This window comes from Phyllobates terribilis, unplaced genomic scaffold (genome assembly GCF_046119375.1).
Source record: "Phyllobates terribilis strain yellow unplaced genomic scaffold, ASM4611937v1 Scaffold_11__3_contigs__length_659146591, whole genome shotgun sequence".
Taxonomy (NCBI): domain Eukaryota; kingdom Metazoa; phylum Chordata; class Amphibia; order Anura; family Dendrobatidae; genus Phyllobates; species Phyllobates terribilis.
This window is the reverse complement of record NW_027362771.1, coordinates 127,269,301-127,341,389: the sequence shown is the minus strand read 5'-3', so window position 1 is coordinate 127,341,389 and position 72,089 is coordinate 127,269,301.

Genomic DNA, 72,089 nt, shown 5'->3' with positions numbered 1-72,089 from the left:
AGCTGCGGTGTGAGGAGGAAGAACAAGAGGACCCGGACGGGTCTGAAGCCAAAGGTAACCATAAAGCAAGAGCAGGAGGACGCCGTCGTTAAGTACAGCAGAGTACAAGCTGTATATAGTTGCCCATCGGGGCACAGTGAACTGTTGCTAATATAGTCCCCGTTGGGACCAGCAAGTGTGAACTGTTACCCGTATTTCCTTAAATCCCACTGACCGAGGACTGAGAGCGGTCATCCCTTTCCTAAATACCTGGCCGAGGACTGAGAGCGGCCACATCCCTTGTAAATAGTTGCGCGTCCTAGAGCGCCCCCTACCGGTTTTATAGGAAAGCCACGAGTTCCAAAGACTGTCGCACTTTACCCGGTCACACGTTGCACAGTGACCGGAGGAGGAGCCAGAGGCGACGAGAATGTTTTATAAGAATGTTTTGCTGCTAATGTATGTTATTTTATCTGTTTATACGATGTTGTTGATATGAAAAAAATTTGTATGTTTTGGTGTTGTTTATGTCTTACAGCCCGAGGACGTGCTGTGATTTACCAGAGGGGAATGTAGCACCCTGAGGATTCGGCTGCTACAGGGGTATTGCACCTCAACCCAGAGGTGTGATATTCCACTCCCGGGTAAGGATGGAGTGTGGACCTGAGCTCGGTAAGCTGCATGCACTACACACATCCCATTTCCGAGGAACAGACCAACGGTACTCCCACTTAGAAATGTGCAGGTACGACCGAGTCTGTTCCTGGCTGGAGTGGGAGGGGGGTGGAACATCCCAAGTAGTGTAGGGGCAGATAGGGGGAGCAGCCTGGGTAAAGATAGGAGCTCATTGGGTGCTGGTCACCTGAGCTCACACATAGAGGGTGTATATAAGGTGGGCACCATCAGAGAACAGGGTCAGTCTGTGAGAAGTCAGAGGAAGAGGAGCAGAGCAGCCCCAGAGAGAGAGAGAGGAGAAAGCCAGAAAGACCCAGAGGGGGAAACAGAAAAGGAACTCTGAGAACCCAAAGTCCATCAGCGGGTGAAGAGTTGGCAAAAGGGTACCGGATCCCAAGCTGGTGGGGGCAAAAGCACACCCTAGCCAGAGACCGGAGGCCGTGGGCAGTGTCTGCCACGGCCACCCACCACATCCACCCCGAAGGCATACCACGTGGAGGGTCAGGGAACCCAAGGCCAAGGGTCTCCCAACAGAAGGCCCGAGGGAGCTGGACCTAGGTGGATCACTAGTGGGGACGGCCAGAGGAAAGGACAGAAGGAGAGCTCAGGGTCACGCTCCGGACTTGTTTGGGGGTTGGCTGGATCCAGGACCTGGTGGACGCAGCACGGCTCGGGTGGTCACTTGAAGCTGGAGTGACCGGAACATCAGCAGTGAGTAAATACCCTAAACTGCACAACCCGACTCTGTCTTCATTTTACATCTACGCTGCACCACCACAACCCCCATCCTCTGCACCTGACCCCCTGAGGCTATACCCCACCCGTTGGGGGTTATACCATCACAAGCTGCACCTACACCATCAGCCTCAGCGGACCCTGCTGCAGCGGCGGCCATAGTGACCGCAATACAACGGGTGGCGTAGTCGACATAAAGAACTTTAGTAACATCAGTAAGGACTGCCACATACAACTGAGTTTGACACCCTGGGCACGGACCGGGTCACAGCCACTCGGAAGACTACAACCCCCATCTGATCCGGCTCCGGATATTCCCACTAAAGAATATGGCCCAGGGGGCGCGTCAGTAGCAGTGTGCAGCACTGATCCTATTAGGCCATCTATAATAAGCTTCACCAGATTTAAAATTAAAAATAATTTTTAGCTGCATCTAGCCCGGAAAATAATTTTGGGGCTCCGAGATGCGCAAGACACATAAGTGCTTTCTTGCTGCACTACCTGCAGCATGACCCTCATATTGTCAGAATTCAAAGTAATCATGACTACTGGGTTGCCACACTCTTAGATCCCCCAAACTTTTCGATCAACCTTTTCATTTTAATAAAGACCAAAAAAATGGTCATTTTTGAAATTATAAGCATTAGCAGGTTGTTAGAAACTGAAATCAAACAGTTTTCAACTCAAAACTTTATTCTAGGTGATGTTACATTTTCACATAGGACCCCTTGTTCGAAAGGAGCTTCTGAACTCTCTCGTCCATTGAATTTGTCAGGTTTTGGATGGTTTCTGCTTCAATTGTTTTGCATGAGGACAGAATACCCTCCCAGAGCTGTTGCTTAGATGTGAACTGCCTCCCGCCATCATAGACACTCCTTTTAATGATGCTCCAAAGGTTCTGAATGGGGTAGAGGTCAGGGGAGCATGGGGGTCACACCATAAGTTTGTCCCCTTTTATGCCCATATCAGCCAGAGATGCAGATGTTTTATGTGCAGCATGAGATGGTGCATTATCATGCAGAAAAATGATCTTGCTGTGAAATACACGGTTCTTCTTCTTGAACCATGGCAGGAAGTGCTGTTTGAGAAAATCCACATACATTATGGAGTTCATCTTTAGCGCCTTCAGGGATCCTAAAGGGGCCGACAATCTCTCTCCCCATGATTCCAGCCCAAAACATTACTCCACCTCCTCCTTGTTGGCGCTGTAGCCGTGTTTGCGTGGGGTGTCCATCCACCAGCCATCCTCCACTCCATTCATCTGGACCATCGAGCGCTGCACGGCACTCATCCGTGAACAAAACAGTTTTGAAATCAGTCTTCATGTAATGTTTGGCCCACTGGAGCCGTTTCTGCTTGTGTGAAGTGGATAGAGGAGGTCGACAGGATGGCGTATGCACAGCTGCAAACCTCTGAAGGACCCTGCATCTTGTTGTTCGGGGGACGTTGGAGGCACAAGCAGCTTCAAAAACTTGTCTGCTGCTATGACAAGGCTTTTTTGCCGCTGCTCTTTCAACCTGACGTAATTGCCTGTAGGAAAGAGTCCTCAATTTGCCCTTATCAGCACGCACACGTGTGTACTGTGAATCAGCTACATACTTCTTGATTGCCAAGACACTTCATCCTGATCATCGCACAATGTTGATTGTAGTCATGCCTTGACCTAAACACTCCACAATTTGTTGCTTCTCAGCAGCCGACACATCCTTTTTCTTTCCCATTTTGGCAGAAAATGTAGGCTGCTTAATAATGTGAGAGAGCCTTCTTAAGTAGTCTTGCCTTTCATTGGACACACCTGCCAAACTAATTAGCACAGGTGTCTGCAATTGCTTACAGTGATATAAAGAGCCCTGACACACATCACCATCAATGAGTTTAACTGACAAACAAACAAATTCTTCCCTTATCACTCCTAAACACTTTTTGCATAATAATTTGGAACGCGGTGTACATGTGCTTTTCCACAAAACACCAGTGGTTCACGTAGTGAATCTTACAGTTCTAACTTGCCAACCGTGGTCTGTATGGAATTGTTCAATAAAGGGCCCAAAATTAAGATAACATAGATGGGAGAGGTCTCTATGAATAGGAATTCCTAAGTATTTGATACCCTGTGAGGGCCAGGCAAAGGGAAAGTTGGACTGGATGGAATCCTATATGGATTTAGGGAGGGAGACATCGAGGGCCTCAGACTTCGCTGCATTGATTTTAAAATTTTACCATGTAACAAAGTGATCTATTGCAGCCATAACAGCAGGGATGGATATATGTGATTGAGTGATATATACTAGGACATCATCAGCAAATAGAGAGCACTTGTACTCGGTGCCTCCCACCTCAATCCACCTAATATTGGGGTTATGGCGAATTGATGAGAGCAGGTGCTCCGTCACTAGGATGTATAAGAGAGGGGACAGAGGACATCCCTGCCTTGTCCCATTGGTGATTGTGAAAGGTGATGAAAATGTTCTGACGCACCCCCTGGGCCTTGGGACACCCGGAGCCGGACCCTTTTTGGTGGATGCTGGTGGTTGTAGTCTTCGTGGCGGCGATCCGGTTCCGTGGCTCAGGGCGGTCAAACCAGTGGCGGAACTATTTATGTGGTTTTGATGTTTAAATGTCCGACTACGCCACCCGTGGATTGCCGTCAGAGTGAACCGCCGCTACAGGGCAGACCGCTAAGGCTGGTGTTGTGGGTGCAGCAGAGCGTAGCATAACTCCCCACGGGAGGAGTATAGCCTCAGGGCAGTGTATGCGGAGGATGGGGGTGATGGTGCAGGGCAGCAGCAGTAACGACACGGAGTCAGTGATGCAGTTCAGGGCCTTTACTCACAGTTCTTATTATCCAGACCACGTCTGCAGGTAACGGCTGCCCACGTCGTACTGTGCTCACCAGGTGAGGGGCTCAGACAACTCCCAGATAACTTTGGAGCGCTTCACAGGACCCCCTTTGTGTGTCCCTTGTCTGGCCTTTCTTACCAACACTTCTGTCCGGCTGCCTCGGGCCTCCTCTTGGTAAACTTGGCGCCAGTTTCCCTGACCCTATGTGGTGCCTTCCTAGCGGGTGGAGCAAGGGGCTGCGCCACATAAAATGTCAGAGCCTCCGGTTTCTAGCTGAGGGTCGTTTCCTGCCTCCACTAGTTCGGTGACCGGTCTCCCCCTTTGGCCTGACCCCTCCACGCAGGTGGATTCGGGCGTGCGGTGGCGACTCGCCCGTCCGCACCCCTGGGATCCCTTCATTCCTCGTTCCTGGAGCCTTCTCCGCTCCTCTTCCTTCCTTCTCCCTCTTGCAGGCCTGGGCCTCTGTTACTAGGCCCGCCTCCGGAGCAGAGCTCATGCAGAGCCCCTGCTCCCTGCCACTTCTGCTCAGACTTCTCTGCACTGAACTAAGATGGTGCCCACCTTTTATACTCCCTTCTCAATGCACCCAGGAACTGCTTCCTCCCTGCTCCTGCACTGCAGGGTTCCCCTTCCTCAGTGTTCCCTCCCCCCACTCCAGCCAGGGACAGGGACTGTCGTGCCCATCTCAGGGGCATATTGGTCGCCCTGCCCCACGGCAATGTGGTGTAATGCATGCAGGTGTCGGGTCCTGATCCACACTCCATCCTTATCTGAGAGTGAGATATCACACCTCTGGGTGAGGTGCAATACGTCTGTAGCAACCGAGCCCTCGGTGCTACAGTTCCATTTATCTTCAGCCTAGGTGACGTATTGTGATACAGGGCCGTGATTTTGGCTATAAAAGGGTCCCCTAGACCCCTACCCCAAGCTTTTTAAGAGAATCATATATGGCGTGCCAGGAGACTCTATGGAATGCTTTCTCAGCATCCAACGAGAGTATCTACTTACAAATTTTTAACTGCATCTAGCCCAGGAAATACTTTGTGCCTAGTAGCAGTGTCTGCTAGTCAGCGGATTATCCCGGCTGTTAAGCAAGCTACACCACCTGTAGTTTGGACACTTAATTTTTTCAAAGGAAATGCTTCGGGACCACGGGATACTTAGTGAAGAGCATCAGGAGGCACCCCAAGGCATAGGGGCTGGGACTGGCACTAGGATGCCTTGCGGTGGACAGCCGAGCTCGATCCTTATAAAAGCTTTTTAACTGCAGCAGCTTTAGTGGACGCTACTGGAGCTGGAATTACGCGGCTGCTGGCATGAGACTTGCCCTCCAATAGATCCTTGTAAATGGATTTAAAGTGTATTCATTCAAATTAGAGGGACAATTTAAATTAAAAAGCTTAGAGCTGCCTCCACCACAGGGGGGCTCTCTCGACCCACCAGCGGACAGGCACCAGTATTGGGAGAGGGGGGCTGGCCGTCAGGGTTCACCGCGGCTCTGGCACAAACCCGGCGACACGGAGGTGGCACGGGCAGGAGCGGACTGGCCGTCTCGGCTTCTCACTTTTTGGATTTTAGAAGGGCATGACATGCCTATATCTGTGTCTCCCCCTCCTTTTACTCCTCCACCTCTTTTCTTTTCGCATGACTATATGTACTTGTCACTTTTCCATGTGTTAGTTGTGTCTTCTGAGCAGTTTGTCAGCTTTTGGACACCTTTGAAGGTGTTTTCTATGTGTTTCTATGTGTTTTTGTTTGCCTGCCATTGGTTTTAACGGTTTTCGAAGGTGTTCGACGAACAGTTCGACGAACAGTTCGGCGAACACACGGGTGTTCGACGAACCGAACCGAACTCGAACACTACGGGGGTGGCTCAACACTAATTAAGATCGGTAAAGTCGAACTGGTGGCACAAGGACTGATAATAGTGGACATAGACCATCATGAGAGTCACCCTAGAATAACCTTGGGAACTAATGTGATTGAAAATTGTCATGCAGAGGTGATTCTCATTTTACAGCAGGTTGCCAAGAACGCCAGTTCCGGCCAGCAGCGTGTGCTCCAAAAAGAGATCCGGGCACTGATGAAGCGGCAACAGGTGGAACTATCTGGTGGTGAGATAGGTAGCGTGAGAATGTGTGACCCGTTCCCTATTGCCATGCCCCCAAAAAGTGAGATGATGATTTGGTGCCGGGCAGCTATTGGTCTAAGAGGTAGAGACTACCAAGCAATGGTAGAACCCGTCTACTCAGACAGTAGGCCCACCATTTTGACAGCACGGGGGGTGGTCGATGTACGCCATGGGAGGGTGCCCGTTCGCATCATAAATATCGGGGAGAGAGAAGTATACCTGCCCCGGTATGCCACGCTAGCCAAATTGTTCACCATAAACCAGAATTCTGTACAGGCCGTGGAACCCTTGCCTCCATCTCAACCAGAGGAAGGTAACGGCTCTAAGAAACCAATGGAGGACTGGTGTCAGCAACTGCATTTGGGTACTGACTCCACTCCCTCACACCAAAAACAGGAAGTCTACCGGGTGGTTCAAGAGTACGAGAGAGTGTTTAGTAAACACCCGCTAGACTTCGGGCGAGTAAAGGGGGTAGAACACCACATCCCCACGGGAGACCATCCTCCCATAAAGGAGAGATACCGACCCGTACCCCCTGCACACTATCAACACGCCAAGGGGATGCTTAGAGACATGAAGGAGGCTGGGGTAATCAGGGACAGCTGTAGCCCCTGGGCAGCTCCACAAGTCTTAGTGAAAAAGAAAGACAACACTATGAGAATGTGTGTAGACTACAGGAAGGTCAACCGTATCACACACAAAGATGCGTACCCGTTACCAAGGATAGAAGAGTCCTTAGCTGCATTAAAATCTGCTAACTTCTCTACTTTGGATCTCACTAGCGGGTACTGGCAGGTTCCTGTAGCAGAGGCGGACCGGGAGAAGACCTTATTCACCACCCCGATGGGTCTCAGCGAATTTAACTGTATGCCGTTCGGGCTCTGCAGCGCACCAGGAACCTTCCAACGGTTGATGGAATGCTGTCTGGGACACCGGAACTTCGAGACGGTCCTGTTATACCTGGACGATGTCATCGTCTATTCCAAGACCTACGAGGACCACCTGAAACACCTGGCAGAAGTGTTCGAAGCTCTGGCAAACTACGGCCTAAAGGTGAAACCCTCCAAGTGTTACCTCCTGAAACCAAAGGTGCAATACCTGGGACACGTGGTGAGTGCTGACGGAGTGGCTCCCGACCCTGATAAGATCACCGTGATTAAGGACTGGCCAAGACCCTCCAGCATAAAGGAAGTGCGGCAGTTCCTCGGGTTGGTAGGCTACTACCGAAGATTCATTCCCGGTTTCACCAAAATGGCAGCCCCTATGCAGGACCTCCTGATAGGTCAATCTCGGAAAGCTAAAAACCAGAAGCCGCCCTTTAGGTGGGAAAAGCTGGAAGAGGAGTCCTTCTGCCAGCTGAAGATGGCCCTCACGGGGGATGAAATCCTGGCATATCCAGACTACAGCCAGCCCTTTATCCTCCACACGGACGCAAGCAACATCGGGCTAGGAGCCGTACTGTCCCAGATCCAGCAGGGGAAAGAACGGGTAATCGCTTACGCCAGCCGAAAGCTACGGCCCACGGAGAGGAACCCTGAGAATTATAGCTCATTCAAGCTGGAGTTCCTGGCAGTAGTGTGGGCAGTGACCGAACGTTTCAAGCATTACCTTGCCTCCTCCAAATTCACCGTGTACACGGATAGCAACCCGTTGACACACCTGGACACTGCAAGGCTCGGTGCCCTGGAACAGAGATGGATGGCCCGCCTGTCCAACTTTGAATTCACCATCAAATACCGGGCAGGACGCTCAAATGCCAACGCGGATGCCCTGTCTAGAATGCCGAACTTACCGGACGTAGGGGAAGATCCAGAAGATCTGGAAGAAGTTGAGCTCCCTGCGTTCCACCGTCATGGGATTACCCTGTATTCCCACCGTGTGAAGGACAGGCGCTCCGTGACGTTCAATCCCTTGCCCCACTACAACTGGGCGGAGACGCAAGACAGTGATCCCGCAGTCCGTTTGGTGAAGGAAATGCTGACCCAGGCCGATGCCAGTCTTGACTCAGACGCTCCGGAGGAGACCAAGCAACTGTGGAAGGAGAAAAGTAAGCTGTTCCTCTACAGGGAGAAGCTGTGCCGGAGAATGGTTAACTCTCGAACACATGAGTTGACCTGGCAGGTAGTGGTCCCAAGACGAGACGCGGCTATGGTTCTGGAGGCATACCACGACGGAGCAGGACACTTCGGATGGAAGAAGCTGGAGTTCTTGTTGCGTGAACGGTTCTACTGGATAGGCATGAGAGGAGCCATCGAGAGGTGGTGCAGAGACTGTGGCCCGTGCCACCTGAGAAGAAAAGACCGTGCCAGCCAGAAGACTCCCCTGCAGCCCATCATCACCAGACAGCCACTGGAACTGGTAGCCCTGGACCATGTGAAACTGGCTCCAAGCACATCTGGGTATGTCTACGCCCTCACAATCGTGGATCATTACTCCCGGTTCCTGGTGGTGGTCCCGGTCAAGGACTTAACGGCTCAAACAGCAGCTAGAGCCTTCCAGCAGCACTTCTGCCGTCCACACGGGTACCCGGACCAAGTGCTGACAGACCAAGGACCAGCCTTTGAAGCGGAGGTCTTCCAGGAGTTCTGCAACCTGTATGGCTGCAAGAAGATAAGAACAACGCCCTATCACCCTCAAACCAATGGACTCTGCGAGAAGATGAACCAGGTGGTGATAGATCTGCTAAAAACATTGCCCCTGGAAGAACGCAGTCTGTGGCCTGAGAAACTGCCCGATCTGGTGGACCTGTATAACCACATCCCTGTAGGTTCCACCAACTGTACCCCGGCTTACCTAGTGAGAGCAAGACCTGGTAAGTTGCCTATTGACCTGGATATGGGAGTCCTGACGCCTGAGGACACCTCGCCAGAGGCAGACTGGGATACAGAACGGCAGCAGCAGTATCGGAAAGTACAGGAGAGCGTCGAGCGAAGTCTGTCTCAAGCTAGAGAAAGGCAAGAGAAGGCTTATAACCAGTATGCTCCCGCTGTTCCCCTGGTACCTGGAGAGCAGGTCTTGAAGAGGAAGAGGCGGCTCCACAAGTTGGACGACCAGTGGGAGAAGGACCCGTACACCGTACTGCCATCAAGCCATGAGAACCCAAAAATCTGCGTAATCAGTAAGGATGGAGGAGAAACCACAGCCATTGTCTCCAGAGACCACCTGAAGAAGTGTCCCGAGCAGCTGCAAAGCCCTGAAGAAGATCAAGAAAACCCTCAACCGGCAGAGGAAAGGGAAGCAATGATCAGTACCGTACTCGGAGACTTCCCCCGGTCTTGGACACAAGTAAACGGCGCTGTCGTGGTACCCGTCCTCACCTTTCTCCAGCCAGCCCCGCAAGTGCCTACAGAGGAACCGGTAGAGCTGGAAGAGCAGCCGGCCAAAGGGGCAGAAGAGTCCACACCAGCAGTACAGGAGGATCAACCCTCTGCTAGTAGTGAGCCTGCTGTGCCCCTAGTGAGCCAAAGAGTGCGCAGAAAGCTGCCCAGCTTGCCCATAACACCTCCTACACCCTGTAGTGCAGAACCAGTTAGTGAGCTCCGTAGGTCCACTAGAGTCACTAGAGGTCAGATGCCCGCTCGCTGGAGAATCTAAACCAATGCACTGTAAAGTTGACTGTTTATTGAAAAATGTTTATGGTTTATGTTTGTTGCCTGTTACTAATTATGTTTCTCAGTTACCCTGCAGATTTATTTGGACTAACAGGTTATGGACACTGGATAACCGGAACAGTTTTGTAGATAGTTGCACCTTGGTGCCTCTTGTGAAGACGGCCACGGAAGAGAAAACCTGTCTGGCGTGGCCTCCTTGCGGCCCAAAGTAGTTAGTCTACCCTTGCAGCCACGCCCAAGGACAACGCAAGGGGTTTGCTTTGGACAGGTCCCCTATTCTGTGCCAAGACTTCGCCTTGTTGGGTGATATGGACACCCGGTCACGGAAACGCCGTGACCTCTACAGACTAAAGCTTCTTGTAAATATGTTGTATTGTTATTGTTATACCTTGTATTTATGTTTCTTTAAAAATGTGTTTAGTCCCGGAGTACTAAAATTTACTAGGGGGGAATGTGACACCCCAGGGGTCTGGTTGCCACAGTAATAGAGATATTATGCCTGAGAGCAAGTGGGAGGTTTCTCTGGTCAGGATCCTTAAACATGCAACACGGTCCGCCCAGACCTGGGAGGGGAGGAATCTGCCCTTATAAACTGGGTCTGGGGCGGGATTAGAGCAGTCAGAGCCTGGAGAGGGAAAGGAAGAACTAGGAGCTCTGTAGGAGCAGTAGCAGAAGTCCAGGGGCTGGAGCTGAGCAGAGCTCGCCCTGGACAAGGACACTAAAACCGGACACAGGAGTCCGAGGCTGTGGGGACTGATATACCAAGCAGCAGAAACCAGCCGGCAGGGGATTCCAGGTCCTCTGGCCATAGAAGCCCGGAGGCTCAGTCACAGAGAAGGGACCAGCGCCGCCATCCAGGAGTGGAGGCTAACAGAAGGCCCCAAGTCACCAGCCATACGGGTGAGCACCACACGGTATACTCAGGGACGTGGGCTACTTGTAACCGCTGACAGCAAGGTAGCCAGGAAGAGTGCAGATAAACGGGGAGGCCTACAACTCCACCTGGCCAGGGGAACTCCTGCTTGCTCGCAGACTGACCAGGCCCCTTATACTAGCCAGTACTCCCGGGAGGGTCTGCCTTGTACCATCAGTAAAGACCCTGAACTGCACCTCACGTCTCTGTGGTTCCTTGCCGCTCCTGCATCATTAGCACTGGGACCCTCACACCATCACTCCCATCATCTTCCACATTAGCTGCCCTGAGGCAATACTTCTCCCGTGGGGAGTCATCCCATACTCAGCTGCGCAAACAACATCAGCCTCAGCGGTCTGCAGCGCAGCGGCGGTCCCCACTGACCGCAATCCACGGGTGGCGTAGTCGGACACTTATTACCATACAAATAGACTGCCACTGGTTTGACCACCCTGGGCACGGACCGGGTCACCGCCACACGGAGACTACAACCCCCAGCATTCTACAACAGGCCCGGTTCCGGGTTCCCCAGCAGCAGCACAGGCCCAGGGGGCGCGTCACATCTTGATGCTATCAGCACCTCTAGTGCATCCACATACTATTAACAAGTATCTTGCAGTTCACCATTTACCTACATTGCACCCACAGAGCACTAGCACAGCTGCTTATGTACTTTCCAGTGCACTTACATATCGCTAAAAAGCATCCTACAGCTAGTCTTGTAACTTCACAGCAATCCCATTCCATTAGCAAATATCATGCAACTCCTTTTCTACCTCCAGTGTACCATCACACTACTAACAAACTTCTCACAATTCCCCATCATTCTCAATTCTCATCTTACAGTTTTAGTATCACACAGCTCCCCACATACCCATGTCATGTCCCACGACGTAGGAATTGCAGAGCATTGTATTGTCATTGTGTTGTTGTTATACTGCTATGCAATCAGGTTTTTCCCTTTAAGATGTTTGTCCTGTCTGTCTCCCTGTAGCCCACCTCTGATGTAAGAAAACCTTCCCTACTTCCTCCTGTGTTAGTGTTGGTCATCCATATTTGTCTGAGGTTCATCTCTATACATCTTTCATTCTGAATTATCTTTTTTCTTACCTTAATTGTTCATAATACAATAATTCAGCTTGAGAATAAATCTTATTCTGCAATCTTCATACTCGCCTCTGCAGTCAAGTTAATCTATCAAATGATGTCCTTCGTGTGAGTACTGGCTCTTACAGACGTCCACAGAAATGGTCTCAAGAGCCCCGCAATTGCAGCCTAGATATGGAGTCAGAATACTCCAAGTAAACCCAACAGCAATAACAAGCATCCTATAGTTCCCTATGGCACATAGGGCATCTCCCATCACTAATAAACCCCCCACCACTTCAGATGTGGACCTAGGCCACCCCTATACCACTAACAAGCAGTTCCTAACCCCCTAAGTCCATCTAGTACATCTCCACATCACTAAGATCCCACATTTCCCCGTATGTCACCAATGAACCTCTACATCACTAACTAATATCCCATCGATCTAGGTGCACCGCAAGTGCACAGCTTCTTCCCCTACACAGAATAAGAAAGAACCTTGACAGTTCAATATTAGAAAACCTATCTGGATTAGTGATGAGTGAGCACTAAAATGCTTGGGTACTTGCTCAAATTGGAAAGCTCGAGTGCTCGGTCCGAGTAATGAGCCCAATGTAAGTCTATGGGAAATGCGTGGATTTTTCCGGCGGCTCCCCCCGGCCGTTTGCAGAGGGCCTAAAAATTGCTCAGATCGACGGGAACAGTGCTCAAATGACATGGGTCAAAAACGAAACCAAAATGGTTTTTCCTAGGAAAATATGTTAAAGAACATCCTTTCCAGGGTAATGACTTGTATATAAGGCAAAATAAATAACCAAAACCAAAAATGCTCGTCCACACCTTGGGCTATGTTCACACGTAGCGTTTTTTATGTGTTTTTGCATTTTTGCATTGCTTTCAACCAAGACAAATGCATTCACCTGGAAATGTCATTTTAACATTTTACAACCTTATCTGGCCATGTGGTGTGTGACACATCATAAGGCATATCCTGTTTCATTTATGATGGAGGGACTCTGAAAGTCACAAACCTATTTTTATAGGACCATCATGCGGCCCTTACTATTCTTAAAGGGCCAGCAGTCGGCCCTCGCTATTGTTAGAAAGCCATCAGCCGGCTATGCTTTGTTGTTCCCATTATTAACGAGTGGGTCTCCTATACTGTTATTGCGTATGCAGTGACTGCAAGGGCTGTAAAAAAGTTGGAGGCTCTCCAATGCCCCTTGCAATAGACGTAGAGGTCAGAGAGCCTCCTAAAAACAATGTTCCCATTATTAGGTAGTGGGTCTCCCTTACTGTTTGCCTATGCAGTGAAGCAACGGCTGCCAAAAATTTGGAGAAACTCCAATGCCCCTTGCAAGAGACGTAGAGGTCAGAGAGACTCCTAAAAACAATGTTCCCATTATTAAGAAGTGGGTCTTCCATAGTTTTTGCCTATGCAGTGTAGCAACAGCTGTCAAAAATTTGGAGGAACTCCAATGCCCCTTGCAAGAGACGTAGAGGTCAGAGAGCATCCTAAAACAATGTTCCCATTATTAGGAAATGGGTCTCCCATAGTGTTTGCCTATGCAGTGAAGCAAGGGATGCCTAAAATTTGGAGGAACTCCAATGCCCCTTGCAAGAGACGCAGGTGATTGTTGATATGGTACATAGGGTGGTGATATGGTGTTGGAGGATGAGGATGTGGAGAAGGAGGAGGACAAGAGCAAATAGACAAAATCAGGAAGCGTATATCCATGTCCGGGTGTGAAGACAGAGGTGCATGGGAATAGAGTTAGACCTCTCCAAAAAAAGACACTGTATTTGAGTTTATGTTGCACTGCTATCATTAGGTGGTGTTGAGAAGTCTGGCCCAATCCAGCCGTTGTTCATTTTTATGAGTCAGCCTGTCAGCATTTTCAGTTGACAGGCGAATGTCAGTTATAATTCCACCGGCGGCACTAAAAACCCGCTATGACAAAACGCTAGCGGCAGGGCAGGCCAGGACCTCCAAGGCGTAGAGAGCCAGTTCATGACACGTGTCCAGATTGGATACCCAATAATTATAAGGCACAGAGGAATCATGGAGGACGTTGGTATGGTCAGCAAGGTACTCTCTCACCATCTTCCGAAACTTTGCACTTCTTGTGAGAGTATCACCCGCCTCAGGGCCTGTGCGATGGGAGGGTCTAAGAAACTGTCCCAGAACTTTGACAGTGTTCCCCTGCCTCTCCTGGATTGCATTTGTGGCTCTCTCGCCTGTACTCCTTGGTTGTCCAGCGAACTGTGACCTCTTCCACCAGCGTTTTCAGATGGGATTTTTTTCACTAATTCAGCAACAAGGGCCTTCTCGTACTGCCCCATTTTATTAGGCCTGTCCTGCAAAGGAATAAGAGACATAAAGTTCTCCCTGTAGCGTGGGTCTAGAAGCGTCACCAACCAGTAATCACTGTCACCCAATATTTGGACAACGTGAGGGTCACTGGAAAGGCAGCGTAACATAAACTCAGCCATGTGCGCCAAACTGCAAAGAGGCAAGACTTCCATGTCCTCAGCAAGAGAACGACTGACCATGCTCTCCTCCTCCTCTTCCTCCTCCTCCCTGTCCTCAGGCCATCCACGCTGAACAGACGGTATGGCAGTTGTACAGGTAGTATCGTCTATAGTGCAGGAAACTAGCTCCTGTTCTACTTCCTTCTCCTCCTCTTCCTCATTGTCACTCAATCCACGTTGGGATGAGATGAGGCTGGGCTGTATAATCACCCTGTATGGTTCCTTGCTCCATCTCATTGTGCTCCGCCTGCAATGCATCCTCTTTAATTGAGAGCAGAGAGTGTTTCAGAAGACAGAGAAGCGGGATGGTGATGCTAATTATGGCGTCATCGCCGCTCAACATTTTTGGTGGAGTCCTCAAAGTTTTTGAGGATGTTACAGATGTCTGACATCCATGTCCACTCCTGAGATTTTATGTGTGGAGTCTGACTTGAATACCAATGGCCTTGTTGATGCAGGTAGTCAACAACTGCCCTCTTCTACTCACAAATCCTTCCCAACATCTGCAATGTAGAGTTCCAACGTGTGGGGACATCACACACCAGTTTGTGAGCTGCAAACTCTGCTGAAGCACTGCAAGAGCAGAGGAAGCTGTAGCTGACTTTGTAGCTGACTTTCTAAAATGAAGACACAGGCGGAGTACTTTGACAAGCATATCCGACAGATCTGGGTAGGTTTTTAGAAACCGCTGAACTACGAGGTTAAGCACATGGGCCAGGAATGGTACGTGTGTGAGCTCGCCTCGCCTCAGAGCCGCCACCAGGTTCTGGCCATTGTCACACATGACCATGCCTGGCTGTAGGTTCATCGGTGTCAGCCACAGATTTGCCTGCTCTTTCAGAGCTGTCCACAAATCATCAGCATTATGTGGCTTGTCACCTAAGCATATTAGCTTAAGCACAGCCTGTTGCCGCTTGGCCGAGGCAGTGCTGCAGTGCTTCTAGTTTGCGACTGATGTGGTCATTTTGGAGATGGATGCTGAAGAGGAGGAGGAGGTGCAGAAGCTGTAGAATGTGGGGGCAACCCTGATTGACCCAGGGTGTCGGGAGGACGTGTTCCGTCCCAAGGTCCGACTGGGTCCCGTCTTCCACTATGTTAACCCAGTGTGCCGTCAGCGAGATGTACCGTCTCTGCCCACAAGCACTTGTTCACATGTCCGTGGTTAGGTGGACTCTCCCAGTAACTGCATTGTTGAGGGCACGGCTAATGTTGTGGGACACGTGCTCGTGTAATGTGGGTACGGCACACTGGGAGAAATAGTGGCGGCTGAGGACCGAGTACCGAGGGACGGCCGCTGCCATGAGGTTGCAAAAGCTTCCATCTCCACGAACCTTAAAGGCAACTTTTCGAGCACAAGTATTCGTGAAATGTGTGAATTTAGTAGTGTGGCCTGTCAGGCGTTAGCTGCGTATTTGCGCTTGCATTCCAAGGACTGGGGTAGGGACAACTGAACTGCGCTGGGACAAGAATGTGGACGTGCTTGCTGATGGTGCTAGTTGAGAGTGTTCAATGACAGGTGCAGGGCGGGAGGTATCTTGGCAAGCGCCATGGACAGGGGATTTGTAAAAAAGAGAGAGAACAGGGTGCAATGGGTGACTCAGTAATAAAATTTGTAGGGGGGAGTGGGAATGGCTACTAACCTTATGGAGTTGTGCACCTCTGCACAACCCCAGTGTAAAGCTCCACAAGCTCCGCTCCGTTCGTGGCTGTCATCTGCTTTCAGCGGCGTTCACAGATCCTGATCTCACGATGGTGGGTCACGTGGTCAGGTTAGTTGCGCTTACCGCCGAAAAGGACGCCCAGCTTCACCACCACTCCCGGCAGCTTTCCGGAGGGGTTAGGGCAGTGCAGCTTGAAAACCAAGGTAGTGACTACTTAATTATCTTCATCCCACAGGTGGATGGACAAGTAAAAGGAGGCAGCTCTACCGCACCCCAAACAGGGGAAAAAACAATCAGTGAATGTGAATAGCGGTATCACAGCGCCAATAACAGGGCAAAAATTAAATTAAAATAACTGGTTTATTAACACACAACGCGTTTCGGTGGACATTGCCACCTTCATCAGGTGTGACAAGCAACAAACAAATGATCCTAATATACATTTGACCAGGTACACAATTGCTGCAGAGGGGCGGAGCTAAATACAGAGTGATACCTCTATATTAACCCCTCTAGTTCATTTATTATTATTATTTATTATTATAGCGCCATTTATTCCATGCCGCTTTACATGTGATAGGGATATACATAGCAAAAACATTTACATAATCTTAACAAAACGAGTCAGCTACTGGAACAGGAGGAGCGAGGACCCTGCCCGCGAGGGCTCACATTCTACAAGGGATGGGTAGGGATACAGTAGGTGGGGGTAGAGGAGGTCATGCAGTAATGTGGTGGAGTGGTGGTTACTGCAGGTTGTAGGCTTGTCGGAAGAGGTAGGTCTTCAGGTTTATTTTGAAGGCTTCCATGGTAGGCGCGAGTCTGATGTGTTGGGGTACAGAGTTCCAGAGTAGGGGGGATGCACAGGAGAAATCTTGTATGCGATTGTGGGAAGAGGAGATAAGAGGGGAGTAGAGAAGGAGATCTTGTGAGGATCGGAGGTTGCGTGCAGGTAAGTACTGGGAGACTAGGTCAGAGATATAAGGAGGAGACAGTTTGTGGATGGCTTTGTATGCCATGGTTAGGGTTTTGAACTGGAGTCTCTGGGCAATGGGGAGCCAGTGAAGGGATTGACAGTGGGGGGAGGCCGGGGAATAGCGGGGGGACAGGTGGATTAGTCGAGCAGCAGAGTTTGGGATAGATTGGAGGGGCACAAGAGTGCTGGAAGGGAGGCCACAGAGCAGGAGGTTGCAGTAGTCGAGGCGGGAGATGATGAGGGCATGTACTAGTGTTTTTGCAGAGTCTTTGCTGAGGAATGCACGAATCTGGGAGATATTTTTGAGTTGGAGTCGGCAGGAAGTGGAAAGGGCTTGGATATGTGGTTTGAAGGAGAGATCAGAGTCCAGGGTTACCCCAAGGCAGCGAGCTTGTGGGACTGGGGAGAGTGAACAGCCATTGACGTTGATAGATAGGTCAGATGGGAGATATGAATGAAAGGGTGGAAAGATGATGAACTCTGTTTTATCCATGTTGAGTTTTAGAAATCTGGCAGAGAAGAAGATAGAGATGGCGGACAGACATTGTGGGATTTTGGTTAGTAGCGAGGAGATATCGGGTCCAGAGAGGTAGATCTGTGTGTCATCAGCATAGAGGTGATACTGAAAGCCATGAGACTCTATGAGCTGTCCCAGGCCAAAGGTGTAGATGGAGAAGAGCAGAGGTCCTAGAACAGATAGGGGGCGAGATGAGGAGGTGGTGCGTGAGTGGGAGACGCTGAATGTCCTATATTTTAAGTATGAGGAGATCCAGGATAGGGCCAAGTCCATGATGCCAAGAGATGAGAGAATCTGTAGTAAGAGGGAATGGTCCACTGTGTCGAAGGCAGATGACAGGTCCAGAAGGATGAGGATGTAGTAGTGTCGCTTGGATTTGGCGTTTAGTAGGTCGTTGGTGACTTTGGTCAGGGCAGTTTCAGTCGAGTGATGCGGTCGGAAGCCAGATTGCAGGCAGTCGAAGAGGGAACAGGAGGAGAGGTGGGAGGACAGTTCAAGGTGGACATGTTGTTCTAGTAGTTTTCAGGCAAAGGGGAGAAGTGATATGGGGCGGTAGCTAGTCAGAGAGGATGGGTCAAGGGAGGGCTTTTTGAGGATGGGTGTGATTGCAGCGTGTTTGAAACATGAGGGGAAGACACCGGTTGTTAGTGACAGGTTGAAGAGGTGGGTTAGGGTTGGGATGAAGACTGTGGTAAGATTAGGGATGAGGTGGGATGGGATTGGGTCAAGTTTGCAGGTGGTGAGGTGTGATTTGGAGAGTAAAGAGGAGACTTGACCTTCAGTAATGGTGGAAAAGTGGGGTTTGGAGGAGGAGGAGGGTTGAGTAGATATGAGGAGGGGTTGTGCGGACTTTAGGCAAAAGCTTTGTCTGATGGTGTCAGTCTTCTGCTTGAAGAATGAGGCAAAGTCTTCGACTGAGATGAGAGAAGAGGGAGGAGGTGCTGGGGGACGAAGGAGAGAATTGAAAGTGTTAAATAGCTGTTTAGGGTTGTGAGACAGGCAGGATATGAGAGATGAGAAGTAGGTTTGATTTGCTGTAGTGAGTGTGGACTTGAAAATAGTGAGGGCTTGTTTCAATGCGATGAAGTGCTCGATGGAGTGAGACCTTTTCCATCTCCGCTCTGCAACCCTGAAGGCCTGTCGCAGTTCTTTAGTAAGTTTGGGGTGCCAGGGTTGCCTGTTGATTGTGCGAGATTTGGTATGTGTGAGAGGGGCGATCGAGTCGAGAGTTGCAGCTATTGTGCTGTTATATGAAGCAGCAGCAACATCTGCATTGTGCAAGGAATTTATATCTGTAAGAGGGAGGAGGGATTCAGAGAGTGAGTGTAGGTCAAGGTGTTTGAGGTTTCTGCGAGTGTGTGTAAGTTTGTGGAGTGGGGATTGTGCACCTGGAGAGGAGAGGGTAGAGAATGTGAGGAGGTTATGGTCAGAGAGAGGGAGGGGTGAGTTAGAGAGGTTAGATAGGGAACAGAGGCGGGTGAAGATGAGGTCCAGTGTGTGCCCATCTTTATGAGTAGCTGCCGAAGACCATTGAGCAAGGCCGAAGGAGGAAGCGAGGGATAGGAGCTTAGAGACAGATGAGTGAGAAGTGTCAATGGGGATGTTGAAGTCACCCATTATGATAGTGGGGATGTCAGTGGAAAGGAAGTGAAGCAGCCAGGTGGTGAAGTGGTCTAAGAAAGTGGTGGCTAGCCCTGGGGGTCGGTAAATGACGGCCAGTTGGAGATCAGAGGAGAATAGATGCGCACACAGTGCACCTCAAAAGAGGGGAGTGTAACAGAGGGTGGCAGTGATATTTGGGTGAAAGCGCAGGTATCTGACAGGAGAAAACCTACGCCTCCACCATGTTTGCCGTTGGGGCGGGGGGTGTGGGAAAGGTGGAATCCACCATATGAGAGTGCAGCTGGGGAGGCTGTGTCAGAGGGGGTGAGCCATGTTTCGGTGATGGCAAGGAAGGAAAGTTTGTTAGTAATGAAAAGGTCGTGGATGTAGGAAATTATGCCCAATAGAGTAAACAGGATTTTTATAAATTAGTACCTAATAAAACTAATAGGATTCTCATAGATGGGATTCGCAGTAATAAAAAATTGCGAATCCTATCATCATAATACTTAATAGGATATATTGTTATCTAACCCCCTATATTTTATATTATAAAAAATTACATACAACATGGAACAATATGTGAATAAAAATTATAGTCACGAGAGAAAGGAAGGGGAAAAAGGGGTAGGAGAGGAACCAAAAGCGCCCCTGCTGTTTATATAATTGAAAATAGGAAAATATAATAAAAAGAAAAAAAATAAATACATAAATAATAATTAAAAAAATATATATATTTTTTAATTAAAAAATAAAAATTTTTTGATAAAAAATATAGCAAAATTGCTAAAACATAAAAACAATTATTTAAAAAGTTGTCTTTTCTATATTGGGATTCAAACCCTCAGGAGACAGAGTTCCTATTTTGAAAATCCAATAATTTTCATGTGTAATAAGGTGATTTAATCTATCATGATGTGTATCAACTATATGATCAATGATAGTTAGTTTCAGATTATTAGGATTTTTCTGATGTTCTTTTAAGAAATGATTAGAAACACTATGCAAAGGAAAGCCGTTTCTAATATTTTGGCGATGTTTATTTAGTCTGGAGTGCATTTCCTGGATAGTGCGGCCAATGTATTGCAGGCCGCAGGTACACTGGAGCAGATATATCACATATGAGGACTGACATGTAAGTCTAAAGCAGATGGGATATATCTCTCCAGTGACCACAGAGACGAATGTTTTAGCTCCGCTATCAATGACAGCATAAGCATTTAGGAACATTACATTTATAACATCCATTGCTACTACTAGGAGCTACATTTGAATGGTTAAGTCTTCTACCAATGGTTGTGTTGCTGGGGGGCTATATAATTTCCTAGATTTTTACTCCTACGATATATGACATGGGGAAATTCCGGTAAATGACCAGTCAATATCGGATCGTTCCTTAAAATGAACCAATATTTTTTTAATAAACGAGATAATGCTTGCGTAGGTTTACCATAGGTTGTAATCAGATTTAAACTAAAGTCATCGCTTGGTTCTTGACTGGTATTCTTAGATTTATTAATACATAAGTTCTGTGACAAGGATCTAGTTTTGGAGAAAGCATCTTTTAATAATTTCTGGGGGTATCCCTTAGCTCTAAAGCGTTTTTGTAAAACTTTAGATTCCAGAAAAAAATCCGAATCATGGGTACAATTTTTTCTGACACGCCAATATTGACCTTATGGAATATTTCTAATCCAACTGGGCAAATGGCCACTGTCAAATTCAAGATAACTATTTACATCCACTTCCTTGAAGTGGGTCGATGTAGATATTTTGCCCGAATTGTCTATATTTATCTGAAGGTCAAGATATTGAATATTACTCTCGGATATGGTATAGGTAAAGGAAAGACCCCAGTCATTAGCATTTAATTTCTCAATAAATTTGACAGCCTCCACAGAATTCCCCCTCCATATAATAAATAAATCATCTATAAAGCGGCGGTACATGATGATGGGCTTATCGGCGCCGAGGGACTGCGCGATGTGGACAGACTCGAATACTCCCATATATAGATTTGCATAACTGGGGGCAAACCTCGTCCCCATCGCGCAGCCCCTCAGCTGCCGATACATCACCCCCTCAAAAGAGAATACATTGTTCTCAAGAATGAAAGTTATACCCCTCAATAGAAATTTTTTTTGGGATTCCTGTAAATTTGGGTCCTCATCTAGGAATTGTGGGAGGAAGGAGGATCAGGGTGAGGAATATGCAGTCCAGACTCACGGCTACTGAGACTTGACCGTGTGGAAGACAGGGTGAAGATGGTGGTGGCTAAGCCACTGGAAACATTATTTATCTGCTATCCAACAAATAACCTTTTCACACTGCTCTATGTTCAATAGTGGTATTCTGCAGTCCCCTATTAATTGGAACAGGAAGGTCGAGCAAGAAGATGTGGGTATTTGTTGTGGCACAATTTAAATGGAGGACAATATTTTCTACGTTCACTACAAATGGCTGCATTTGAACCACAGTGATATGTGATACGAGTGACGGACAAATCACAGTTTTAAATAGCTGGCCTGTAGGTAACTATTTTTAACAGCGAACTGGTGTCAATAACTTTGCTAACACACAGCCATAAAATTTAAATGTAGGCCAGAAATCGCAGAATTTTGAGTGCACTTATATGTGATCCGTGTGATAGACAAACCACAGTTTTAAATAGCTGGCCTGCAGGTAATTATTTTTAACAGTGAACTGGTGTCAATAACTTCGCTAACACATTGCAACAAAATTTAAATGGAGGCCAGAAATGGCAGAATTTTGAGCGAACTTATATGTGATCTGTGTGACAAACCACAGTTTTAAATCGATGGATTTTTAGCGCTGTAATATGGAAAGGATCTGGCTGTATTCTGCAGTGCCAACAAGCAAATGGAGCAGAAAAACGGTGTTCTCTGGATTGGTTTTTAAGCAAATAATCAGGATTAAGATCCCAAAAAAAATTATTCCTGGCCCCTGATACCTGGGGCTATTTCTAGAAATATCTGTAAAAGCACCAGCAGCAGACAGAACTAGAATGGACCCTCTTGCTATATGCACTGCAGTCTGCCACATACACTGCCTGCCTGCCCAGCACTGATATCTATGCAGCTGGATTAGTCCTCAGAAGGACTGTTAGTTGAGATGGATATGTGTATAATATATGGTGGTATACCTACACTAACTAAGAAACAAACAAATCTCTCCCTAGCTCAGCAGCACCTCTCCCTACACTGCCTGATTCTGGAGTAGATTGTGACTAGCATGGCGGCGCTAGGTCTGATTTAGACCGGATGACGCTGTGCGGCCACCCAATCGCTGTAATGCCACAACCAACATGGCTGCAGCATTACAGTGTGTGACAATCCCTGCATGTTCATTGGCTCTCTAAAGAGCGTGAAACGTGCAGGAAGGGGACCTGAGCTCCCGCCGAGCAACCCTGGAAATACTCGGCGAGCTCTGAGCATCTCAAGCAGTGAGATGCTCGGGCGAGTACCGAGCAGTAGCGAGCATGCTCGCTCATCATTAATCTGGATAAGACATCTAAATGGGCAAACACTTGGCAAATGAAATTTAATGTTGATAAATGAAGAGTAATGCACCTAGGATGGAGTAATCCTATTGCTGCATATACATTAACTGGAAGTATACTTGGGACTGCAGAACAGTAGAAGGACTTTGGTATTCTGGTTACAAATAAGCTGAGCAGCAGAACTCAATGTCAAGCAGCAGCGGCAAAGACCGAGATAACGTATCGGTACCCCCTCTATGTATCACTCCTAAGGCCACATCTAGAACATGGGATCCAGTTTTGGGTTCCACATCTTAAAAAAGATATTCAAAAGTTAGAGTCAGTTCAAAGGTGGGCAACTAGATTATTACAAGGGATGGAAGGCCTCTCATATGATGAGAGGTTGGTTAATTTGGGCTTGTTTCGCTTAGAAAAAAGACGTCTCAGATGAGATCTCATTTATATGTATAAATACATGTGTGATCAATAAAAAGGACTGGCACATGACTTATTCCTTCCAGGACCATACTAAGGAATTACTAGGAAATTTAGTGACAAAATGTATACTTGGTGGAGAAAGGTTGAACTTGATGGACCTAGGTCTTTTTTCAACCTTCTGTATGTAACTATGTAACATCTTTTCCCGCAGATGATGACTGATTTAATCAGTCATCATATGCCTTTAACAGCTGCATGTGGAGCAGTGCTCGAAATGGTGCTCTGAAGGGAAGGAACACCATTCAACTTTTGGAGTGCAAAATTGGTTAGAATAGATAATGGACTCCATGTCACGTTTGTAGAGCCCCTGATGTTCCTAAACAACGGAAATCCCCCACAAGTGACCCCATTTTGAAAAATACACCCCTCAAGGAATTTATCTAGAAGTGTGATGAGCATCTTGAACCCACAGGTGCTGCACGGAATTTTAAATCATTGGACCATGAAAATTAAAAATGACATTTTTTTTCCAAGAGACGTTGTTTTAGTCCTAAATTTTTAATTTTCACAAAGGTAACAGGAGAAAATGGACGATATAATTTGTTCTCAAAAATTTCCTGAGTACAGACATATGTGTTCAGAAACTTTTATTTGGGAAACGGCAGGACTTGTAAGGGAAGGAATGCTATTTGATTTTTTCAGTTCAAAATTGTCTGGAATAGATTGTGAATGCCATGTCGCATTTGGAGAGCTGCCAAGTTTCCAATAAAGCGAAAACCCCCAAACGTGACCCCATTTTGGAAACTACACCTCTCGAAGAATTTGTCTACGGGTATAATGAGCATTTTAAACCCACAGATACTTCACAGAATTATATAACACTGAGCTATGAAAATGAAAAGTTACATTTTTAATTTTTAAAGGGGATAGTATGAAAAAATGGACCACAAAATTTGTTACACTATGTCTCCTGAGTACGGCAATATGGTCAAAAACTACTTTTTAGGCACAGTGCAATGCTCAGAAGGGAAGGAGCACCATATTGGAGTGAATATTTGCCTGGAATGGTTTGTGGGTGCCATGTCATATAGGCAGAGCCGCTGAGGTGCCAGGATAGCAGGACCCACCATAAATTACCCCATTTTACAAACTATACCTCTTAATAAAATCATATAGGGCTGCAGTGATCATATTGATACCATATGCGTTTCACAAAATTTTATACTATTGAATGGTGAAGAAAAAGAATAACATTTTTACCACTAAAATATTGTTTTTGCCCCAGATTTTACATTTTCATAAGAGAAAATTGGTAAAAATGACCACATTATTTGTTACACAATTTCTCGTGAACGTGGCAATCTCTGGAGTGACAATGTCATGTGGTTGTCTGCGTCCACTCACCCCAACGCGTGTTTCACCACCGCTTCTTCCGTGGGGCGTGTCAGGGTGAGGGGCTTCATGGTATTTAAATGCTGTTGTAGCCAATTGGCAGAGGCCAGAAAAGACCAGCTGGCCTACTGACGTCACGGCACATGCCGCCACTGTCTGCCCTCCTGTTAATAGTAGCTTCCTGCTAACTCTCTCATGACACGCAAGCAGGCAGCTCTGCGTATCAAATATAGAGCGTCTAAGGAGGCATCGAGGGCAGAAAAAGCAGCGCATGTGCACTGTCAGTAAGGTCCAAACATAGGTCAACAAGGAGGAAAATAGAAGTGATAACAGCAATATATCCTAAGTACATTGGGGATTTTTAGGGGGAAAATGGATATTAAGCAAAAAGTAGGTATATCTAGGAGGGGCAAACAAAACACTAATAAAGCAACCATAATGTCTCTATTACGTGAGGCATGAATAGTTTTTAAAAAAAAATAGATTTTATTATAGAAATTCATATAAAACCATCTGATTAAAATTAAGCATAAGGTATCATATGTAGCAAACAGATAGTGCAGCAGGTAGGTTATGTCACTCTTCCTTAGTTATATATAAATAAGATGTCTAAAGTGCTAAGTGCTAATATATATTTCGAGGAAAAAAGGAGAGGATGCTAGGAGAGATTGAAACTGCAAGTGCCTATATTCAAAGTAGCATACACATTCCTAATAGTTAGTAGTAACAGACTGAAGACACTCAAACTAGTGAGAGTATAGAAGAGGGTTTCACCAAATCATTAGTAGTCACATACAGTTTCCACTTACTGCTATTTATGCTTGCAACTACCCGGCTGATTTTTTTGGCGCGAACAAGCCGGAACCCCGAACACGAACCCGAATTTGAAATGCCGAGCAAATTCGCTCAACACTACCCATTTATACTATTATGACAGCCCTTAAAGTGACAGTGCGCCATAAATTACTATGTGAAATAATGTGTCAAAAAAATTACAAAATTATCATCACCCTCATAGTGCATTAAATGAAGTTAAGGAGACATGAGCAACCAAAGTGTATTATAACAATTTTTATAATTTATAATAAAAACATATATTACCTCAAAGTGAATTAAAGTGACAGTACTTAATATTAAAAAATATTTTAAAGAGACAGTGCTAAGTTGATTAGAGGATCAATAGCCCAACTTTCCTGCTATTTCAATTACATGTTAATGTTAAAGTGACAATGCATAAATGGAATAATAAAAGTGACAGTGCATAATTAATAAATATAGTTCCAAGACTGCCAAATTCATTCCCTAAATAATTTACACGGGGGCAAGCCTCATAATCCATATATATATTATTGAGCTGTTTGGGGACATGGATAATTTTGTACCTGTATAGCAAGGGATTCAAAAATCAAAATAAACCTCCCCAATTCATACTAGTGTATTACATAACATATCCAGTCTCTACCAAAACCCAACCTAAACCCTATAGGCAACTGAAACATCCAATGTAACCCTCGCATCCCGAACCCATCTTACAATAAAAACTGATAGTCCATATATAAAGACCGTTCAAAAAATAATCGATCCATCCGGAATGAGTATAGATCAATGTACAAAGTCTTTATGAGCTGACAGAAGAAATCCCATTAACATATGAATCAATCATTAAGGATCAGTGGCCCGGTACATAAGGCGATCTTCCACTGTTTCATGCTCAGCTACTGGTGAAGGCAATCTTCCGCTGCTCCATATGCAGCTGGACCATACCCTCATCGGAAAACCTCCATACGCCGGTCATCCCCATCTCCACGTATGAACCAGAATATATACCACTGAAACAAGATAAAACCAATTAATACAGATAAAAACACAGATATAAAAACAACAAGGAGTGAAACAAAATACCTACAACACCCATGATAAGATACCTATTTAGAGAAAAGCTGAAAAACCCATATTCTCATTTAGCCCTTGTGGGTTCAATGTACCCAACCGATAAATCCATCGGCTTTCTATTTGTGCTAGCATACGTCCTACATCACCCCCTCTGAAACCTAGCTCAATCTGAGCAATAGCCTTAAACTGTAAATCCCGAGTAGAGCAATTGACCTTACCTGAGGAAGGCTATTTTGTATAGCCGAAACGCGTTGTTCTATGTATCGTTTTTTGATGATTTTTATTTTAAGTAAATTTCTGAAGATCTATAATACCTCTACCTGGTGCCTGTCATTTGGGAGCGCTGAATAGACTGGATGAATCCTTTTATTTTTTCCTGATCTTCATTCCACGGTCTCCTGGCTGAGAGATCCGTTGTATCCAGACTATAGCTGCACATCAAGGAGACAAGGCATCTCAGTCAGACCTAAATAGGTCGACACGCTATGCCACAAGCTACATCAAAGGTGAGCAAATCAGCTTCTTAAAAAAAAAAAAAGAGTTGATCTAAATTATCTGCACTTAGATCTGCGCCCGTGTTTTTTGTCTTTCCCCCTCTCTTAGACCCTATAGCCTTGGGGTCATATACCTCTGAGTACAGCAATTGTGATACCTTTTAAAATGAAGGGGCAGAGTCTTTAGTAGGGATTCATTCTCCACCGTATGGGCCTTTTCAATGTCACAAATATTTTCTCCGCCTTTTGTATTATTTTGTGAGAGTTTATTACATTATTTATATTTAATATTAATAATGATAATTTGCGCTGCACTAAAAGAAAAGGAACAGAGATATGGATATAAATTTAAAATTTTTAATTAATTGTCTTTGTCTTTTAGTGCAGCGCAAATTATCATTATTAATAGATTCCATGGTACCATTACCGGCACCTTTGGACAAGTAGTGATTCTTGTCCTAATTTACTGCAGACCTATTAGATCACCTACCAGCGCCACTGCATTCTTCTTTTAATTCTATTTATATTTAATGTTGGATATCAGCGTCCCCTTTACAATGGTGTTCTGCTTTTTTAATGGTTTTTATTTTTGTTGTTTAATAAAATTGATTGATTTTATTTGGATGGATCACTTCATTTCTCAGGTTACAGATTAGTGATGCTAATTATTGGGAGTGCCTCCGTTTTTTGATGAAGGACACTTATCTATGATTAATGTATGCAAATAGCATACTTATGGTCATGTGAACGCCCACTCCCTGCATCGAAGAATCCTCACAGTGCGCGATGCACATAGAGTGACTACAGACTTTAATGCGCACCTGTCAGCAGGATTGTGCTCAGTAAACTACATACACTGTAGGGTGGGCAACATTACACTGATTAAATTGATACCTTCGTTGATGAAATCCGTCCTGTGGTTGTTGTGTAATCTTTACTTTCAGTTTGGAGATAATGATATGCCCATGAGCCTTCACTGACCAGTCTCCTATTTTACATAATTCATCTAGTAGTGCGGGGCTAGGTAAAACAGGAGGCAGGTCAGTGAACTATCAGTGACCTGTCATAAGAGCATACAGATGAATAAATAAGCAGAGCACCAGATAGAGCCCACCGCACAGGCCGCCCCGAAGCACGAGCATATTATTATCTCCAAACTGAAAGTAAAGATTACACAAGAACCACAGGACAGATTTCATCAACAAACGTATCATTTTATTCAGTGTAATGTCGCCCACCTGACATTGAATGTAGTTTACTGAGTACAATCCTGCAGACAGGTGCGCTTTAACTTCAAATGAAAAAAAGAGACTGCTTGAAAAAAGTATATAGACAATAAAATATTTTTGATCAATAGCATGATATTAATTGAGACATCAAAATTGGACAAGACTGGTTAAAAAACAAGAAAATCCAAGACATAATAAAAAACACATGTAATAAAAAGAGGAAGCAGAGCAGCATAAACAGCACTACTAGTTTATAATAGTCAAAATAAGTATATTTATAAAGTGTGAATGCACAATAGATCTTAACTAACACATCCATAACAATAATATCTATAAATAAATATGAAGTGCAGTGCAAAATAGAATTAATTAACTGGATATAATGTAAAGTACAGTACACTACAAAGTTAAACATCTATAGATATCAAAAGAGATCAGAGTGGATCAAGATAATTTCACATGAATAGAGGTAGTAAGTAGATAAAGACATGCATTGCTAGGGTGTGAAATTCTAAGGCATTAGATGAATGAAATTACCAACCTGGATTCATGCTGTGAATGCCCCCACTGCCACCCATCACTCCAATGCACGTTTCATACGTAGCTTCCTCAGGGAGTGATCACTTGACTAATGCCTATTAATATTAATAGTGAATATATAGTCAATATTATTGTCTATTTACTTTTTTTCAAGTAGTTTCTTTTTTGCATCTCATGTTTTGTCTGCTTGAATAGTGCTTTACATTGCACATATCTATATATGGTTGTTCTTTGGGGATATTTTCCTTCTTATCAAGGTTAAAAAAAGACTTTAACTTCAAGCCTGGGCAACCCCTTTAACCAAAACCACTATAATAGGACTGCTTTCACCACCATACAGTGACCATGAAGTAGCAATATCAGTTTTACACCAGTTTTACACCAGTGCTCTGCAAACCATATATGTGTGTACTGTGCAGGTTCTCACCAGTGACGTTCTCACTGATTGTTGTTGTCTTTTTTCCTTTGCGTTCGGTCTAGACCGCCATGGCCTTTTCTTCTGTCCATAATTCGCCTCTGTAAAATGTAACACACAGATATCTTTACTAGTGTTGAGCGAGCACTAAAATGCTCGGGTGCTCGAAGCTCGGGCCAAGCTCGCCGTAATACTCGGGTGCTTGACCCGAGCAACGAGCCCAATGTTAGTCTATGGGAGACCTGAGCATTTTTGCGGCGGCACCCCCGGCAGTCTGTAGAAAGCCTAGAAAGTGCCCAAAACGATAGTAACAGTGCTCAAATGACATGGGGACAGAATGGGGATCGCCTCAGGAAGCATTTCTGACCCCCAGATCACTGCTGTCAACAACGTGGTCAGAGGTATTAAGCCACTTTTACGGGCTCACAATAAAACGTTCAAAAACGAAACTGAAACTGTTTTCCTGTGAAATATGTTAACCCCTTAACGACCTTGGGTCTTTCTGTTTTTGTGTTTTCATTTTTTGCTCCCCTTGTTCCCAGAGCCATAGCGTTCTTATTTTTTGGTCAATATGGCCATGTCAGGGCTTATTTTTTGCGGGTCGAGTTGTACTTTTAAACGCCATCACTGGTTTTACCATATCGTGTGCTGGAAAATGGAAAAAAAATTCCAAGTGCGGTGAAATTGCAAAAAAAGTGCAATACCACAGATGTTTTTTTTTTATTTTTTTCCACGTTCACTGAATGCTAAAACTGACCTGCCATTATTATTCTCCAGGTCATTATGAGTTTGTATCAAAAAGAGAGGCTATGTGGCACTCCTATTTTTTCTGGTGCTCAGATACCAATCAAATCCAATGTCAATAATAGCAAAAAATCTGGCACTCCAAAATATGATGAGAAAATGGTTTTTATCATGAATTTTTATTATCAGATTCTTCAAAAATGACGTTTCGGCCTCATATGGCCTTCATCAGAACGGTAAATCAAATTAACAAATTTGTATGTGAGTATAGCCCCCATATATCATAGAATCTTTAACATAACAGTTATTCTATATAGCGCGTCACAACAATATCACTCGTATCCCACCAACATGACGCCTAGCGGCGACATATTTCTTTGACGCGTCACTTCCGGTGACGCGCTTCACAAACAATCACGTGACTTCCGGGCACTAGTTTAGCGCTACAACCAGGAAGTATTTAAACACGCTGGATTCCCATGGCAGATATCACATCGTCCCCAGCAGGGCAGTGCTTTTTCTCTTATCTGCATAACCTAGACTTCTCTTCTGACCCTGGTGAGCCGCAATTTGTATCTTGTGATTATAGTGAATTCTATTGTGACTTGTTTGTGTACTTCGCTCTCACTGATCCATGGCATATCTTTTTGTTTTACAGCCATTGGTTGGTTGCTCCCTCACACCCATTGGGCAGAACCCTGGTAATAATGGTCTATGATTATGATCTGTATTGTAATATATATCCCTGGATTCTCTCTATTATACCTGTTATTTGGTTCTTATGTTTGAGAATCACACCTGTTGAAAGCAGCCACTGCTCCTTCCCCTTTTCTTATTTAATATATTTTCTTGTAAATTTTGTATACTGGATTTATCTTTATACTTGATACATGAAATATGTGATTCATATATAGAATAACTGTTATGTTAAAGATTCTATGATATATGGGGGCTATACTCATATACAATTTTGTTAATTTGATTTACAGTTCTGATGAAGGCCATATGAGGCCGAAACGTCATTTTTGAAGAATCTGATAATAAAAATTCATGATAAAAAACATTTTCTCATCATATTTTGGAGTGCCAGATTTTTTGCTATTATTGACATTGGATTTGATTCCTTTCTGAGCACCAGAAAAAATAGGAGTGCCACATAGCCTCTCTTTTTGATACGGATCTACTTTTATGTGTTGCACCCTAATAATTTTTTACATACAATATCAAGTGAAACATTTTCCTATAGCACAACTGAAGTGGCTGACATTATCTCAAATGTAAATATTTCAAGTGAATTTTTACAAATTCCTCCACATGAATTCCGTATACGGGATTATGAACGTGATTCCAGACATATGATAAACCTAGAACTGCATACTGCAACTATAGCAGAGTATCTTAAAGCTCAAAGAATCCCCCGAGGTCTAAGAGTCTCATTACGCCCCACCATATTTAAAGAAAATGAAGAATTCTGTAAGAAGTTCGAACAAATTTTGAATAAATGTTCGATTGATCTCATGACTTTAACATTAGACTATTTACAGAAATCCATAATCACCAGTAAGGAGCGCATTGAATCTATTGAATCCCAACTATCCTCTTCTATGTCCAATGAAGACTTCAAAACTACTAAAGAAAAAGTTCAGATAGGTTTAACACAGCATCGCTAAGATTCCGAGAAAAAGAAGAGATCCAAATTCTTGAGAGACGCAGAGGATTATAATAATAAACGAGTCTATAGATGGCAGGATCCTTCTCTGTCACAAGGGTTCTATCGGCATCGACGAGCTGCATCAGACACTACCTATTCCAGTTCAGATACGGATCGCTACCCACAACAGCAACGTCCTTCTTTTTTAGGAGACAAGAAGCGTCGACACCAAAAAGGAAGACGAGAAGAGGGGGGCAATGTTTCCGGCATACCGGCCACGCTGTTTCAAACAAGATCTCAGGTATGGAGACCCCATTAGTGATGAACATTTCATCTAGGAATCTGAGTCCCATACAACTATCGCTTCTACAGAAGGGTCTGTCTTTTTGCCCGACTCATAAATTAGATACATTTGAATTAGACATGGACCTGCAACGCTTTTACAGAACTCTACGATAGAGATGAGCGTTGTTCGACTCGAACTGTTCGCCGATCTCAAATTCGAGCTGTTTTGGGCGGTGTTCGAGCCGTTCGGCGAACACGAACGATTTGAGAAAAATTCGGCTGTTCGAGGTTATGTTCGATAACTGTTCGTGCACCAAAATCATAACTGGATTTTTTCTCAGTAATGATGAAAATTAATGTTAATACGCAGTTTGAGTGTACAGCAGGGTGGGGGGCGGGGCAGGGGATGGATCTCTGCAGGAATAATGAAGATCTCCCTTTTTTTTTCTCTTTCCCGCATTTACAGTGGGGAGGTGCAATCTGTCAGCCTATCAGCAGCGCACACACGGAGCGAAGTGCTTTTTTTCACACAAGGAAGGGCATGTGTCATTGGCAGTGTATGTCACATGTCCTTGCCCTATAAGACCAAGCCATTTTCCCCGTCGCCAACATTTTCTCACTGCTGCAGCTGCGTGTTAGACGGCACCGCTGTTGCTGTGTGCGCTATACCTTGTTAATTTCAAGCCAATTTTCGCACAAACCTACAGATAGCTTGGGAGTAGGGAATAGTTGTGATTGCAGTCCTTTTAAGGACTAGGTTACAGCATTTCCTACGACTTTTATCAGGCAGGTCTGTGCTCTTAAATAGATAGATTGTGGGAGTAAAGACTAATTGTAATTGCAGTCCTTTTCAGGACTAGGTTACATCAGTTCCTATCAGTTTTTGCCAGGCAGGTCTGTGCCAGTGCTGTGCAAGTTTTTTTCACAGCATTTGGCTGAATCTAGCAAAGCTAATCCTTTTTGGCCTATTGCAGAGTGTGTTAGTCAGTGGAGTAGCCTATCAGTGTTGCAAGATATACCACCTGTGTATAGAATACCAATTTTTTTACTGCACCTAGTGAAGTAAAATCTTTTGGGCATAGCATCATTCTATTAGTCCATCTATACTGACCTCCATCAGGTTGCAAATTGAATATAATTTTTTTCTGCATCTAGCTCTCAAAAAATATTTGGGCTTCTAGCAGTGTGTGGGACTTGTTCTATTAGTCCATCTATACTGACCTCCATCAGGTTGCAAACTGAATATAATTTTTTTCTGCATCTAGCTCTGAAAAAATATTTGGCCTTCTAGCAGTGTGTGGGACTTGTTCTATTAGTCCATCTATACTGACCTCCATCACGCTGCAAATTCAAAATAATTTTTTGTCTGCATCTAGCTCTGAAAAAATATTTGGCCTTCTAGCAGTGTGTGGGACTTTCTCTATTAGTCCATCTATACTGACCTCCATCAGGTTGCAAATTAAAAATAATTTTTATCTGCATCTATCTCTGAAAAAATATTTGGGCTTCTAGCTGTGTGTGGGACTTGTTCTATTAGTCCATCTATACTGACCTCCATCAGGTTGCAAACTGAATATAATTTTTTTCTGCATCTAGCTCTGAAAAAATATTTGGCCTTCTAGCAGTGTGTGGGACTTTCTCTATTAGTCCATCTATACTGACCTCCATCAGGTTGCAAATTAAAAATAATTTTTATCTGCATCTAGCTCTGAAAAAATATTTGGCCTTCTAGCAGTGTGTGGGACTTTCTCTATTAGTCCATCTATACTGACCTCCATCAGGTTGCAAATTAAAAATAATTTTTTGTCTGCATCTAGCTCTGAAAAAATATTTGGCCTTCTAGCAGTGTGTGGGACTTTCTCTATTAGTCCATCTATACTGACCTCCATCAGGTTGCAAATTCAAAATAATTTTTTGTCTGCATCTAGCTCTGAAAAAATATTTGGCCTTCTAGCAGTGTGTGGGACTTTCTCTATTAGTCCATCTATACTGACCTCCATCAGGCTGCAAATTAAAAATAATTTTTATCTGCATCTACCTCTGAAAAAATATTTGGCCTTCTTGCTGTGTGTGAGACTTGTTCTATTAGTCCATCTATACTGACCTCCATCAGGTTGCAAACTGAATATAATTTTTTTCTGCATCTAGCTCTGAAAAAATATTTGGCCTTCTAGCAGTGTGTGGGACTTTCTCTATTAGTCCATCTATACTGACCTCCATCAGGTTGCAAATTAAAAATAATTTATATCTGCACCTGGCTCTGAAAAAATATTTGGCCTTCTAGCAGTGTGTGGGACTTTCTCTATTAGTCCATCTATACTGACCTCCATCAGGTTGCAAATTAAAAATTATTTTTTGTCTGCATCTAGCTCTGAAAAAATATTTGGCCTTCTAGCAGTGTGTGGGACTTTCTCTATTAGTCCATCTATACTGACCTCCATCAGGTTGCAAACTGAATATATTTTTTTTCTGCATCTACCTCTGAAAAAATATTGGGCTTCTAGCAGTGTGTGGGACTTTCTCTATTAGTCCATCTATACTGACCTCCATCATGTTGTAAACTGAATATAATTTTTTTCTGCATCTAGCTCTGAAAAAATATTTGGCCTTCTAGCAGTGTGTGGGACTTTCTCTATTAGTCCATCTATACTGACCTCCATCAGGTTGCAAATTAAAAATAATTTTTATCTGCATCTAGCTCTGAAAAAATATTTGGGCTTCTAGCAGTGTGTGGGACTTTCTCTATTAGTCCATCTATACTGACCTCCATCAGGTTGCAAACTGAATATATTTTTTTTCTGCATCTGCCTCTGAAAAAATATTGGGCTTCTAGCAGTGTGTGGGACTTTCTCTATTAGTCCATCTATACTGACCTCCATCAGGTTGCAAATTAAAAATAATTTTTTGTCTGCATCTAGCTCTGAAAAAACATTTGGCCTTCTAGCAGTGTGTGGGACTTTCTCTATTAGTCCATCTATAATGACCTCCATCAGGTTGCAAATTAAAAATAATTTTTATCTGCATCTACCTCTGAAAAAATATTTGGGCTTCTAGCTGTGTGTGGGACTTGTTCTATTAGTCCATCTATACTGACCTCCATCAGGTTGCAAACTGAATATAATTTTTTTCTGCATCTAGCTCTGAAAAAATATTTGGACTTCTAGCAGTGTGTGGGACTTTCTCTATTAGTCCATCTATACTGACCTCCATCAGGTTGCAAATTAAAAATAATTTTTATCTGCATCTAGCTCTGAAAAAATATTTGGCCTTCTAGCAGTGTGTGGGACTTTCTCTATTAGTCCATCTATACTGACCTCCATCAGGTTGCAAATTAAAAATAATTTTTTGTCTGCATCTAGCTCTGAAAAAATATTTGGCCTTCTAGCAGTGTGTTGGACTTTCTCTATTAGTCCATCTATACTGACCTCCATCAGGTTGCAAATTAAAAATAATTTTTATCTGCATCTACCTCTGAAAAAATATTTGGGCTTCTAGCTGTGTGTGGGACTTGTTCTATTAGTCCATCTATACTGACCTCCATCAGGTTGCAAACTGAATATAATTTTTTTCTGCATCTAGCTCTGAAAAAATATTTGGCCTTCTAGCAGTGTGTGGGACTTTCTCTATTAATCCATCTATACTGACCTCCATCAGGTTGCAAATTAAAAATAATTTATATCTGCACCTGGCTCTGAAAAAATATTTGGCCTTCTAGCAGTGTGTGGGACTTTCTCTATTAGTCCATCTATACTGACCTCCATCAGGTTGCAAATTAAAAATAATTTTTTGTCTGCATCTAGCTCTGAAAAAATATTTGGCCTTCTAGCAGTGTGTGGGACTTTCTCTATTAGTCCATCTATACTGACCTCCATCAGGTTGCAAACTGAATATATTTTTTTTCTGCATCTACCTCTGAAAAAATATTGGGCTTCTAGCTGTGTGTGGGACTTGTTCTATTAATCCATCTATACAGACCTCCATCAGGTTGCAAACTGAATATAATTTTTATCTGCATCTACCTCTGAAAAAATATTTGGGCTTCTAGCAGTGTGTGGGACTTTCTCTATTAGTCCATCTATACTGACCTCCATCAGGTTGCAAACTGAATATATTTTTTTTCTGCATCTACCTCTGAAAAAATATTGGGCTTCTAGCTGTGTGTGGGACTTGTTCTATTAATCCATCTATACAGACCTCCATCAGGTTGCAAACTGAATATAATTTTTATCTGCATCTACCTCTGAAAAAATATTTGGGCTTCTAGCTGTGTGTGGGACTTGTTCTATTAATCCATCAATACAGACCTCCATCAGGTTGCAAACTGAATATAATTTTTTTCTGCATCTACCTCTGAAAAAATATTTGGCCTTCTAGCTGTGTGTGGGACTTGTTCTATTAGTCCATCTATACTGACCTCCATCAGGTTGCAAACTGAATATAATTTTTTTCTGCATCTAGCTCTGAAAAAATATTTGGCCTTCTAGCAGTGTGTGGGACTTTCTCTATTAGTCCATCTATACTGACCTCCATCAGGTTGCAAATTAAAAATAATTTTTTGTCTGCATCTAGCTCTGAAAAATTATTTGGCCTTCTAGCAGTGTGTGGGACTTTCTCTATTAGTACATCTATACTGACCTCCATCAGGTTGCAAATTAAAAATAATTTTTATCTGCATCTACCTCTGAAAAAATATTTGGGCTTCTAGCTGTGTGTGGGACTTGTTCTATTAGTCCATCTATACTGACCTCCATCAGGTTGCAAACTGAATATAATTTTTTTCTGCATCTAGCTCTGAAAAAATATTTGGCCTTCTAGCAGTGTGTGGGACTTTCTCTATTAGTCCATCTATACTGACCTCCATCAGGTTGCAAATTAAAAATAATTTATATCTGCACCTGGCTCTGAAAAAATATTTGGCCTTCTAGCAGTGTGTGGGACTTTCTCTATTAGTCCATCTATACTGACCTCCATCAGGTTGCAAATTAAAAATAATTTTTTGTCTGCATCTAGCTCTGAAAAAATATTTGGCCTTCTAGCAGTGTGTGGGACTTTCTCTATTAGTCCATCTATACTGACCTCCATCAGGTTGCAAATTAAAAATAATTTATATCTGCACCTGGCTCTGAAAAAATATTTGGCCTTCTAGCAGTGTGTGGGACTTTCTCTATTAGTCCATCTATACTGACCTCCATCAGGTTGCAAACTGAATATATTTTTTTTCTGCATCTACCTCTGAAAAAATATTGGGCTTCTAGCTGTGTGTGGGACTTGTTCTATTAATCCATCTATACAGACCTCCATCAGGTTGCAAACTGAATATAATTTTTTTCTGCATCTACCTCTGAAAAAATATTTGGCCCTCTAGCTGTGTGTGGGACTTGTTCTATTAGTCCATCTATACTGACCTCCATCAGGTTGCAAACTGAATATAATTTTTTTCTGCATCTAGCTCTGAAAAAATATTTGGCCTTCTAGCAGTGTGTGGGACTTTCTCTATTAGTCCATCTATACTGACCTCCATCAGGTTGCAAATTAAAAATAATTTTTATCTGCATCTAGTTCTGAAAAAATATTTGGCCTTCTAGCAGTGTGTGGGACTTTCTCTATTAGTCCATCTATACTGACCTCCATCAGGTTGCAAACTGAATATATTTTTTTTCTGCATCTACCTCTGAAAAAATATTGGGCTTCTAGCTGTGTGTGGGACTTTCTCTATTAGTCCATCTATACTGACCTCCATCAGGTTGCAAATTAAAAATAATTTTTTGTCTGCATCTAGCTCTGATAAAATATTTGGCCTTCTAGCAGTGTGTGGGACTTTCTCTATTAGTCCATCTATACTGACCTCCATCGGGTTGCAAATTAAAAACAATTTTTATCTGCATCTACCTCTGAAAAAATATTTGGGCTTCTAGCTGTGTGTGGGACTTGTTCTATTAGTCCATCTATACTGACCTCCATCAGGTTGCAAACTGAATATAATTTTTTCTGCATCTAGCTCTGAAAAAATATTTGGACTTCTAGCAGTGTGTGGGACTTTCTCTATTAATCCATCTATACTGACCTCCATCAGGTTGCAAATTAAAAATAATTTTTATCTGCATCTAGCTCTGAAAAAAATATTTGGCCTTCTAGCAGTGTGTGGGACTTTCTCTATTAGTCCATCTATACTGACCTCCATCAGGTTGCAAATTAAAAATAATTTTTTGTCTGCATCTAGCTCTGAAAAAATATTTGGCCTTCTAGCAGTGTGTGGGACTTTCTCTATTAGTCCATCTATACTGACCTCCATCAGGTTGCAAATTAAAAATAATTTTTATCTGCATCTACCTCTGAAAAAATATTTGGGCTTCTAGCTGTGTGTGGGACTTGTTCTATTAGTCCATCTATACTGACCTCCATCAGGTTGCAAACTGAATATAATTGTTTTCTGCATATAGCTCTGAAAAAATATTTGGCCTTCTAGCAGTGTGTGGGACTTTCTCTATTAGTCCATCTATACTGACCTCCATCAGGTTGCAAATTAAAAATAATTTATATCTGCATCTAGCTCTGAAAAAATATTTGGCCTTCTAGCAGTGTGTGGGACTTTCTCTATTAGTCCATCTATACTGACCTCCATCAGGTTGCAAATTAAAAATAATTTTTTGTCTGCATCTAGCTCTGAAAAAATATTTGGCCTTCTAGCAGTGTGTGGGACTTTCTCTATTAGTCCATCTATACTGACCTCCATCAGGTTGCAAATTAAAAATAATTTTTATCTGCATCTACCTCTGAAAAAATATTTGGGCTTCTAGCTGTGTGTGGGACTTGTTCAATTAGTCCATCTATACTGACCTCCATCAGGTTGCAAACTGAATATAATTTTTTTCTGCATATAGCTCTGAAAAAATATTTGGCCTTCTAGCAGTGTGTGGGACTTTCTCTATTAGTCCATCTATACTGACCTCCATCAGGTTGCAAATTAAAAATAATTTATATCTGCATCTAGCTCTGAAAAAATATTTGGCCTTCTAGCAGTGTGTGGGACTTTCTCTATTAGTCCATCTATACTGACCTCCATCAGGTTGCAAATTAAAAATAATTTATATCTGCATCCAGCTCTGAAAAAATATTTGGCCTTCTAGCAGTGTGTTGGACTTTCTCTATTAGTCCATCTATACTGACCTCCATCAGGTTGCAAATTAAAAATAATTTTTTGTCTGCATTTAGCTCTGAAAAAATATTTGGCCTTCTAGCAGTGTGTGGGACTTTCTCTATTAGTCCATCTATACTGACCTCCATCAGGTTGCAAACTGAATATATTTTTTTTCTGCATCTACCTCTGAAAAAATATTGGGCTTCTAGCTGTGTGTGGGACTTGTTCTATTAATCCATCTATACAGACCTCCATCAGGTTGCAAACTGAATATAATTTTTTTCTGCATCTAGCTCTGAAAAAATATTTGGGCTTCTAGCTGTGTGTGGGACTTGTTCTATTAATCCAACTATACAGACCTCCATCAGGTTGCAAACTGAATATAATTTTTTTCTGCATCTACCTCTGAAAAAATATTTGGCCTTCTAGCTGTGTGGGACTTGTTCTATTAGTCCATCTATACTGACCTCCATCAGGTTGCAAACTGAATATAATTTTTTTCTGCATCTAGCTCTGAAAAAATATTTGGACTTCTAGCAGTGTGTGGGACTTTCTCTATTAGTCCATCTATACTGACCTCCATCAGGTTGCAAATTAACAATTATTTTTATCTGCATCTAGCTCTGAAAAAATATTTGGCCTTCTAGCAGTGTGTGGGACTTTCTCTATTAGTCCATCTATACTGACCTCCATCAGGTTGCAAACTGAATATATTTTTTTTCTGCATCTACCTCTGAAAAAATATTGGGCTTCTAGCAGTGTGTGGGACTTTCTCTATTAGTCCATCTATACTGACCTCCATCACGCTGCAAATTCAAAATAATTTTTTGTCTGCATCTAGCTCTGAAAAAACATTGGGCTTCTAGCTGTGTGTGGGACTTGTTCTATAATCCATCTATACAGACCTCCATCAGGTTGCAAACTGAATATAATTTTTATCTGCATCTACCTCTGAAAAAATATTTGGGCTTCTAGCAGTGTGTGGGACTTTCTCTATTAGTCCATCTATACTGACCTCCATCAGGTTGGAAACTGAATATATTTTTTTTCTGCATCTACCTCTGAAAAAATATTGGGCTTCTAGCTGTGTGTGGGACTTGTTCTATTAATCCATCTATACAGACCTCCATCAGGTTGCAAACTGAATATAATTTTTATCTGCATCTACCTCTGAAAAAATATTTGGGCTTCTAGCTGTGTGTGGGACTTGTTCTATTAATCCATCAATACAGACCTCCATCAGGTTGCAAACTGAATATAATTTTTTTCTGCATCTACCTCTGAAAAAATATTTGGCCTTCTAGCTGTGTGTGGGACTTGTTCTATTAGTCCATCTATACTGACCTCCATCAGGTTGCAAACTGAATATAATTTTTTTCTGCATCTAGCTCTGAAAAAATATTTGGCCTTCTAGCAGTGTGTGGGACTTTCTCTATTAGTCCATCTATACTGACCTCCATCAGGTTGCAAATTAAAAATAATTTTTTGTCTGCATCTAGCTCTGAAAAATTATTTGGCCTTCTAGCAGTGTGTGGGACTTTCTCTATTAGTCCATCTATACTGACCTCCATCAGGTTGCAAATTAAAAATAATTTTTATCTGCATCTACCTCTGAAAAAATATTTGGGCTTCTAGCTGTGTGTGGGACTTGTTCTATTAGTCCATCTATACTGACCTCCATCAGGTTGCAAACTGAATATAATTTTTTTCTGCATCTAGCTCTGAAAAAATATTTGGCCTTCTAGCAGTGTGTGGGACTTTCTCTATTAGTCCATCTATACTGACCTCCATCAGGTTGCAAATTAAAAATAATTTATATCTGCACCTGGCTCTGAAAAAATATTTGGCCTTCTAGCAGTGTGTGGGACTTTCTCTATTAGTCCATCTATACTGACCTCCATCAGGTTGCAAATTAAAAATAATTTTTTGTCTGCATCTAGCTCTGAAAAAATATTTGGCCTTCTAGCAGTGTGTGGGACTTTCTCTATTAGTCCATCTATACTGACCTCCATCAGGTTGCAAACTGAATATATTTTTTTTCTGCATCTACCTCTGAAAAAATATTGGGCTTCTAGCTGTGTGTGGGACTTGTTCTATTAATCCATCTATACAGACCTCCATCAGGTTGCAAACTGAATATAATTTTTTTCTGCATCTACCTCTGAAAAAATATTTGGCCCTCTAGCTGTGTGTGGGACTTGTTCTATTAGTCCATCTATACTGACCTCCATCAGGTTGCAAACTGAATATAATTTTTTTCTGCATCTAGCTCTGAAAAAATATTTGGCCTTCTAGCAGTGTGTGGGACTTTCTCTATTAGTCCATCTATACTGACCTCCATCAGGTTGCAAATTAAAAATAATTTTTATCTGCATCTAGCTCTGAAAAAATATTTGGCCTTCTAGCAGTGTGTGGGACTTTCTCTATTAGTCCATCTATACTGACCTCCATCAGGTTGCAAACTGAATATATTTTTTTTCTGCATCTACCTCTGAAAAAATATTGGGCTTCTAGCTGTGTGTGGGACTTTCTCTATTAGTCCATCTATACTGACCTCCATCAGGTTGCAAATTAAAAATAATTTTTTGTCTGCATCTAGCTCTGATAAAATATTTGGCCTTCTAGCAGTGTGTGGGACTTTCTCTATTAGTCCATCTATACTGACCTCCATCGGGTTGCAAATTAAAAACAATTTTTATCTGCATCTACCTCTGAAAAAATATTTGGGCTTCTAGCTGTGTGTGGGACTTGTTCTATTAGTCCATCTATACTGACCTCCATCAGGTTGCAAACTGAATATAATTTTTTCTGCATCTAGCTCTGAAAAAATATTTGGACTTCTAGCAGTGTGTGGGACTTTCTCTATTAATCCATCTATACTGACCTCCATCAGGTTGCAAATTAAAAATAATTTTTATCTGCATCTAGCTCTGAAAAAAATATTTGGCCTTCTAGCAGTGTGTGGGACTTTCTCTATTAGTCCATCTATACTGACCTCCATCAGGTTGCAAATTAAAAATAATTTTTTGTCTGCATCTAGCTCTGAAAAAATATTTGGCCTTCTAGCAGTGTGTGGGACTTTCTCTATTAGTCCATCTATACTGACCTCCATCAGGTTGCAAATTAAAAATAATTTTTATCTGCATCTACCTCTGAAAAAATATTTGGGCTTCTAGCTGTGTGTGGGACTTGTTCTATTAGTCCATCTATACTGACCTCCATCAGGTTGCAAACTGAATATAATTGTTTTCTGCATATAGCTCTGAAAAAATATTTGGCCTTCTAGCAGTGTGTGGGACTTTCTCTATTAGTCCATCTATACTGACCTCCATCAGGTTGCAAATTAAAAATAATTTATATCTGCATCTAGCTCTGAAAAAATATTTGGCCTTCTAGCAGTGTGTGGGACTTTCTCTATTAGTCCATCTATACTGACCTCCATCAGGTTGCAAATTAAAAATAATTTTTTGTCTGCATCTAGCTCTGAAAAAATATTTGGCCTTCTAGCAGTGTGTGGGACTTTCTCTATTAGTCCATCTATACTGACCTCCATCAGGTTGCAAATTAAAAATAATTTTTATCTGCATCTACCTCTGAAAAAATATTTGGGCTTCTAGCTGTGTGTGGGACTTGTTCAATTAGTCCATCTATACTGACCTCCATCAGGTTGCAATCTGAATATAATTTTTTTCTGCATATAGCTCTGAAAAAATATTTGGCCTTCTAGCAGTGTGTGGGACTTTCTCTATTAGTCCATCTATACTGACCTCCATCAGGTTGCAAATTAAAAATAATTTATATCTGCATCTAGCTCTGAAAAAATATTTGGCCTTCTAGCAGTGTGTGGGACTTTCTCTATTAGTCCATCTATACTGACCTCCATCAGGTTGCAAATTAAAAATAATTTATATCTGCATCCAGCTCTGAAAAAATATTTGGCCTTCTAGCAGTGTGTTGGACTTTCTCTATTAGTCCATCTATACTGACCTCCATCAGGTTGCAAATTAAAAATAATTTTTTGTCTGCATTTAGCTCTGAAAAAATATTTGGCCTTCTAGCAGTGTGTGGGACTTTCTCTATTAGTCCATCTATACTGACCTCCATCAGGTTGCAAACTGAATATATTTTTTTTCTGCATCTACCTCTGAAAAAATATTGGGCTTCTAGCTGTGTGTGGGACTTGTTCTATTAATCCATCTATACAGACCTCCATCAGGTTGCAAACTGAATATAATTTTTTTCTGCATCTAGCTCTGAAAAAATATTTGGGCTTCTAGCTGTGTGTGGGACTTGTTCTATTAATCCAACTATACAGACCTCCATCAGGTTGCAAACTGAATATAATTTTTTTCTGCATCTACCTCTGAAAAAATATTTGGCCTTCTAGCTGTGTGGGACTTGTTCTATTAGTCCATCTATACTGACCTCCATCAGGTTGCAAACTGAATATAATTTTTTTCTGCATCTAGCTCTGAAAAAATATTTGGACTTCTAGCAGTGTGTGGGACTTTCTCTATTAGTCCATCTATACTGACCTCCATCAGGTTGCAAATTAACAATTATTTTTATCTGCATCTAGCTCTGAAAAAATATTTGGCCTTCTAGCAGTGTGTGGGACTTTCTCTATTAGTCCATCTATACTGACCTCCATCAGGTTGCAAACTGAATATATTTTTTTTCTGCATCTACCTCTGAAAAAATATTGGGCTTCTAGCAGTGTGTGGGACTTTCTCTATTAGTCCATCTATACTGACCTCCATCACGCTGCAAATTCAAAATAATTTTTTGTCTGCATCTAGCTCTGAAAAAATATTTGGCCTTCTAGCAGTGTGTGGGACTTTCTCTATTAGTCCATCTATACTGACCTCCATCAGGTTGCAAATTAAAAATAATTTATATCTGCATCCAGCTCTGAAAAAATATTTGGCCTTCTAGCAGTGTGTGGGACTTTCTCTATTAGTCCATCTATACTGACCTCCATCAGGTTGCAAATTAAAAATAATTTTTTGTCTGCATCTAGCTCTGAAAAAATATTTGGCCTTCTAGCAGTGTGTGGGACTTTCTCTATTAGTCCATCTATACTGACCTCCATCAGGTTGCAAACTGAATATATTTTTTTTCTGCATCTACCTCTGAAAAAATATTGGGCTTCTAGCAGTGTGTGGGACTTTCTCTATTAGTCCATCTATACTGACCTCCATCAGGTTGCAAATTAAAAATAATTTTTATCTGCATCTACCTCTGAAAAAATATTTGGGCTTCTAGCTGTGTGTGGGACTTGTTCTATTAGTCCATCTATACTGACCTCCATCAGGTTGCAAACTGAATATAATTTTTTTCTGCATCTAGCTCTGAAAAAATATTTGGCCTTCTAGCAGTGTGTGGGACTTTCTCTATTAGTCCATCTATACTGACCTCCATCAGGTTGCAAATTAAAAATAAGTTTTATCTGCATCTAGCTCTGAAAAAATATTTGGCCTTCTAGCAGTGTGTGGGACTTTCTCTATTAGTCCATCTATACTGAACTCCATCAGGTTGCAAATTAAAAATAATTTTTTGTCTGCATCTAGCTCTGAAAAAATATTTGGCCTTCTAGCATTGTGTGGAACTTTCTCTATTAGTCCATCTATACTGACCTCCATCAGGTTGCAAATTAAAAATAATTTTTATCTGCATCTATCTCTGAAAAAATATTTGGGCTTCTAGCTGTGTGTGGGACTTGTTCTATTAGTCCATCTATACTGACCTCCATCAGGTTGCAAATTGAATATAATTTTTTTCTGCATCTATCCCCGCCAATAGTTTTGGCCTAATACCACAGTTTGGCCACTCAGCTCTGCTCGGTTCCCATCCATTGTTTTTTTGTGCAAACAACTCCAGAGTTGTGAATTAGTTAACCACCAAAATGAGTGGAAAAAGGCCTGCTGCTGATGGAAATGGGAATAGGCGTGTTGGGAAGGGGAAAAAAGGTTGTGTCCGTGGGGTAGGTGTTAAAGCAACAGTAACATCTGCAGAAGAAAGACCATCTTCCAGCCAAACTAAAATGTCTACTTCTTTTAGCGGACAATGTGATAAGATCCCTTTCTTACGGCCACGCCAATCGCTACAAATTCCAGATGAGGCACAAAAACAGCAGGTGCTTCAACGGATATCAAGTGCTCCTTTAAGTGGGCTCTCCTCCACATCAACTTCAACATCACAAATACTCCAGTCCTCAAAGGTGTCACCCCAATCGCACTTGCTTCCTCACAGCTCCCAAATCTCCAGCTGCCCGTCTGAGTATGAGGTAGAACAGATGGTTGAGTCTGCAGAGCTGTTTACTCATACTATAGCCTGGGAATCAGAGGTCGACTCCAGCGCTTCTGTGAATCCAAACGAGGAAATGATCTGCACTGATGCCCAGAATCTTTATGAGTCGGATCCAGGACCAGACGCAGAAGGTTCTGACCATAATGTAGACCCTCATTCCCAAACTGTAACTCCTGTTGGTGGAGACAATGAGGAAGACGATGATGAAACTCAAATACCTGATTGGAGCGACAACTTTAGTTTTTTGTCAGGGCAGGAACAGGTTGGCTCTGAGGACGACGGGTGTGATAACGCACAGGGTGATGATGATGAGGTTGGAGATCCCACTTACTGTCAACCCACAGTCAGCCAAGAGATGAGGTCAGCAGAGGAGGTGGAGGAAGATGCTAGTGACGACGAGGTCAGGTTGCGCCTTCCTGGACAGAGACGTAGTACTGGAAGCACGTCAACAACTGCATCCTCAAACACAACTCTGCCTCTCACCACAAGTCGTGGTGGCTCTTCAGGTCGCATGGGTGCTAAGCCTTGCATAGCCTGGGCATTTTTTCAGATCGATAAAGATGACCCAACTCGTGTTATCTGTAACATTTGTCAGCAAAAGCTAAGTAGAGGCCAAAAAATACATAGTTTGAGTACCGGCACAAGGATATGAAGCATAAGTTGCAGTGGGAAGCTGAGTGTGCTACAATGCGGCCTAGCCGGCCGGGCCAACCACCGTCTGCCATATCTTGTGCATCCGCGGCCTCTTCATCCTCTGTGACTGGGGGGACAGCAGTCACACCTGTTTTGGGGCGCAGACCTGCCACCTCTTTACCCGCAACAGCCAGCGTGATTAGCAGGTCATCATTTTCTTTGGACGTGGTAACACCAGCTGGTGTTGAGCGCTGTCCGACATCGATAGCACCACGTTTGGATCAAGGCAACCTAACATGTCCGCCTGCATCTTCCTCACAGACCGGCAGTTTGCCGGGGACACCCTTATCAACCCCGTCTAAGCACAATAGCCAGCCCTCGGTCCCTCAGATGTGGACAAGTAAAAGACCATTTCCTCCTAGCCATGAGAAAGCTAAGAGGTTGAATTTTACCATCTGCAAGCTCTTGGCTACAGAAATGCTGCCTTTCCGCCTGGTGGACACAGAGGATTTTCGAGACCTTATGTCCGTCGCAGTGCCCCAGTACCAGATGCCCAGTCGGCACTACTTCTCAAAGAAAGGTGTGCCTGCGCTCCACCAGCATGTCGCACACAACATCACCGCTTCTTTGAGAAACTCTGTGTGTGACAGGGTGCATTTCACCACAGACACTTGGACGAGTAGGCATGGACAGGGGCGTTACATGTCGCTGACTGGGCACTGGGTAACTATGGTGACAGCAGGACAAGGGGCTGCTGTCCAAGTCTTGCCGTCCCCATGAGTTGTGCGTCAATCCTCTTTATGTCAAAGTTCCTCCACTGCTTCTGCCTCCTCAACCTCCTCTCGGTCTTCCACCTGCACCCAAAGCCTGTCTGGTCATGCCACAAGCTTTCTAACTGCGCAGAAGGGATCCTGCACACCTCCTTACTATGCTGGCAGTAGGGCTCAACGTCATCAGGCGGTTTTTACTTTGAAATGTCTGGGAAATGTGAGTCACACAGCTGAGGAGTTGTGGTCAGCTCTGGAGAACCAATTTCATGAATGTTTGTCTCCACTGGACCTGAAACCAGGGAAGGCCGTGTGCGACAATGCTGCAAACCTGGGTGTGGCCCTTCGCTGGGGCAATGTCACACACGTGCCTTGTATGGCTCACGTGTTGAACCTGGTTGTCCAGCAATTTTTAGCCCACTATCCCAGACTAGAAGGCCTTCTGCAGAGGGCACGGTCGCTGTGTGTTCACTTCCGCCGTTCGCATCTCAGCTCAGCGACTTACATCTCTACAGAAGTCGTTGGGCCTGCCACTTCACCGGCTAAAATGCGATGTGCCTACCCGGTGGAATTCAACTCTGCACATGTTGCAGCGACTGTGGCAGCACCGACAAGCCCTGGTGCAATACGTTCTGACGTATAGCCTGGGCCAACGAGATCCAGAGGTGGGGCAAATCACGCTGGAGGAGTGGTCTCAGATCAGGGACCTATGCACCCTTCTGCACAGTTTTGAAATGGCGACGAAGATGTTTAGTGCTGACGATGCCATTATCAGCATGACTATTCCGGTGATTTACATGCTGGAGCACATGTTAAACAGAATTCGGAGTCAGGTGGTGGCACAAGAGGAGGTGGAGGAAGTAGAGGAGGAGGAGTTGTATGCGGAAGGGCTAACATCTGCAAGGTCCAGACGGTCGGCAGCACCAAGGCGGCAGGCATGTGAGGGTGGGGGAGATGGTTTTACCAGGGCGCATGGTAGCAGCCAAACTAGTGAGGAAGGTGCAGGAGCCCAGGAAGAAGTGGAGGACGAACTGATGGAAGACTCATCAGATGAGGGAGACCTTGATCACATTTCTGTTGTGCGAGGTTGGGGGGAGAGGACAGAGGAAGGAAGCATGATTGTTACCTCGCCACCAACACAACAGGGACTTGGTGCTCCTGGATGCGCAACACACATGAGTGCCTTCTTGCTGCACTACCTGCAACATGACCCTCGAATTGTGAGAATTAGAAATAATCCTGACTACTGGGTTGCCACACTGTTAGATCCCCGGTACAAAAGTAAATTTTCAGAAATTATTCCTGCCATAGAAAGGGATGCACGCATGCAGGAGTATCAGCAGAGACTGTTGCAGAATCTTACATGTGCTTTTCCACAAAACACCAGTGGTGCACGTAGTGAATCTCACAGTTCCAACTTGCCAACCGTGGGACCGTCAAGTGTTCAGCACTCAAACCGTAACAGAACCACAGTATCTGCTAGTAACATCAATTTTGCGGAATCATTTCACCACTTGTTTAGCCCATCCTTTGCAAGGCCACAGGAGACAAGAAGTCTGACACATAGTCAACGCCTAGAGACGATGGTACAGGAGTATCTCCAAGTAAACATTGAAGCCATGACTGTGTCACTGGACCCTTGCTCTTTTTGGGCTTCCAATCTGGATAAATGGCCGGAGCTAGCCACTTACGCCTTGGAGATCTTGTCATGCCCCGCAGCCAGCGTTCTGTCTGAACGTGTGTTCAGCGCTGCTGGTGGTGTGCTGACAGATAAGCGCACGCGGCTCTCCACTGATAATGTAGACAGACTCACGTTCATAAAGATGAACAAATCATGGATCCGAAACGACTTTTCTACCCCTGTGTCATCCTGGGGAGAGTAAAAGCTTGATGATTGGTTAAAATCACCCTACCAACCGTTTTAAGCTTTCAAATTACTAATAATGTTTATCTGTATCTTTGCCGGAAAATTTGGGCTTTGTAGCAGTGTGCAGCACTGATTCTATTAGGCCATCTATAATAAGCTCCACCAGATTTAAAATTACTAATCCTGTTTATCTGTATCTTGACTGGAAAATAATTTGGGCTTTGTAGCAGTGTGCAGCACTGATCCTATTAGGCCATCTATACTAAGCTCCACCAGATTTAAAATTAATAATAATTTTTAGCTGCATCTAGCCCGGAAAATAATTTTGGGGCTCCGAGATGCGCAAGACACATAAGTGCCTTCTTGCTGCACTACCTGCAACATGACCCTCATATTGTCAGAATTCGAAGTAATCATGACTACTGGGTTGCCACACTTTTAGATCCCCCAAACTTTTCGATCAACATTTTCATTTTAATAAAGACCAAAAAAATGTTGATTTTTGAAATTATAAGCATTAGCAGGTTATTAGAAACTGAAATCAAACAGTTTTCAACTCAAAACTTTATTCTAGGTGATGTTACATTTTCACATAGGACCCCTTGTTCGAAAGGAGCTTCTGAACTCTCTCGTCCATTGAATTTGTCAGGTTTTGGATGGTTTCTGCTTCAATTGTTTTGCATGAGGACAGAATACCCTCCCAGAGCTGTTGCTTAGATGTGAACTGTCGCCCGCTATCATAGACACTCCTTTTGATGATGCTCCAGAGGTTCTGAATGGGGTAGAGGTCAGGGGAGCATGGGGGTCACACCATAAGTTTGTCCCCTTTTATGCCCATATCAGCCAGAGATGCAGATGTTTTATGTGCAGCATGAGATGGTGCATTATCATGCAAAAAAATGATCTTGCTGTGAAATACACGGTTCTTCTTCTTGAACCATGGCAGGAAGTGCTGTTTGAGAAAATCCACATACATTATGGAGTTCATCTTTAGCGCCTTCAGGGATCCTAAAGGGGCCGACAATCTCTCTCCCCATGATTCCAGCCCAAAACATTACTCCACCTCCTCCTTGTTGGCGCTGTAGCCGTGTTTGCGTGGGGTGTCCATCAACCAGCCATCCTCCACTCCATCCATCTGGACCATCGAGCGCTGCACGGCACTCATCCGTGAACAAAACAGTTTTGAAATCAGTCTTCATGTAATGTTTGGCCCACTGGAGCCGTTTCTGCTTGTGTGAAGTGGATAGAGGAGGTCGACAGGATGGCGTATGCACAGCTGCAAACCTCTGAAGGACCCTGCATCTTGTTGTTCGGGGGACGTTGGAGGCACCAGCAGCTTCAAAAACTTGTCTGCTGCTATGACAAGGCTTTTTTGCCGCTGCTCTTTTAACCTGACGTAATTGCCTGTAGGAAAGAGTCCTCAATTTGCCCTTATCAGCACGCACACGTGTGTACTGTGAATCAGCTACATACTTCTTGATTGCCAAGACACTTCATCCTGATCATCGCACAATGTTGATTGTAGTCATGCCTTGACCTAAACACTCCACAATTTGTTGCTTCTCAGCAGCCGACACATCCTTTTTCTTTCCCATTTTGGCAGAAAATGTAGGCTGCTTAATAATGTGAGACAGCCTTCTTAAGTAGTCTTGCCTTTCATTGGACACACCTGCCAAACTAATTAGCACAGGTGTCTGCAATTGCTTACAGTGATATAAAGAGCCCTGACACACATCACCATCAATGAGTTTAACTGACAAACAAACAAATTCTTCCCTTATCACTCCTAAACACTTTTTGCATAATAATTTGGAACACAGTGTACATGTGCTTTTCCACAAAACACCAGTGGTTCACGTAGTGAATCTTACAGTTCTAACTTGCCAACCGTGGTCTGTATGGAGTTGTTCAATAAAGGGCCCAAACTTAAGATAACATAGATGGGAAAGGTCTCTATGAATAGGAATTCCTAAGTATTTGATACCCTGTGAGGGCCAGGCAAAGGGAAAGTTGGACTGGATGGAATCCTATATGGATTTGGGGAGGGAGACATCGAGGGCCTCAGACTTCGCTGCATTGATTTTAAAATTTGACCATGTAACAAAGTGATCTATTTCAGCCATAACAGCATGGATGGATATATGTGATTGAGTGATATATACTAGGACATCATCAGCAAATAGAGAGCACTTGTACTCGGTGCCTCCCACCTCAATCCACCTAATATTGGGGTTATGGCGAATTGATGAGAGCAGGTGCTCCGTCACTAGGATGTATAAGAGAGGGGACAGAGGACATCCCTGCCTTGTCCCATTGGTGATTGTGAAAGGTGATGAAAATGTTCTGATGCACCCCCTGGGCCTTGGGACACCCGGAGCCGGACCCTTTTTGGTGGATGCTGGTGGTTGTAGCCTTCGTGGCGGCGACCCGGTTCCGTGGCTCAGGGTGGTCAAACCAGTGGCGGAACTATTTATGTGGTTTTGATGTTTAAATGTCCGACTACGCCACCCGTGGATTGCGGTCAGAGTGAACCGCCGCTGCAGGGCAGACCGCTGAGGCTGGTGTTGTGGGTGCAGCAGAGCGTAGCATAACTCCCCACGGGAGGAGTATAGCCTCAGGGCAGTGTATGCGGAGGATGGGGGTGATGGTGCAGGGCAGCAGCAGTAACGACACGGAGTCAGTGATGCAGTCCAGGGCCTTTACTCACAGTTCTTATTATCCAGACCACGTCTGCAGGTAACGGCTGCCCACGTCGTACTGTGCTCACCAGGTGAGGGGCTCAGACAACTCCCAGATAACTTTGGAGCGCTTCACAGGACCCCCTTTGTGTGTCCTTTATCTGGCCTTTCTTACCAACCCTTCTGTCCGGCTGCCTCGGGCCTCCTCTTGGTAAACTTGGCGCCAGTTTCCCTGACCCTATGTGGTGCCTTCCTAGCCGGTGTAGCGAGGGGCTGCGCCACATAAAATGTCACAGCCTCCGGTTTCTAGCTGAGGGTCGTTTCCTGCCTCCACTAGTTTCGGGGACCGGTCTCCCCCTTTGGCCTGACCCCTCCACGCAGGTGGATTCGGGCGTGCGGTGGCGACTCGCCCGTCCGCACCCCTGGGATCCCTTCATTCCTCGTTCCTGGAGCCTTCTCCGCTCCTCTTCCTTCCTTCTCCCTCTTCCAGGCCTGGGCCTCTGTTACTAGGCCCGCCTCCGGAGCAGAGCTCATGCAGAGCCCCTGCTCCCTGCCACTTCTGCTCAGACTTCTCTGCACTGAACTAAGATGGTGCCCACCTTTTATACTCCCTTCTCAATGCACCCAGGAACTGCTTCCTCCCTGCTCCTGCACTACAAGGTTCCCCTTCCTCAGTGTTCCCTCCCCCCACTCCAGCCAGGGACAGGGACTGTCGTGCCCATCTCAGAGGCATATTGGTCGCCCTGCCCCACGGCAATGTGGTGTAATGCATGCAGGTGTCGGGTCCTGATCCACACTCCATCCTTACCTGAGATAAAGATATCACACCTCTGGGTGAGGTGCAATACCTCTGTAGCAACCGAGCCCTCAGGGTGCTACAGTTCCATTTATCTTCAGCCTAGGTGACGTATTGTGATACAGGGCCGTGATTTTGGCTATAAAAGGGTCCCCTAGACCCCTACCCCAAGCTTTTTAAGAGAATCATATATGGCGTGCCAGGAGACTCTATGGAATGCTTTCTCAGCATCCAACGAGAGTATCTAATTACAAATTTTTAACTGCATCTAGCCCAGGAAATACTTTGTGCCTAGTAGCAGTGTCTGCTAGTCAGCGGATTATCCCGGCTGTTAAGCAAGCTACACCACCTGTAGTTTGGACACTTCATTTTTTCAAAGGAAATGCTTCGGGACCACGGGATACTCAGTGAAGAGCATCAGGAGGCACCCCAAGGCATAGGGGCTGGGACTGGCAGTAGGATGCCTTGTGGTGGACAGCCGAGCTCGATCCTTATAAAAGCTTTTTAACTGCAGCAGCTTTAGTGGACGCTACTGGAGCTGGAATTACGCGGCTGCTGGCATGAGACTTGCCCTCCAATAGATCCTTGTAAATGGATTTAAAGTGTATTCATTCAAATTAGAGAGACAATTTAAATTAAAAGCTTAGAGCTGCCTCCACCACAGGGGGGCTCGCTCGACCCACCAGCGGACAGGCACCAGTATTGGGAGAGGGGGGCTGGCCGTCAGGGTTCACCGCGGCTCTGGCACAAACCCGGCGACACGGAGGTGGCACGGGCAGGAGCGGACTGAACGTGTCGGCTTCTCACTTTTTGGATTTTAGAAGGGCATGACATGCCTATATCTGTGTCTCCCCCTCCTTTTACTCCTCCACCTCTTTTCTTTTCGCATGACTATATGTACTTGTCACTTTTCCATGTGTTAGTTGTGTCAGTTTGTCAGCTTTTGGACACCTTTGAAGGTGTTTTCTATGTGTTTCTATGTGTTTTTGTTTGCCTGCCATTGGTTTTAACGGTGTTCGAAGGTGTTCGACGAACAGTTCGACGAACACACGGGTGTTCGACGAACTGAACCGAACTCGAACACTACGGGGGTGGCTCAACACTACTCTACGATTAAAAGTTCACTTTGGTGTAGATCAGACTGCCATCACTGCTCCGATTACTAGTGCCCCTGCATTATTCAACTTGGGCGATTTGGGTCTTAAACTTAAGAGCAATTTTATGCCACTAAAAAATAATCCTCCGGTGGAGACCTTTATAGGTCTGATCAGCCGTGAGGTTGATCTTTTCAAAAAAGGTATCTCTAATGGTAAGTTCCACTGTCCTACGAATATGTCTAATTTTGAACATTTAGCTCTGCAATCTTTGATTAAGGACAAAGAATTAATTATAAAGCCTGCAGACAAGGGTGGGGCAGTGGTTATAATGGATCTTAAGGATTATATGGAGGAGGTCACTCACCAATTATCTGACACTAATGTTTATTTACCGCTAGCTTCTAATCCCACATCCAGAATAGCCTCAAAAATAAAGACTACTGTGGATAAATTCCTGGGGAATGGCACTATTGATAAGAAAATATGGAAATTTCTAATTAATCACTACCCTATCACTCCTGTTTTTTATGTGTTACCCAAGGTACTCAAAAGACTACACAAACCGCCAGGACGCCCCATAGTAGCATCTACGGATTATATTTTATCACCGCTTAGTATTTTACTAGAGAAGATTTTGCCCCCTCTAGTTAGGAATACCAAGTCATTTATCCTGGATGCAGGTGATTTCATTAAAACAATTCAGACTATAAAATCGGTACCCACCCATTCCATTCTAGTAACTTGGGACGTTAGCAGTCTATACACGTCTATAAAACACCATAAAGGTCTAGAAGCGGTTGATAATTTGCTCTCTTCCTCATTTGATAACAGGAATAAGGTAGATTTCTGTATTGAACTTTTGAACATAGTCTTGAAAGAAAATTTTTTCATGTTTGGCGATAGCTTCTTTCTCCAGGTACAGGGTACAGCGATGGGGTCCAATGTAGCCCCGCCATATGCAAATTGTTTCATGGCCCATTTCGAGGAAAGATTTATCTACAGTAATTATCTCTTTCAGCAAAACGCCATATTGTGGCGACGCTATATAGATGAAATTTTTGCATATGGTGAGGTCCATTGGACTCCCTCCTTACGTTTCATACCCAACTGAATGAAATATGGCCCGAACTACAATTTGTTCTACATTATGATACCAAGACGATTTGTTTCTTGGATACAAGAGTCACCAAAGAAAATAATGGGCACTTGGAGGTGGATCTTTTTGTCAAGGAGACCGATCGTAACAATTTGTTACATTTTTCTAGTTGCCACCCAAAGGCCACAAGGGAATCTATCCCCATATCTCAGTTTAATTGGGTATCTAGAATTGTCTCTGACCCTCAGACCAAAATTATGCGTTTGGATGAGATGGAAAGTAAGTTTTTGAATAGAGGATATCTACAGGCACTACTAACAAAATGTAGATATAGATCCAATTCCCGTAGGGAACAAAAAGGGAAGAGGATTCCCTTAGTACATACTTTTCACCCATTCATGTATAAGGTGCATAAGAGCATACGTAAATTTTGGCATATTCTAAAAGAAAGTTATCCTTTGGTGGAGGAATTTAAGTTACCCTTTATGCCATGTTTCCGACGGCCTATCAATTTACGCGATAGACTGGTACGAGCGGATGTTGGTTCCAATAAGACACTTTCCAGACAAACTTTTTTACACACCCCCAAAAGAGGAACATTTCCCTGCTTGCACTGTCCTCAGTGCAATAATGTCCAAAAGGGTGATAAATTCTTTCATCCTCATATGGGTGAAGCTATTAAACTTACAGAATTCTATACATGTGATTCCTCATTTGTGATTTATGCAATAAAGTGCCCATGTGGTCTCGTATATGTGGGTGAGACCACCCAGCATATACGCGACCGCATATCACAACACAAGTCTAGTATCCGTTGTGGCAAGACCTACTTGCCTATTCCATTCCATTTTGAGCGTATGAAACATAGTATAGCTCAGCTTAAATTTCAAGTTCTTGAATGTGTGCCAGTCCCGAGGAGAGGAGGCAATAGGATTAAAACATTAAAACGCCGTGAAGCCTTTTGGATACATAGATTGGATACCTTAGAACAAAGGGGTTTGAATAGGGATTATGAAATTTCAAGTTTTATCTAACTTCTTTCTCTTCTTTCCCATTTACTTTTATAATAGAGTCGTTTAAATTGAATCTCACCGTCAAAATTGGTTGGTATGATTATATTTCTACCATAATTTTTCTTATTTTTAATTTTTTACACATTTACATTCTTATCCCTTATTACAATATCTGAGTATGCTTCGGCAGCCAGTTTTATCACATCTGATCTGTGTCTTTTATATCGGTCAGACGTTTATATAGAATGTTGCCATGCCATCTTTAGATAGTTGTTATATTGTGGTACACATGACATTACCTGTGTCCCATCAATATGGCATCTAGCGGCGACATATCCCCTTTTTTTGACGCGTCACTTTCGGTGATGCGCCTAACAAATACACATTATATCACTCGTATCCCACCAACATGACGCCTAGCGGCGACATATTTCTTTGACGCGTCACTTCCTGTGATGCGCTTCACAAACAATCACATGACTTCCGGGCACTCGTTTAGCGCTACAACCAGGAAGTATTTAAACATGCTGGATTCCCATGGCAGATATCGCATCGTCCCCAGCACGGCAGTGCTTTTTCTCTTATCTGCATAACCTAGACTTCTCTTCTGACCCTGGTGAGCCGCAATTTGTATCTTGTGATTATAGTGAATTCTATTGTGACTTGTTTGTGTACTTCGCTCTCACTGATCCATGGCATATCTTTTTGTTTTACAGCCATTGGTTGGTTGCTCCCTCACACCCATTGGGCAGAACCCTGGTAATAATGGTCTATGACTATGATCTGTATTGTGATATATATCCCTGGATTCTCTCTATTATACCTGTTATTTGGTTCATATGTTTGAGAATCACACCTGTTGAGAGCAGCCACTGCTCCTTCCCCTTTTCTTATTTAATATTTTCTTGTAAATTTTGTATACTGGATTTATCTTTATACTTGATACATGAAATATGTGATTCATATATAGAATAACTGTTATGTTAAAGATTCTATGATATATGGGGGCTATACTCATATACAATTTTGTTAACTTGATTTACAGTTCTGATGAAGGCCATATGAGGCCGAAACGTCATTTTTGAAGAATCTGATAATAAAAATTCATGATAAAAACCATTTTCTCATCATATTTTGGAGTGCCAGATTTTTTGCTTTCATTACGAGTTTGTAGACACCAAACATGTATAAGTTCTTTTTTATTTAAGTGTTGAAAAAAAAATCCAAAGTTTGCTAAAAAAAAAAATGACGCCATTTTCCGAGACCCGTAGCGTCTCCATTTTTCGGGATCTGGGGCCGGGTGAGAGCTTATTTTTTGCACACCAGGCTGTCGTTTTTATTGATACCATACTGGAGTAGATCTGATGTTTTGATCGCCCGTTATTGCATTCTATTGCAATGTTGCAGCGACCAAAAAAACGTAATTCTGGCGTTTTGAATTTTTTTTCTCGTTACGCCGTTAAACAATTGGATTAATTCTTTTTTTATATTGATAGATCGGGCGATTCTGAACGTGGCGATACCAAATATGTGTGTGTGGGTTTTTTTTTAATTATTTTATTTTGAATGGGGCAAAAGGGGGGTGATTTAAACTTTTATATTTTTTTTAGTTTTTTAATATTTTTAAAAACATTTTTTTTTACACTTACTGCATGCTTCAATAGTCTCCATAGGAGACTAAAAGCAGCAGTTGTCTGATTGCCTGTATGCAGGAGAAATGCTCCTGTGCTATGAGCGCTGACCACTAGGTGGCGCTCATAGCTAGTGAGTAGAGATGAGCGTTGTTCTACTTGAACTGTTCGCCAATCTCAAATTCGAGCTGTTTTGGGCGGTGTTCGAGCCGTTCGGCGAACACGAACAATTTGAGAAAAATTCGGCTGTTCGAGGTTATGTTCGATAACTGTTCGTGCACCAAAATCATAACTGGATTTTTTCTCAGTAATGATGAAAATTAATGTTAATACGCAGTTTGAGTGTACAGCGGGGTGGGGGGAGGGGCAGGGGATGGATCTCTGCAGGAACAATGAAGATCTCCATTTTTTTTTCTCTTTCCCGCATTTGCAGTGGGGAGGTGCAATCTGTCAGCCTATCAGCAGCGCACACACGGAGCGAAGTGCTTTTTTTCACACAAGCAAGGGCATGTGTCATTGGCAGTGTATGTCACATGTCCTTGCCCTATAAGACCAAGCCATTTTCCCCGTCGCCACCATTTTCTCACTGCTGCAGCTGCGTGTTAGACGGCACCGCTGTTGCTGTGTGCGCTATACCTTGTTAATTTCAAGCCAATTTTCGCACAAATATACAGATAGCTTGGGAGTAGGGAATAGTTGTGATTGCAGTCCTTTTAAGGACTAGGTTACAGCATTTCCTACGACTTTTATCAGGGAGGTCTGTGCTCTTAAATAGATAGGTTGTGGGAGTAAAGACTAATTGTAATTGCAGTCCTTTTCAGGACTAGGTTACATGAGTTCCTATCAGTTTTTGCCAGGCAGGTCTGTGCCAGTGCTGTGCAAGTTTTTTTCACAGCATTTGGCTGAATCTAGCAAAGCTAATCCTTTTTGGCCTATTGCAGAGTGTGTTAGTCAGTGGAGTAGCCTATCTGTGTTGCAAGATATAACACCTGTGTATAGAATACCAATTTTTTTACTGCACCTAGTGAAGTAAAATCTTTTGGGCATAGCATCATTCTATTAGTCCATCTATACTGACCTCCATCAGGTTGCAAACTGAATATAATTTTTTTCTGCATCTAGCTCTGAAAAAATATTTGGGCTTCTAGCAGTGTGTGGGACTTGGTCTATTAGTCCATCTATACTGACCTCCATCAGGTTGCAAATTAAAAATAATTTTTTTCTTCATTTAGCTCTGAAAAAATATTTGGGCTTCTAGCAGTGTGTGGGACTTGTTCTATTAGTCCTTCTATACTGACCTCCAGCAGGTTGCAAATTGAATATAATTTTTTTCTGCATCTAGCTCTGAAAAAATAGTTGGGCTTCTAGCGGTGTGTGGGACTTGGTCTATTAGTCCATCTATACTGACCTCCATCAGGTTGCAAATTAAAAATAATTTTTTTCTGCATCTAGCTCTGAAAAAATATTTGGGCTTCTAGCAGTGTGAGGGACTTGGTCTATTAGTCCATCTATACTGACCTCCATCAGGTTGCAAATTAAAAATAATTTTTTTCTGCATCTAGCTCTGAAAAAATATTTGGGCTTCTAGCAGTGTGTGGGACTTGGTCTATTAGTCCATCTATACTGACCTCCATCAGGTTGCAAATTAAAAATAATTTTTTTCTGCATCTAGCTCTGAAAAAATATTTGGGCTTCTAGCAGTGTGTGGGACTTGGTCTATTAGTCCATCTATACTGACCTCCATCAGGTTGCAAATTAAAAATAATTTTTTTCTTCATTTAGCTCTGAAAAAATATTTGGGCTTCTAGCAGTGTGTGGGACTTGTTCTATTAGTCCTTCTATACTGACCTCCAGCAGGTTGCAAATTGAATATAATTTTTTTCTGCATCTAGCTCTGAAAAAATAGTTGGGCTTCTAGCGGTGTGTGGGACTTGGTCTATTAGTCCATCTATACTGACCTCCATCAGGATGCAAATTAAAAATAATTTTTTTCTGCATCTAGCTCTGAAAAAATATTTGGGCTTCTAGCAGAGTGTGGGACTTGGTCTATTAGTCCATCTATACTGACCTCCATCAGGTTGCAAATTAAAAATAATTTTTTTCTGCATCTAGCTCTGAAAAAATATTTGGGCTTCTAGCGGTGTGTGGGACTTGGTCTATTAGTCCATCTATACTGACCTCCATCAGGTTGCAAATTAAAAATAATTTTTTTCTGCATCTAGCTCTGAAAAAATATTTGGGCTTCTAGCAGTGTGTGGGACTTGGTCTATTAGTCCATCTATACTGACCTCCATCAGGTTGCAAATTAAAAATAATTTTTTTCTTCATTTAGCTCTGAAAAAATATTTGGGCTTCTAGCAGTGTGTGGGACTTGTTCTATTAGTCCTTCTATACTGACCTCCAGCAGGTTGCAAATTGAATATAATTTTTTTCTGCATCTAGCTCTGAAAAAATAGTTGGGCTTCTAGCAGTGTGTGGGACTTGGTCTATTAGTCCATCTATACTGACCTCCATCAGGTTGCAAATTAAAAATAATTTTTATCTGCATCTACAGTACCTCTGAAAAAATATTTGGGCTTCTAGCAGTGTGTGGGACTATTTGTATTAGTCCATCTATACTGACCTCCATCAGGTTGCAAATTCAAAATAATTTTTTTCTGCATCTAACCCAGCCAATAGTTTTGGCCTAATACCACAGTTTGGCCACTCAGCTCTGCTCGGTTACCATCCATTGTTTTTTTGTGCAAACAACTCCAGAGTTGTGAATTAGTTAACCACCAAAATGAGTGGAAAAAGGCCTGCTGCTGGTGGAAAGGGGAATAGGCGTGTTGGGAAGGGGAAAAAAGGTTGTGTCCGTGGGGTAGGTGTTAAAGCAACAGTAACATCTGCAGAAGAAAGACCATCTTCCAGCCAAACTAAAATGTCTACTTCTTTTAGCGGACAATGTGATAAGATCCCTTTCTTACGGCCACGCCAATCGCTACAAATTCCAGATGAGGCACAAAAACAGCAGGTGCTTCAACGGATATCAAGTGCTCCTTTAAGTGGGCTCTCCTCCACATCAACTTCAACATCACAAATACTCCAGTCCTCAAAGGTGTCACCCAAATCGCACTTGCTTCCTCACAGCTCCCAAATCTCCAGCTGCCCGTCTGAGTATGAGGTAGAACAGATGGTTGAGTCTGCAGAGCTGTTTACTCATACTATAGCCTGGGAATCAGAGGTCGACTCCAGCGCTTCTGTGAATCCAGACGAGGAAATGATCTGCACTGATGCCCAGAATCTTTATGAGTCGGATCCAGGACCAGACGCAGAAGGTTCTGACCATAATGTAGACCCTCATTCCCAAACTGTAACTCCTGTTGGTGGAGACAATGAGGAACACGATGATGAAACTCAAATACCTGATTGGAGCGACAACTTTAGTTTTTTGTCAGGGCAGGAACAGGTTGGCTCTGAGGACGACGGGTGTGATAACGCACAGGGTGATGATGATGAGGTCGGAGATCCCACTTACTGTCAACCCACAGTCAGCCAAGAGATGAGGTCAGCAGAGGAGGTGGAGGAAGATGCTAGTGACGACGAGGTCAGGTTGCGCCTTCCTGGACAGAGACGTAGTACTGGAAGCACGTCAACAACTGCATCCTCAAACACAACTCTGCCTCTCACCACAAGTCGTGGTGGCTCTTCAGGTCGCATGGGTGCTAAGCCTTGCATAGCCTGGGCATTTTTTCAGATCGATAAAGATGACCCAACTCGTGTTATCTGTAACATTTGTCAGCAAAAGCTAAGTAGAGGCCAAAAAATACATAGTTTGAGTACTTCATGCATGAACCGGCACATGGACATGAAGCATAAGTTTCAGTGGGAAGCTGAGTGTGCTACAATGCGGCCTAGCCGGCCGGGCCAATCACCGTCTGCCATATCTTGTGCATCCGCGGCCTCTTCATCCTCTGTGACTGGGGGGACAGCAGTCACACCTGTTTTGGGGCGCAGACCTGCCACCTCTTTACCCGCAACAGCCAGCGTGATTGGCAGGTCATCATTTTCTTTGGACGTGGTAACACCAGTTGGTGTTGAGCGCTGTCCGACATCGATAGCACCACCTTTGGATCAAGGCAACCTAACATGTCCGCCTGCATCTTCCTCACAGACCGGCAGTTTGCCGGGGACACCCTTATCAACCCCGTCTAAGCACAATAGCCAGCCCTCGGTCCTTCAGATGTGGACAAGTAAAAGACCATTTCCTCCTAGCCATGAGAAAGCTAAGAGGTTGAATTTCACCATCTGCAAGCTCTTGGCTACAGAAATGCTGCCTTTCCGCCTGGTGGACACAGAGGATTTTCGAGACCTTATGTCCGTCGCAGTGCCCCAGTACCAGATGCCCAGTCGGCACTACTTCTCAAAGAAAGGTGTGCCTGCGCTCCACCAGCATGTCGCACACAACATCACCGCTTCTTTGAGAAACTCTGTGTGTGACAGGGTGCATTTCACCACAGACACTTGGACGAGTAGGCATGGACAGGGGCGTTACATGTCGCTGACTGGGCACTGGGTAACTATGGTGACAGCAGGACAAGGGGCTGCTGTCCAAGTCTTGCCGTCCCCACGAGTTGTGCGTCAATCCTCTTTATGTCAAAGTTCCTCCACTGCTTCTGCCTCCTCAACCTCCTCTCGGTCTTCCACCTGCACCCAAAGCCTGTCTGGTCATGCCACAAGCTTTCTAACTGCGCAGAAGGGATCCTGCACACCTCCTTACTATGCTGGCAGTAGGGCTCAACGTCATCAGGCGGTTTTTACATTGAAATGTCTGGGAAATGTGAGTCACACAGCTGAGGAGTTGTGGTCAGCTCTGGAGAACCAATTTCATGAATGGTTGTCTCCACTGGACCTGAAACCAGGGAAGGCCGTGTGCGACCATGCTGCAAACCTGGGTGCGGCCCTTCGCCGGGGCAATGTCACACACGTGCCTTGTATGGCTCACGTGTTGAACCTGGTTGTCCAGCAATTTTTAGCCCACTATCCCAGACTAGATGGCCTTCTGCAGAGGGCACGGTCGCTGTGTGCTCACTTCCGCCGTTCGCATCCCGCAGCTCAGCGACTTACATCTCTACAGAAGTCGTTGGGCCTGCCACTTCACCGGCTAAAATGCGATGTGCCTACCCGGTGGAATTCAACTCTGCACATGTTGCAGCGACTGTGGCAGCACCGACAAGCCCTGGTGCAATACGTTCTGACGTATAGCCTGGGCCAACGAGATTCAGAGGTGGGGCAAATCACGCTGGAGGAGTGGTCTCAGATCAGGGACCTATGCACCCTTCTGCACAGTTTTGAAATGGCGACGAAGATGTTTAGTGCTGACGATGCCATTATCAGCATGACTATTCCGGTGATTTACATGCTGGAGCACATGTTAAACAGAATTCGGAGTCAGGTGGTGGCACAAGAGGAGGTGGAGGAAGTAGAGGAGGAGGAGTTGTATGCGGAAGGGCTAACATCTGCAAGGTCCAGACGGTCGGCAGCACCAAGGCGGCAGGCATGTGAGGGTGGGGGAGATGGTTTTACCAGGGCGCATGGTAGCAGCCAAACTAGTGAGGAAGGTGCAGGAGCCCAGGAAGAAGTGGAGGACGAACTGATGGAAGACTCATCAGATGAGGGAGACCTTGATCACATTTCTGTTGTGCGAGGTTGGGGGGAGAGGACAGAGGAAGGAAGCATGATTGTTACCTCGCCACCAACACAACAGGGACTTGGTGCTCCTGGATGCGCAAGACACATGAGTGCCTTCTTGCTGCACTACCTGCAACATGACCCTCGAATTGTGAGAATTAGAAATAATCCTGACTACTGGGTTGCCACACTGTTAGATCCCCGGTACAAAAGTAAATTTGCAGAAATTATTCCTGCCATAGAAAGGGATGCACGCATGCAGGAGTATCAGCAGAGACTGTTGCAGAATCTTACATGTGCTTTTCCAAAAAATACCAGTGGTGCACGTAGTGAATCTCACAGTTCCAACTTGCCAACCGTGGGACCGTCAAGTGTTCAGCACTCAAACCGTAACAGAACCACAGTATCTGCTGGTAACATCAATTTTGCGGAATCATTTCACCACTTTTTTAGCCCATCCTTTGCAAGGCCACAGGAGACAAGAAGTCTGACACATAGTCAACGCCTAGAGACGATGGTACAGGAGTATCTCCAAGTAAACATTGAAGCCACGACTGTGTCACTGGACCCTTGCTCTTTTTGGGCTTCCAATCTGGATAAATGGCCGGAGCTAGCCACTTACGCCTTGGAGATCTTGTCATGCCCCGCAGCCAGCGTTCTGTCTGAACGTGTGTTCAGCGCTGCTGGTGGTGTGCTGACAGATAAGCGCACGCGGCTCTCCACTGATAATGTAGACAGACTCACGTTCATAAAGATGAACAAATCATGGATCCGAAACGACTTTTCTACCCCTGTGTCATCCTGGGGAGAGTAAAAGCTTGATGATTGGTTAAAATCACCCTACCAACCGTTTTAAGCTTTCAAATTACTAATCATGTTTATCTGTATCTTGACTGGAAAATAATTTGGGCTTTGTAGCAGTGTGCAGCACTGATCCTATTAGGCCATCTATACTAAAGCTTCACCAGATTTAAAATTAAAAATAATTTTTAGCTGCATCTAGCCCGGAAAATAATTTTGGGGCTCCGAGATGCGCAAGGCACATAAGTGCCTTCTTGCTGCACTACCTGCAGCATGACCCTCATATTGTCAGAATTCGAAGTAATCATGACTACTGGGTTGCCACACTCTTAGATCCCCCAAACTTTTCGATCAACCTTTTCATTTTAATAAAGACCAAAAAAATGGTCATTTTTGAAATTATAAGCATTAGCAGGTTGTTAGAAACTGAAATCAAACAGTTTTCAACTCAAAACTTTATTCTAGGTGATGTTACATTTTCACATAGGACCCCTTGTTCGAAAGGAGCTTCTGAACTCTCTCGTCCATTGAATTTGTCAAGTTTTGGATGGTTTCTGCTTCAATTGTTTTGCATGAGGACAGAATACCCTCCCAGAGCTGTTGCTTAGATGTGAACTGCCTCCCGCCATCATAGACACTCCTTTTAATGATGCTCCAAAGGTTCTGAATGGGGTAGAGGTCAGGGGAGCATGGGGGTCACACCATAAGTTTGTCCCCTTTTATGCCCATATCAGCCAGAGATGCAGATGTTTTATGTGCAGCATGAGATGGTGCATTATCATGCAGAAAAATGATCTTGCTGTGAAATACACGGTTCTTCTTCTTGAACCATGGCAGGAAGTGCTGTTTGAGAAAATCCACATACATTATGGAGTTCATCTTTAGCGCCTTCAGGGATCCTAAAGGGGCCGACAATCTCTCTCCCCATGATTCCAGCCCAAAACATTACTCCACCTCCTCCTTGTTGGCGCTGTAGCCGTGTTTGCGTGGGGTGTCCATCAACCAGCCATCCTCCACTCCATCCATCTGGACCATCGAGCGCTGCACGGCACTCATCCGTGAACAAAACAGTTTTGAAATCAGTCTTCATGTAATGTTTGGCCCACTGGAGCCGTTTCTGCTTGTGTGAAGTGGATAGAGGAGGTCGACAGGATGGCGCATGCACAGCTGCAAACCTCTGAAGGACCCTGCATCTTGTTGTTCGGGGGATGTTGGAGGCACAAGCAGCTTCAAAAACTTGTCTGCTGCTATGACAAGGCTTTTTTGCCGCTGCTCTTTCAACCTGACGTAATTGCCTGTAGGAAAGAGTCCTCAATTTGCCCTTATCAGCACGCACACGTGTGTACTGTGAATCAGCTACATACTTCTTGATTGCCAAGACACTTCATCCTGATCATCGCACAATGTTGATTGTAGTCATGCCTTGACCTAAACACTCCACAATTTGTTGCTTCTCAGCAGCCGACACATCCTTTTTCTTTCCCATTTTGGCAGAAAATGTAGGCTGCTTAATAATGTGAGAGAGCCTTCTTAAGTAGTCTTGCCTTTCATTGGACACACCTGCCAAACTAATTAGCACAGGTGTCTGCAATTGCTTACAGTGATATAAAGAGCCCTGACACACATCACTATCAATGAGTTTAACTGACAAACAAACAAATTCTTCCCTTATCACTCCTAAACACTTTTTGTATAATAATTTGGAACGCAGTGTACATGTGCTTTTCCACAAAACACCAGTGGTTCACGTAGTGAATCTTACAGTTCTAACTTGCCAACCGTGGTCTGTATGGAGTTGTTCAATAAAGGGCCCAAACTTAAGATAACATAGATGGGAGAGGTCTCTATGAATAGGAATTCCTAAGTATTTGATACCCTGTGAGGGCCAGGCAAAGGGAAAGTTGGACTGGATGGAATCCTATATGGATTTGGGGAGGGAGACATCGAGGGCCTCAGACTTCGCTGCATTGATTTTAAAATTTTACCATGTAACAAAGTGATCTATTTCAGCCATAACAGCATGGATGGATATATGTGATTGAGTGATATATACTAGGACATCATCAGCAAATAGAGAGCACTTGTACTCGGTGCCTCCCACCTCAATCCACCTAATATTGGGGTTATGGCGAATTGATGAGAGCAGGTGCTCCGTCACTAGGATGTATAAGAGAGGGGACAGAGGACATCACTGCCTTGTCCCATTGGTGATTGTGAAAGGTGATGAAAATGTTCTGACGCACCCCCTGGGCCTTGGGACACCCGGAGCCGGACCCTTTTTGGTGGATGCTGGTGGTTGTAGTCTTCGTGGCGGCGACCTAGTTCCGTGGCTCAGGGCGGTCAAACCAGTGGCGGAACTATTTATGTGGTTTTCATGTTTAAATGTCCGACTACTCCACCCGTGGATTGCGGTCAGAGTGAACCGCCGCTACAGGGCAGACCACTGAGGCTGGTGTTGTGGGTGCAGCAGAGCGTAGCATAACTCCCCACGGGAGGAGTATAGCCTCAGGGCAGTGTATGCGGAGGATGGGGGTGATGGTGCAGGGCAGCAGCAGTAAAGACACGGAGTCAGTGATGCAGTTCAGGGCCTTTACTCACAGTTCTTATTATCCAGACCACGTCTGCAGGTAACGGCTGCCCACGTCGTACTGTGCTCACCAGGTGAGGGGCTCAGACAACTCCCAGATAACTTTGGAGCACTTCACAGGACCCCCTTTGTGTGTCCTTTGTCTGGCCTTTCTTACCAACACTTCTGTCCGGCTGCCTCGGGCCTCCTCTTGGTAAACTTGGTGCCAGTTTCCCTGACCCTATGTGGTGCCTTCCTAGCAGGTGTAGCGAGGGGCTGCGCCACATAAAATGTCAGAGCCTCCGGTTTCTAGCTGAGGGTCGTTTCCTGCCTCCACTAGTTCGGGGACCGGTCTCCCCCCTTTGGCCTGACCCCTCCACGCAGGTGGATTTGGGCGTGCGGTGGCGACTCGCCCGTCCGCACCCCTGGGATCCCTTCATTCCTCGTTCCTGGAGCCTTCTCCGCTCCTCTTCCTTCCTTCTCCCTCTTCCAGGCCTGGGCCTCTGTTACTAGGCCCGCCTCCGGAGCAGAGCTCATGCAGAGCCCCTGCTCCCTGCCACTTCTGCTCAGACTTCTCTGCACTGAACTAAGATGGTGCCCACCTTTTATACTCCCTTCTCAATGCACCCAGGAACTGCTTCCTCCCTGCTCCTGCACTACAGGGTTCCCCTTCCTCAGTGTTCCCTCCCCCCACTCCAGCCAGGGACAGGGACTGTCGTGCCCATCTCAGGGGCATATTGGTCGCCCTGCCCCACGGCAATGTGGTGTAATGCATGCAGGTGTCGGGTCCTGATCCACACTCCATCCTTACCTGAGAGTGAGATATCACACCTCTGGGTGAGGTGCAATACGTCTGTAGCAACCGAGCCCTCAGGGTGCTACAGTTCCATTTATCTTCAGCCTAGGTGACGTATTGCGATACAGGGCCGTGATTTTGGCTATAAAAGGGTCCCCTAGACCCCTACCCCAAGCTTTTTAAGAGAATCATATATGGCGTGCCAGGAGACTCTATGGAATGCTTTCTCAACATCCAACGAGAGTATCTAATTACAAATTTTTAACTGCATCTAGCCCAGGAAATACTTTGTGCCTAGTAGCAGTGTCTGCTAGTGAGCGGATTATCCCGGCTGTTAAGCAAGCTGCACCACCTGTAGTTTAGACACTTAATTTTTTCAAAGGAAATGCTTCGGGACCATGGGATACTTAGTGAAGAGCATCAGGAGGCACCCCAAGGCATAGGGGCTGGGACTGGCAGTAGGATGCCTTGCGGTGGACAGCCGAGCTCGATCCTTATAAAAGCTTTTTAACTGCAGCAGCTTTAGTGGACGCTACTGGAGCTGGAATTACCGCGGCTGCTGGCATGAGACTTGCCCTCCAATAGATCCTTGTAAATGGATTTAAAGTGTATTCATTCAAATTAGAGAGACAATTTAAATTAAAAAGCTTAGAGATGCCTCCACCACAGGGGGGCTCGCTCGACCCACCAGCGGACAGGCACCAGTATTGGGAGAGGGGGGCTGGCCGTCAGGGTTCACCGCGGCTCTGGCACAAACCCGGCGACACGGAGGTGGCACGGGCAGGAGCGGACTGGCCGTGTCGGCTTCTCACTTTTTGGATTTTAGAAGGGCATGACATGCCTATATCTGTGTCTCCCCCTCCTTTTACTCCTCCACCTCTTTTATTTTCGCATGACTATATGTACTTGTCACTTTTCCATGTGTTAGTTATGTCTTCTGAGCAGTTTGTCAGCTTTTGGAGACCTTTGAAGGTGTTTTCTATGTGTTTCTATGTGTTTTTGTTTGCCTGCCATTGGTTTTAACGGTGTTCGAAGGTGTTCGACGAACAGTTCGACGAACAGTTCGGCGAACACACGGGTGTTCGACGAACCGAACCGAACTCGAACACTACGGGGGTGGCTCAACACTACTAGTGAGACATGACAACCACAGGGGTCTGCTGCAGACCCTGGGTTGTCATGCCAACCCATCAGTGACCCGCGATCACGTGACGGGGTCACAGATGGGCGGGGCCTAGGACGCGCTTCCCATAAGCACGAGTTAAATGGATTGTGATTCCACCCGCGGCTGTTGCCGGCACATGTCAGCTGTAAGAATCAGCTGACATGTGCTTGGTTCAGTGTGGGCTCAGCGCCGGAGCCCCCGCTGAACCGGCCTTTCCAACCTGGTGCATACTATTACTGACCAGGTCGGAAAGGGGTTAAGGAACATCCTTTCCAGGGTAAAGACTTGTGTATAAGGTAAAATAAATAACCAAAAACAAAAATACTCCTCCACACCTTGGGCTATGTTCACAAGTAGCATTTTTTTATGCGTTTTTGCACTTTTGTATTGCTTTCAACCGTGACAAATGCATTCACCGGGAAATGTCATTTTAACATTTTACAACCTTATCTGGCCGTGTGCTGTGTGACACATGCATACAGTGCTGAAAAGACATGTGAACAGCATGGGGAAGACCCCTGGAAGCATCTCTGACACCAAGGTCACTGCCTAAAAGTGTGCCCATCAGAAGTGATCCTTGCCGCATCAGAAGATGCAGACTTGCAACTATCCCCTCTCAAGTCCTTGTCCCAGGGCAGTGTTCAATTGTACCTCCCCCATTCCTTGCAATGCAAGCGCAAATATGCAGCCAACCAGCCACCCACCCGCAGGCTGCAATACTATACTGCTAGATTGCACTTGAAATGGGGCCTTTTAATTTGGAGGAGGCCGAAGCTGGCCACTACCTCATGGCTGCTTCGGCAGCGAGGTCTCCATACTCAGTCCCCAACTGCCACTATTTGTCCCGGTAACCTTCCCCACACTTTTCTTAGCCTGGCCTGCTTTAGGGCATCATTGGACGAGCCCACCAGACAACCAGACTCCTCCGGTGGGCCCTGGATTCTCTATCAGGGGAGTTGAGAGTGCCAAGGTGAGGAGCATGATGATGATGATAGACGTTAGCATATGCTTTGTTTTCTTGGAATGCAAGCGTAAGTGTGCAGCCTGCCACCCACCCACCCCCAGGCTGCAATACCATACTGCTAGCTTGCACTTGAAATGGGGCCTTTTAGTTTGGAGTAGGCCAAATCTGGCCACTTCCTCATGGCTGCTTCGGCAGCCTGGTATCCATACTCAGTCCCCAGCCGCCCGGCGGCCGGGTGTCCACACTCGGTCCCCAGCCGCCCCGCGGCCGGGTGTCCACACACGGTCCCCAGCCGCTGGGGGCCGGCCAGGTGTCCATAAACGGTCCCCAGCCACCCCTATTTCTGCTGTCACCTTCCCACACACTTTTCTTAGCCTGTCCTGCTTTAGGGCAGCATTGGACGAGCCCACCAGAGAACCAGACTCCTCCGGTAGACCCTGGCTTATCCATCAGGGGAGTTGAGAGTGTCAAGTTGAGGAGCATGATGATGATGATAAAAGTTAGCATCTGATTTGTTTTCTTTTAATGCAAGCGTAAGTGTGCAGCCTGCCACCCACCCACCCCCAGGCTGCAATGCCATACTGCTAGCTTGCACTTGAAATGGGGCTTTTTAGTTAGGAGGAGGCCAAAGCTGGCCCCTACCTCATGGCTGCTTCGGCGGCCTGGCATCCATACTCAGTCCCCAGCCGCCCGGCGGCCGGGTGTCCATAAACAGTCCCCAGCCGCTCCTATTTCTCCTGTCACCTTCCCACACACTTTTCTTAGCCTGGCCTGCTTAAGGGCAGCATTGCACGAGCCCACCAGAGAACCAGACTCCTCCGGTGGACCCTGGCTTCTCCATCAGGGGAGCTGAGAGTGCCAAGGTGAGGAGCATGATGATGATGATAGAAGTTAGCATCTGCTTTGTTTTCTTGGAATGCAAGCGCATGCACGTAGTAGCGGCTAGGCCTGAGGTGGTCAGCGTTTTGGCGCATATCCTACCTCTTCCGAGGATTGCTGGATGTTTTCCTGCTACTATCCCAGTTCTATGACTCTCATTAAAACAAAGCTTCAGGTGATAAATGATGGATGAGGTGGTGGCAAAGGAGAAGGAACAGGAGGAACAGGGACCATTCACATCAATATCAGGCCAGTCAACCACACATGTCTAGTAGGATATGTTTCTGTACCAAAAGGAGCGGTTCGGCTACACAGTTATAGGGCATACAGTGAGTGCAATGCCTACCAAAAATTTAGAGGCACTCCAATGCCCCTTGGAAGTGACATGGAGGTCAGAGGGCCTTAACTAAACCATTTTTTCCATTTATAGCAACTGGGTCTCCTGTGCACTGTTGGCCTAAGCAGTGAATGGAAGGCTTTCCAAAAATTATGAGGAACTGCAATGCCCCTTGAAACAGACGTGGATTGCAGCGTACTAAAAACCTTCTACCCATTATTGGGAGGTGGGTCTCCCTTAGTGTTCGCCTATGCATTGAAAAGCAAAAGCTGACTAAAATTAGGAGGAAATGCAATGCCCGTTGGAAGAGTCGTGGAGGTCGCAGTAGCTTAACAAGACAGTTTTAATGCCCCTTGGAAAAGTGGTGGAGGTCACAATAGCTTAACAAGATGGTTTGAATGCCCCTTGGAAAAGTGGTGGAGGTCACAGTAGCTTAACAAGATGGTTTGAATGCCCCTTGGAAAAGTGGTGGAGGTCACAGTAGCTTAACAAGACGGTTTTAATGCTCCTCGGAAGAGACGTGGAGGTCGCAGTAGCTTAACAAGACAGTTTGAATGCCCCTTGGAAAAGTGGTGGAGGTCACAGTAGCTTAACAAGACAGTTTTAATGCCCCTTGGAAAAGTGGTGGAGGTCACAGTAGCTTTACAAGATGGTTTTAATGCCCCTTACAAGAGCCATACAGTACAGCATCTTAAAAACATTATTCCCATTATTGGGGAGTGGGTCTCCAATAGTCTTTGCTTATGCCTTCCAAGCAAAAGCTGCCAAAATTTAGGATGAAATGCAATGCCCGTTCGAAGAGTCGTGGAGGTTAGAGTTAATTAAAAACAACATTTCTATGCCCCTTGGAAGAGCTGTGGAGTACAGAGTGGTTTAACAAGACGCTTTTAATGCCCCTCGGAAGAGACAGGGAGGTCCCAGTAGCTTAACAAGACGTTTTTAATGCCCCTCGGAAGAGACGTGGAGGTCGCAGTAGCTTAACAAGATGGTTTTAATGCCCCTTGGAAAAGTGGTGGAGGTCACAGTAGCTTAACAAGACGGTTTTAATGCCCCTTGGAAAAGTGGTGAAGGTCACAGTAGCTTAACAAGACGGTTTTAATTCCCCTTGGAAAAGTGGTGCAGGTCGCAGTAGCTTAACAAGATGGTTTTAATGCCCCTTACAAGAGCCATACAGTACAGCATCTTAAAAATATTATTCCCATTATTGGGGAGTGGGTCTCCCACAGTCTTTGCTTATGCCTTCCAAGCAAAAGCTGACAAAAATAAGGACGGAGGAACTTTCAATAATGGCAACACGGACCACGGTCACCCTGGTGGTATAGTGGTGGTGGAGGCTGAGGATAAGGACAAGAACATAAAACAGCCGAAATGAGGAAGCGTATACCCATGTGTGGGTGTGAAGCGGTGCATGTGAATACACCTCCCGAAATAACACAGTGGATTTGACTTTATGTTACTCTGCTGTCATTTGGTGGTGATGAGAAGTCTGGCCCAATCCAGCCCTTGTTCATTTTGATAAGGGTCAGCTTGTCAGCATTGTCAGTTGACAGGTGAGTGCACTTATCAGTTATAATTCCCCCAGCGGCACTAAAAACACGCTCCGATAACATGCTAGCAGCAGGGTAGGCCAGGACCTCCAAGGCGTACAGAGCGAGTTCATTCCAAGTGTCCAGCTTGGATACCCAATAATTAAAAAGGCACAGAGGAATCACGGAGGACGCTGGTACGGTCGGCAAGGTACTCCCTCACCATCTTTTGAATCTTTCCACTCCTTGTGAGAGTACCCCGCGCCTCAGGGTCTGTCCGAAGGAGGGTCTGAGAAAATTGTCCCAGAACATTGACAGTGTTCCCCTGCCTCTGCTGGATTGGAGTTGCATCTCTCTCGCCTGTACGCCTTGGTTGGGCAACGAACTGTGACCTCTGCCGCTAGCGTGTTCAGATGGGAATTTTTTTAACAGTTCGGCAGCAAGGGCCTTCTGGTACTGCCCCATTTTTGTAGACCTCTCCACCTCAGGAATAAGAGAATGAAAGTTCTCCTTGTAGC